Genomic DNA, 72,089 nt, shown 5'->3' on the forward strand with positions numbered 1-72,089 from the left:
TTACACTGATTTTTGGGTCAGAAAATTACTAGACTTCAGGTATCTTCACAAATTCATTGTTGGTTTGATCCCCATTATGCAAATGTAATTTTTTATTGCCAATTTTAAACTAAAAAAATCAATATTTTCATGTAAACTAGATTCTGAAAATCTTTGTGTTAATCCTGTTGAATTTTATTTTGAGTATTTTCTATTTATTACCAAAAAATGATTTTGACACCTATTTGATACCACTGTTTCTTAAATGTCAGAAGGCCCTTTGTGTATCTAAATTCCTTTCTAACCTTATCAGTGTCACGTAGAATGTTTTATTTCAAAGCCTGAGATTTATTTTTCATGTAGAGCAAAGTGTGCACGCGGGACATGGTACATTTTAATAAATATCTTTGTTTGCTTTTTTAGCATTTTTTTTTTTTATTTTTTTTTTTTGTTTGTTTGTTTTTTTTTTTTTTTTTTTTTTACATGGGCTGGGGCCGGGAATCGAACCGATGGCAGGCAAGCACTCTTGCCCGCTGAGCCACCGCGGCCCGCCCTCTTTGTTTGCTTTTTGCTAATTATTTATATTTCTCCTGTTTTACACAATTGTCCTCTAATTACATTCATTTCTGATTGATTAAACCGGGTATGTTAGCAAGATGAGATCTCTAGGTTATTCTGGCTTGTGAATAAGCAAGAATTTTGGAATGTTGTATGCTACTTCTGTCACAGGGAAACCAATTTGCTGGGAAAAAAAATCCTTATAATTTTATTTTTTGTAAGTAGAAAGCAGTTTAAGGACAAATGGAGAAAGCAAGTTAGTGATTTAGATGAAATTGTACAGAATGAATGAACTTTATTAAGTAATAATGAAACTTTCATAGAATTTACATATGCGTAGAACTGTTCTAAATATCTTACATATGTTAACTTTAGTCTTCAAAGCAACCTATGAATTAAGTACAATTATTATTCCCATTTTTTTAGGTAAGGAAACTAAGGCAAGAGAGGTTATATGACTTACTGAGGTCACACAGTTAGTTAATGGTAGACCTGGGAGTCAAACCCAGCCAGTCTTTCACTGTCCATGTATTTAACAGTCTGTTACAATACACACAGTGAATCCTAAGAGAAAGAACTCTTAAGATACAAGGTATTTTGTAGAGATCCTAAACCTAGGATGTCCAATTTATTTCACCAGACTTTGTTCCTTAATAAAGGCTAAACTCACACTTGAATTATATTGTTAGTAATCCTGTGAAATAATACAATAAGAATCAAATTTCACTGGGATTCCTGAATTATTTTATAAGAAAGCATTGATAATAAGATCTGTTGTTTATTATTCTACTTTTTATTCTATTGTTCTGAAATGACAGTTACGTGTCATCAAATTTCTTTTAACTGAAGCAGACGATGTGGTAAAAGGAAGAGCAAGATATTTAAATTGCCAGTATATCTTAGCAGAAAAACATATTAATAATCTATTTTTTAATATTTTTTTTATGTCTTAGATGGTGAAATTGATTTTACAAAACACTGATTACTTTGGCAAACTAAACAATGTTAGACAAAAATCTACTTTGCAATCTGAATTTTGAGGACTGAACATCTCTACATTGTTTAAATAGCTCGATACTGGAGTTGTTTTATAAAAATCTGGGCTTTAGAGTCAGACAGATCTGGATCCAAGGTCCCTCACTTCTCAGATTTTTCACACTTGGGGAGTAAATCTTTTGGCCCAGCAATTATATATTTTAGGACTGTTATGAAAATCAAGTTAATACTTTTAAGAATTTGCTTGTCACATAACTGGTGTTCAATAAATGCTGGCTTGCCAGTGTCTCTCTTGCACAATAAACACTTAAGTCATTTGGATGTGAGTTAGCAAACAGCTAAGAACATGAACTCTAGTGAACTCTCAGCACTCTTGTGTACCACACCTCTCCTCTCCGTCTGGCCTTGAACTGATAATTTGCATACAGTCTTTGTATCATCTAATGGCTGTTCACTGCAATTTACTGTCTTAAGATCTGAAGGTTTTTACAAAGTTACCATGTCACAAGAAGCAAAACCAATGGAAGTAAAGCACCTGAAGAGATAAGTAGATCTGGTATTTTCCTACATATTTCAAGCATGCTTAGAATAAAAAAAAAAATACTTTGTTTCTTTTGGCATTAGCAATACAAATTTCAGATCAACTGATACTAACTTTTGTTTAAAAACTCCAAATCTACTCAATTTCTGGAGGACCAGAAATTTTTTTTGTTTTTTAAGTTTCTAAGGGTCTGAAAATTTGAAGATACCTATTTTTAAAAATAAATTAACCATAGGGAACAGAATTGTGATCTTTAAAACATTTATATGAAAGATTCTTTGTAATAATGACTAAGATGGAAAATATGTCTGATATTTTCACAAATTCATGCTGTTGACTCATCATCAAGTAGACCATGGGCTTTGGAGTGGATCTCATGTTGTTATTAGGTGAACTGATATGTTACCCTCACTCACTCCAACTTTGTGGCATAATTTTAGAAGTGGAAGGAGAGGTAAGGTAGTTATGGTGTATCTTTCTTCCACAAGGGAAAACAATTTTTAACATATTTATAAATAATGGAGAAAGCTGTGCAATTTTTTCAGTAATTTCTGTTGATATAAGTTTGTTTATTCAATTGTTCAACAAATATTTAAGTGCTATAGGTGCAAAGAAAGGCCTGAGATCTGATGGCAAAGTATTTATCGCACTTATTTCAGCACTTGGAGAATCTCTGATAATTTTTTTGTGAGGGGTGCATTTACTAATTTTAAAAAATAAATTACAAAAAATCATCAGTGATAACTCCTTTGTAAAAAAGAAAAAAACTATCATTTTTCATCAGAAAAGCAATAATGTTCAATATAGGAAGTTCGACAATATTAAAATAGGAGATTTAAAAAATTAGTGCATTCTATTTCTCAAATAAATTGGTCTGGAGTAATTTCTTTCAGTCTTTTAATCTATGCATAGCTTTTCAATATCACATTTTAAATTCAATTTATCTAGAAATCACATCAGAGATGATGTTATTCTTAGATACAACCTAATCAAGAATCCCAATTATTCTAAACATGACAACTGCTAAAAATGTAGTACAAACTTTTAAATATATGCATTTCAGGCACAATGTAACTGAGAATCTCAGCTTGCCAAAGTTCACTTGTTTTCTTTCTCTGAAGTAACTTACGTACTTATACTCTCCCAGTCTTCCTGTTCCTTTCTTTTCTGGGTCAGGAACTTGAACCAATACATTTTTCATTCAGTTTAAGTCTGGAACCAGGTATAATTAAATGATTTTTATTTGGGTTTGGTTCAAGCCAAAAATGTGTTTCAACAACTTGGTTTGAACTAGATATTCTGAATTCTTTTCTCAAGATTTTATAAACTCTAAGATATCTCGGCCATTAGTCACATTTGGACTTTGCCGTTACCACTCCTTGAAATGTAAATTCTAATACACAGCAATATTACTGTGTTGTCATTGGAAAAAAATAAATCAGAAGCCCTGAATTTGGTGGAATTATTTTTTCTGAAAGAGAAGAAAAAACACCACCAACCAAAACATTAACTTCCAAAAGTGAGACCAGCTTCAGCTATGACTGCCTTTGAACAGATTCCTACACTGTTGCAGTACATGGAAAAAATTTAGACTTTGGAAGGTACAATATCTATAACTTAGCTTAACATACTCTAAAGCTGTTGCTTTAAAATCATCAAGTAGGTTTGGATAAACCTAGTTTAACTAGGCTAAAGTATAACATAGTTTAAGGTTAATCTACCAATTATACTCAATTATAGCAATTTCATTAACTCTTAAGGATATCTGTTCCTTTCACCTTTCTTTGGCCTTATTTTCCATCTTACTGATCATACTGTATACAATGCTTTGTTGTAAGGTAAGGAAAACATTGTGGCAATGTAGTAAAATGCTCAAATCCAGCAATTGCTGTATTTCATCAAATCTAAGAAGCTCTTTATTACAAGATGCATCAATATTTTAATGTTAGCATTCTATCCATTCTATCCTACTCTAACTTTATCAATCAGTAACACTCAACGGTGGGAATCTGGTTTCAAAGCTCTCTTCGTTCCTACTGCTTTTACGTGATAAAAATAAGAGATATGACCAATCAAGGACTCGGTCTCAATATGATATTAAACTCTTTTCTGATTGTAGTTTATCATTCTATGTTAGATTGAGGTAGCTCATTCACTCATTATTAACTACAATAAACAAGAATAATAAAATAAACACCCTTGCCGTTCAAAATTCAATTCAATTTTGTAATCCCTCAAGGGAAGTCATGGATTATTTAAAAGGAAATCACTTAAAATAATAAACCTCGTTTAAAAACAGAAAACAATATAAACTCATCGACGCTAAAGAAACAAATAGAAACATTAAGTACTAGATTAAAACCCCTTCCTGAATTGATTTAAAATTAGGATAAATAAATTTCCTTTCTTTCTAAAGTGCCATTTTTCATTTTAGAGCACTGCGGACAAACTGCTTCTAAAATTTTCTAGCCGCTAGTCACAGTTAACATTTTTAAAAAGTGAAATTAATTATAACAATATATGTAGTTTAACCCAATATTTCCAAAATATTATTGTTTCCACATACAATCAATTTAAACTTATCAATGAATGATCTTTGAAATCCGGTGTATTTGTTACATCTCAATTAGGACTGGCCACATTTCAAACACTCAATAGCCCCATGTGGTTAGTGGACTACCATACTAGACATCTTAGAGATTTCAATATTACCTGATTCTTTACATCTTGACTTTCAAAATTTTTATTTTATATTACACACTGTCTTTAGGTGCTTTAGAGGCATGTGGAGATTATCTTACTCTCAGGTCCTAGATTCCACGGCATTAAAAGCAATGAGGAAAGCAGTGAGAAACCCTCGCGCCCAAGGACGTGGCTGGGAGAAGGCCCTACGCCCCTCCGAGCCTTGACCAGAGGGGCAGCCGCGGCCTCAACGTTGGAAATCGGGTGGCTACTCAAGCTCGGGCGGGTGCCCGGAAAGCCATGTCTTTTATGGGGCACCCAGAGCAGCAGAACCGGAAAGAGGGATAGCAGCCTCTCAGCCGGACATAGGGTCCAGCCACCACCGCCGAGGGGGCCGGGTGCAAGCTGTCAGGAGGCCTGCCGGGGGCGCCTCAGCCCAGCGCCGCGAGGTGGGCGGAGGAAGGAGAGAAGAGCCCGGGAAAAGCGCTGCCAGCGTCGAGAAGAAGCCGCCCTCCGGCGCGCTCGCGATGGTGACGCAGCAGGCGCGCGGGCGCGGGACGGAGAGGCACGGCGCGCACCGCCCCTCGGGGGGCAGGCACCGCGGTTCCGGAGGGCGGGGTCTGGGAGGGGCGCGCCGGGGAGTCCGGGCACGAGTCGCCGGTTTCGACTAGTGCTTGGAGCTGCGGCGACCGAGCAGGGCTGGGAAGCGGCGCGGCCCGGAGCCCGGCGGCAGGGTGGCTTGGCAGCAGCGGGGGCGCAGGGGGGCGCGGTCCGGCGGGCGGCCTAGAGGGTCTGGAGAGACTAGCCGGAGCGCGGGTTCCGGGCCGCTTTGACCAGGGAGCCTGGCCACCGTAGGGCCCGCAGCCGCGAGCGCGCCGAGGACAGCCCGCGGGCGGGGGCGCGCAGGCCCTGCCCGCCTCTTCCGTCCCCACCCCTCTCCGTTCCTTCCTCTCCGCCCCTTCCTCTGCCCTCTCGCGCCCCCGCGCCGGGCGCCCACCCTGTCCTCCTTTTGCTGGAGCGCTGTTGGCGACGGCGGCCGGAGTGGGCCGGGCCGGGCTGGCGGGCCGGGGGATGGCGCTGCTGGACCTGGCCCTGGAGGGAATGGCCGTCTTCGGGTTCATCCTTTTCTTGGTGCTGTGGCTGATGCATTTCATGGCCATCATCTACACGTGAGTGAGGGGCAGCGGGAGGAGCTCGGGGTGGGGGTGGGGGAGATTTGCGCATTGGAGGGGACTGGGCTCAGGTGGAGAAAGCGAATTCTCAGACTCCTCACTTCCTTCCTGCCACCACCCACCCCCCCATTCCGTCTCCCCTCCGACCGGCTTGGGATTGCGGGGTGTCCTTGGCAGGAAAAGTGTTCGGCGAGTGAGAGGGCCCTGGGCTGCGGGGGTCCGCAAGGCCAGGGGAAGGGAGACTGCTCTCCTTGCGTGCAGGGCGGCAGGTTGCCCGCTGCCTTGGTTGGACTGTGTCGGGAATTCATCGTGGTGGCTTTTCATCTGGGCCAGGATGTATGGTGTATTGTTTTTTCTCTCGACATGGGCCACATTTCTATTACGGTGATGATTGTCTCTCTCTTTGGGGGAGCTACTACACAGCCACCTGCAGACCTCCCTGTGGATTTCCTTCTTCCTGGAGGAGTATGCGCTCAGATGTGTGAAGCACCTGTCCACCTTGAAATATGTCCAACAAAGCTCCGAGCTGGCGTAGAGCTTTGTGTCCGATTAGCTGTACCTTTTTATTTCTTATCTTCTTTCGTTTCACGTTTAGATTTGTATCCCCACCCTTTCCAGCCCCATGCCCATCTTTTGGTTATTTATTAAACAAATGCTGCTTGAGGCCTACAAGATGCCCGTCATTGTTCTTATGCTGGGCACATAGTGGTAAACAGGATGGAATTCCTGTCCTCTTGGAGCTTACATTCTGAAGGGAGAGACAGAATAACATTTTATTTAACAAGGTTATTTCATTTAACGGTAAAGCCTATGAGTAAAATAAAACAGAGCGATGAGCTAAATAACAACAGAGGGTGTGTGGCCAACTTGGATATTTCAGTGGTTTAAATGTCTCTAGCATGAAACCTGCCTTCCAGAACAATTGTAGAGAGCGCATTAAGATATGGATTCAGTTGGTGTTTTAACAAGAAAAAAGAACCACTGTGTGTGTAGTAAGCTTTATCACCAACTAGTATATAACATATGTGCCAGTAGAGGAGAGGGGAGAACAGTAAGAAATTACTCATTGTAAGTTTTTTTTCTCCTTTTTATTGCAAAAAAATTTGTTTCTTTTTCTTCTGGAAATTTGCATTGTATTAGTAGAGCATGACATTTCCTGGTTCAGGAGAAAGATGCTACATTGTTCAAGAAATACTGGCATTTCTTTGAAGGTGGAGGAAGATGTGCCATTTGGATAGCTATTGACCCAAATTTTGGAAATTTGTGAACTAGTCACTGGAGATATTCTGGAGTTCATAGTAAATGTATGAGTCCTCAAAAATTTTTTGTTCCTTTTTCCAAGCATAACAGTAAAAAGCGCTTCCTACATAAAGAATTTATAGGGAGGAATTAAAGTTAAACACATGTGCACACACACACACACAAACATACATAGCCCCACACCTAAATGATAAATTTATGTGACTGTCCTTCCAATTTATTTCTTTCTGTGCTTGTGAGAGAGAGAAAATGGGACCATATTATGATTAGCGTTCAGTAACCTGCTTTAAAAATTCATCTAGGGCGGGCCACGGTGGCTCAGCAAGCAAGAATGCTCACCTACCATGCCAGAGGACCTGGGTTCGATTCCCGGTGCCTGCCCATGTAAAAAAAATTAATCTAACAAGTGCTTACTGAGCAAGGCACTGCTCCAGGTACTGGAAATGAGTGAAGAACAAGACACTCAAGGCCCCTGCTCAAATGTCAGGGCAATTTTACCATGTCAATAAATGTATACTCAAGGCCCCTGCTCAAATGTCAGGGCAATTTTACCATGTCAATAAATGTATAAGCGCTGCACTTTTTATTTATTTATTTATTTTTTTGTGGTTTATGGTCCAGGAATCAAACCCAGGTCTCCCGCATGGAAGGAGATGGTTCTACCGCTGAACTACCTGTGCACCCTTCATCAGTTTTAATAGATACATGGTATTCTAGCTTTTGAGACTCTAGTATTTTTCATTGCTTTTATTATTGATGGTCGGATAGGTTGTCTCCAGTTTATCAAGATTACAAATGCCGATGAATTCTTATGCATAAAGCTTTGGCAGATGATCTCCTTAGTTTACATTAATTAAAGGGTTTGTTGGGCCATAGTGGTGCACATTTTTCACTTTGCTACTTTATTGCCCTATAGAAAAGTTACATCTATTCAGCTACTATTTAGTTTAGCTAACACTGTGTGATGGTTCTCAACTAACACCATGTATCAGGCTTTTTCTCTGTTTTCCATTTTTAATTTTCGTTCCTTTAATTAACTAGTTCTGTTGAACATTTTTTCGTATGTTTAGATGTATTCACATTTAGTTGTAAATTACATACTTGTCATCTCTTGTCTGTTCTGCAACCTATTGCTGCTTTCGTCTTTTGATTTTCAAGTTCTTTTTATATGAGGAGTGTTTGATATCTGTCATATGTTGCAATTTTTTTGCCAGTCTATGTTTTGTCTTTCAACTTCGTGGGTAAATTTAATATGAAGAAAAGTGTGTGTTTTAGATAGTCAAGGCTTTTAAAAATTATTTTCTGACATTAATTTTTAAATCTTTTATGTCTATACCGTTCCCCAAAGTATGTTAGCCTGCGTTATCTTTATTTTATTTTATTTTACATCTTGCTCTTTAGTTTATCCGGCGTTTGACTTTACTTACATCCTTAGATCTAATTTTAGTATCATTTAAATATTAAGCTACTTGTCCAAAAATCATTTATAGAATCATGACATGATTTCACTATTGTGAAATATTATCTTTATTATAGACGTAATTGTACTTGGATATGTTTCAAGGCTCCCAATGCTTTTTCATAGATCTATTAGTTTTATACTAGTATCCAATGTTTCAATTAATGGAAGTTTTATTACCTTAATTGAAGTTTTATCATTTATTACTGGTGAGGCAAGTCCCTACTCATTCTTTTGCATAATTTTTGGCTCTTTACATGTTTTTATTATGAACTTCAATATCTTTTTTTTTTTCAAAATCCTAAGCAATCCTGTTGCATTTTGGTTGGAATTATGTTAAATTTACTGCTCAATTTAGAGAAAATTGTCTTCTTTCCTGTGGGACCATAATCTGTTTCCCACAGTATAAACGTAATGATAATGTCATGATTCTTAAATTTAATTAAATTAAAGAATTGATGTACCCTAATGTTCTGAATAACCACCTTGGAGTGATCATACTCTTAGACTTGAGACAACTCCAAAATTGTTTTTGTTTTGTGTGTAATGATAAATAGCAATGTTTTCTTAAAATACTTTTAGTTTTTGAGAATAATATAAGGATTTATCTTAGTTGAGATATTGTGGAAAGGCTTTTTATTAATTCGCTTGTACCCCACAAAATTACCTTTTTTATTGACAGTAATGGGTCTGAAAACTTACGCGACACAGAATAAAGAAAATACAACTATTTTATACACATTAGAAAGATTTGCTAGCTAAAGGAATCTTTTTTTTTTTTTTTTTGATGCTGGTCCGGTAATAAAGAAATCTTTGAATACTTTTTTGGGAATGGGTAACTGAACATAAAGCAAATAATTTATGTGTAAATTAAATTTCATTATGTTTTTATCGGTGCCTGTCTTGTGGTCCCACTTACAAAATTATTTACATATCTGAATTGAATCCTTTCCCATTGAAGTAAAGATAATTCCCAGTTTTATATGAGTTGTTTTCAAGTAGAGCGCTAAGGTTTTTATTTCCTCTCTCTCTCATGTGATTGGTAAAATTGCAAAATTTTACTAATTACTAAATTACAAAATTGTATCTCAAAGTTTTGACAACCAAGGTTAATGAGCCAGGGCAACAATATTTGGTAAAAATACCATGCTAACTATTCTGTATTTTATTGAGAAATATAGTTTCTGAATATGTTTGATGCCCCCTCAAATCCTTTTTAGAATGAGGTAAATACAAGTAGGTATAGATACCCTGCTTCTAAAAACTTGTACTTGCAACTGGTGGAATTAGAGCCTATTTTCAAGCCAGTTGTTTTCTTTTTAGCCCTTAGAAACCATATTGTTGGGTGATCAGAGTTCTCGCCTGCCATGCCCGAGACCCAGGTTTGATTCCCAGTGCCTGCCCATGCAAAAAAAAAAAAAAAAGAAAGAAAGAAGCCATATTGTTGGATGATAAGGGTATCTAATCAAGACACCTTTGCTCAATTCCATTTCTCTCTTCCCTATCTCTCTCCCATCCCACCCCCAGGGTTATAATTTTCTCCCTCTGTATAATGGCCCAATGTTTAGTGATAGGTTTTAGCTTTTCTATTAATTAACAGTAGAAATACTTACCATATTCATTAATGTTAACTACCTACTAGTCAAGCAAAGATCCTTTTTCCCAGATTTTTTATCAAGCTATTTCTGCTTTCTGCAAATATGACATTTCTAATTTTGCTAATATAGCCAATTTTGTATCTGCTACATAGCTTTTGAATGAAATTTAAATACTCATTGCAACAGGATAACTGTGATACAGCACTTGTCAAACTAGTTGTCAAACACTAGTGATTTTATAGTAGATTTTAGCACTTGGAATATTATTTTTGTTATGATTTTTACCTTAAATTCATTAATGTATTGGTGCTCTGCGACTTAGCCAACTGTAAACTGACATCCTGTTGTCTGGGTTGGGACCTGAGAATGCACTTGAACTTGGATCAAATGTTGGTTTGTCAGGAGCACTGCTGTAGGACCGACTTTTTGGGGACTGAATGAGGCAATTCAGCCATTGAACTCCTTCAACCCGAGACTGAGCAAATACAGGATTGGCTGATAATGCGATGCCTTTGACAAGCAAAATGAAAACTATTATTAAGTTTTACTATTCAGCAATGATTCTGTTGACTCATTATCTTCCCTTGTTCTTACATCATTAGTTCAATACATTGTATCTCTTTCCTAAATTGTCAAAACTATTTCTGCTCACTGGTATTTCTCCCTAGAGCCTTGCTCCCCTTTGACTTTGTTTTTCTTGTGGAGCCCTAATCTTAGAATGTATGCTTAAAAGTTACATCATAAACTTAGTTAATAGGACAATTATAAAAATGTGCTGTTACCAATTGTAACAAATGTTCCACACCAATGGAAGGTGTTGGTAGTGGGGTGGTATATGGAAATCCTGTATTTTTTGCCATCAGGTTAAAATGCAGACTGCTTAACAAGTCATGCAGGGCTCTGCAGGAGCCGAGCTAGATCCCCTTCTACCTATTTCTTCAGCCACAGTGAATTACTGATGACATTCCCCTATATGTACCATGTATCACTTTCTTTAGAATTTTTTCCTTCCCTTCCTTTTTTGTTTCTTCCCTTTTTTAATTTTTTTAAACTATCTCCTGCTCATTTAAGTCATTTTAGATTTTAGTTCTTTACTGGGTTAGGCTTCCCCTCTTATATCCTTCTATTATGCCTTGATTTATTCATCTAAATTGTAAATGTCCATTCAGTTGCCTCTTTTCATAATTTTGTTGTAAGCTTTTGAGGGTAGAGCTGGTGTCACTACTCTATCTGCAGTGTCTAATAGGCACTCAGTTATTATTTGTTGAGTGAATGATCTTTTAAGTTTTTTTAATTGAGGAGTAATGGTGGATTTTTTACTCATTCATTTGTTCAGCCTCATTTGGTCATTGTGATTTGAGGTAGATGTCCAGAATTTGGGGTTCCTTCATTGGGAATGGACTTTGCTTAAATTAATTGGGCCAAATGAAATCTTTATCGCACTATGTTTAGCCGTTTTCAGGTTAAAATGAAAACTAGGCTGTATCAACATATTTACCTACAAATTCTTTGTTCGGTCTAGATCTGAAAAATTTCCCCAAAGGTTTTCCTGAGGGAAAGCTTGTCGCTGCAATAAATCATCTTTACACTTAGACCTGTCCTTTGGGGAATGCAGAGCCTAGGGTTATCCTGAGCCAGTTGACAAATGCAGATCATAATAAGCGTCCGCCACTTGTCCTCCACCCACAGCCTTTTATTTTATATACAAAATAGTTTAATTTATACATTTAGTTCCACTTTAAAATGGTAGTGTTACCAGATTGGTTTCCTAGGTTCTTAGCTATGTTGTAAGAAAGGATTAAGGCACCGTAGAAATAGGATGAGTAGGTAAGAAATTTATTAAGTATACATGCAAAGAAAAGGAGCATTCTGGTACTCTCCCAAGTAAAAAAAGAGGGAGGGCGAGAGGCCCATAACATTGGGACCATATGCTTTTATTTCCTTCCTTCACTTACTTCCCTCAACCTTCGTTCTCTCTAGGACAGTACCCGTGGTAGATAGTCCATTTGGGTTTGGTTCTACCCTTCTCCATAGATGACCCATTCAGGTATCTATGGATGGTAAGGATATCTAATCAAGACACCTTTGCTCAATTCCATTTCTGTCTTCCCTATCTCTCTCCCTATCTTGGGAGACTCATTCAGGTGGGGATCCCTTGCTTCCAGATGGGTCAGCTGCCTCTGGGTGTTTCCTGCCAGTGGGTAGCCCCGGGGCAGGGTATCTACTGGACACAGGGCCTGCTGACCTTAATTAACCATCCTTGTTCAAGGGCTCCTTCACTGTTTTCTCTCTCTCCCCTCTCTCCATGTTCTAGCCTGTCTCTGTAGCTTTATACACTGTGTAGAAGAGGGTAGGGATATTTCCATTAGTTTATTCATGATGTGAAAAGAGTGGAATTTGAGTTTATATTATGGTTGAGGGTTTTTTAAGCACTATTTTGTGGGACCCACATGAGACTGTCTTATTTAGTTGCTCTCAGCAAAATATCATCCTCTACCCATTTCCCATATGCTAGGGCTAACTCTCATTGTCACCAAAGGATTAGTGAATTGTTTTATTATTTTTTTTAATTAATAAAGATCCCCTATTTAATATTTATTCCTTCTAGCCTCCAGTGTCCTGGAGCAGCTAGAAGGAAAAATCTGAAAGGATGATATGGTAGCCCATGACAAACTCTGGGATCTGTCCTGTAACTACTTGTGGAAGAATGCTTTGAAAATGATTGCTTTTTTCTTTCTTTGCTTTGTAGATATATTATGCAGTAAAAAAAAGTTTGTTAAAAAAGATCCCCTATTTAAAATAGTTTTCTATGTTGGTAGAATCCTCTATATTCTGTAGTATGTGAGTCCACGTTTTCTATTCAGTGGAAATAATTTGTTTTACTATAAGGCTAACTCACTGTGGGGAATCTTAAGGTTATACCAGAGGTAGGCTTTGTGTAGGTGATAAAGCCCATTTTAATGCAAAGCCGTCTTTGAAATGACGTGTGCTATATGGAAATAGCACTAGTCATGATATATACCAATCATAAGCACAATAACAGCTTTCCAGAGCCCAATCATAACTAATAACAACCAAAGCCTGTAATCACTGGAAATTGCTGGCATGGATTATATGAAGTAAGGAATGTCAGAACATGCTGACATATCATCAACTTAATTTTACATGAAACACTGGCAAGCTTGGTGGCCAGGCTTTTTAGAATGGAGCAGAGGAGATGAACTTCTAGACTCAGATAAGCTGGGTTACCAGATAGTCTGCCAGGAGTCACACAGTGGAACTATAGAAACAGCACAATCGAAGGCTGTTAACCAAGGTGAACTTTGCCCTCCAGTAGCCATATTTTCCCTTCGAACGCTTGATGAAATTCGTGTGTCTTTCTCACTTCTGGGAGGTGGAGAGCATAGAAAAGGAAATCGTTTGAAAATGGTTATGAACTATAAAATAAAAAACTGTTCAACGAAAGAGAAAGGGCTAAAAAATTAAAAGGAAAAATAAGGAACTAAAATGATGAAAAAGCAAGCAACAATTTTAGAAAGTGGGATGTTAGGACATAAAAGCCAACTAAGGTAAAATAATGTCATCCCATCAGTTCGAAAGTTTAAAACCCTTGTGCAGAGGAGTTAGGAGTCATCAGGCTACTGCAGCTGTAACATCCAGTAGAAACCCTGAATCTTTCTTACTATCACTTGGAGTTCTTTGAAGTGCTCCCTGAATAGATGGCCTTCTAGTTCACAATGGAAAACAGGAACCCTGAAGGCCGCTCTCTTTTGCCCATGATTCATCCTTCACAACCTTTTGGACAATAGGCAGGTTTTAAGTTACTCTAAGAAAGCACCCCAGATGGTATGTGCACTCCTGTTCACTGTTCCCTTTGCTGGCAGGTACAGCCAGGTGGCAGCAGGCTGTGAGCACCTCCCCCTCCTTGCCCTTGAGAGTCAGGGTGCCTTAATTTAATAAGTGTGATTTTTTTTTAATAGTGACTCTAGCTCCCTGTCTAAAATTTAGTTTTAACAATCATTCCTCAGGAAAATCATATGTGTATTGAATATTTATTATGCATCTCCCCAAAATTGCTCACATAAGATTTAGCTTCATTTTATTCTTTCAGATCAAGCCATTGACTAGTCATATAGGAAATCCATTAATTTTATGCCAACTACCTTCCTAAAAATGTTATGAGATCAGATTTCTGGAAAGCAAATGGACTTACATGTTAGGAGGGGAGATTTCTGTTTCAAGTGAAATAAAACTACTGTTAAAATCCTAAATTATAATTGATCCTGATGCCTGGAACATGCCTCAGGAACTGCGTAGGTGTTACGATTGGGCTGAGGGATCTCTCTCCAACCTGGAGTGGGTAGGAGCGCTGACTTGTGGCCTCTTCTCTAGAGACTGTGCCTGGCAGGGAGATATAACAGTTATTAAAACAGTATCTTTTCTGGACTCTCTCAAAACATCTTCACACTAGCAGTGGGTATTGCTTGGAATTATATAGTAACCAGTGGTTACTTTGTACATTGCATCCTGCATGGTGAAAAATGACCGGATTCTGCCCCAGCCTCACAGCCCTGTGGGTGGTACCTTTTCCTCTTCTGGAGCCTGCTGAGCCATGGTCCAGCCTCTTGAGTCAGGCTCTGAGGATAGAGGAATTAAAAGAAGGCAGGACTGTGCAGCTGGAACTGCCTCGCTGCCCAACTGAAGACCCCTCTAATAGTTTAAAAAGGAGAGCTGGACTAAAAAGGTAACAGGCCCTTTTTTTCATAGTTTACATTAAGTGTGTTTTTTCCCCATATATCACCCTATTATTGACACCTTGTATTAGTGTTGTACATTTGTTATAATTCATGAAAGAACATTCGTATACTTGTACCATAAATTATAGTCCATCATTTATAATAAGACTCACTGTGTTATACAGATCTATGTTTTGTCTTTTACCTTTTATTCTAGTAACATATATACAGCCTAAAATTTTCCCTTTTAACCACTTTCACATATAAAATCCAGTGCTATTTATTACACTCACAATAATGAACTACCGACACCACCATCCATTTCCAAAACTTTACAGTCACCCTAATAGAAATTATGTACAAATTAAGCATTAACTCCCCATTTTTACCCCCGACCCATCCCCTGGTAATCTGTATTCTAGATTCTAACTCTATGAGTTTGTGTATTATTAGTTCATATCAGTGAGATATACAATATTTGTCCTTTTGGTTCTGGCTTATTTCACTCAGCATAATGTGTTCAATGTGTTGATCCATTTTGTAGCATGCGTCGGGATTATGTTCCTTTTTATGCCTGAACAATATTCCATTGTATGAATATTTACAGCACATTTTATCTGTTCATCAGTTCGTAGACACTTGGGTTACTTCCATCTTTTGGCTGTGGTGAATAATGCTGCTGTGAACATCAGTATGAAAGTATCTGTTCAAGTCCCTGCTTTTAATTCTTGGTATATATCTAATAGTGGGATTGCCAGGTCACATGGTAATTCTGTGCTTAGCTTTCTGAGGAACTGCCAAACTCTTCCACAATGAACAGATCATTTTTTTTTGCATGGGCAGGCACCGGGAATTGAACCTGGGTCTCCAGCATGGCAGGTGAGAACTCTACCACTGAGCCTCTGTGGCCCACCCAGAACAGACCATTTTTAATGGATAATAATTTGTGATATTTAATGTTCTTCACTCTCATATTTGTGTCATTTTTACAGCTTTAAAACTCCATAGAGCTTTAATTATGTTTTTTTGTTTTTACATAGGCAGGCACCAGGAATCGAACCCAGGTCCTCTGGCATGGCAGGCAAGCATTCTTGCCTGCTGAGCCACCTTGGCCTGCCCATTTAAATGTGTTTTTAAACACTGAGTGTAAATTTAACTGTGGATATAATTTTTTTTTTCAAATTTTATCTATTTATTTTTAATTGACAAACCAAAACAACATACAAACACGGATGTTATTAACATGCAAACAATCTATACGTGATATACAGTTAATGAATGGTTTGCAATATCATCACATAGTAGTGTGTATTCATCACCACGATCATTTTTTAGAACATTTGCATCACAGTGGATATAATTTTAACCTAAATATATATGAACAAACCTTTTAAAAACAATGAGTTTCCAGTCCTTCCATTTTGGTAAGCCATTAATGTTTGGCATCTTCAGAACTCTTAACTATGCAGTTCGTCTAGATTCAAAGATGTTGCATTAGGTGGAAAATCTTACCCTTAAAATTCACAGGCTTTTTTTTTTTTAATTACTGATGATAATAGGTCTCATTCAGTGTTTACTTTATGGCTTAATCTCACCTTTTTTCTCACAACTACTCATGAGGTAAGTACTATCATCCATATTTTTTAAAAACTTGAGATAAATAAATACCTTGCCCAAGGACACACAGCTCGTAAACTGTGAAACTGGGGTAGAAATCCGTCTGCCTCCATCCCAGGCTTTTAAACTAGTAGGCTACACTGCCAGTGATGGCCTAAAAAGAAACTGGAGGTATTCCCTAAGGATATGGTATCAACATAGGGAGTTTTCCATCTTGGCTTCTGATAATTAGCAACATTTACATTACATTTGAGAGAGCCAGGGTCGTCATTCTCTTTTATAACTCTCCCATTCTCACACAACTTGTATACTCCTTCACAGCCTTCATGCCTTCTATCCATCCCATAACTTCTCACATTTCTAAGAGTTTTCACCTTGGTTCCCCCCCACCCAACTCACTGTAATCTATGTTTCTTAGACCAGTGGTTTTCAACTTGGACTGCACTTTGAGTCTCCTTGGATGCTTTAAAACAAGCTGCTGCCTGGGTCTCACCCCTAGGAATTCTGATTTAATTGGTTCAGGCATCAGGATATTTTGTTAAATTCCCCTGGGGATTCTCATATGCAGCCAAGGTTGAGAACAACTGCCTTAGGCTGTTTATCCAGTAGTGTCCTCCACCTGCCACTTCTTAGCTTCATTTAATTCTTCATCTAGCCCAGAACCCACAGTTCATCACTTCATCTCAGCCTTTTCTTCCCTCATGTCAGTCTACTCTGTTATCCTGAATCTATCGAATAATTTATAGCTTCTCAACTCTTAAAACCCTACAGAGGGTAATCACAAAACCAGTGGATTAATACAACTATACATTCATGGTCTCAGATCTCTGCCATGCCTACAGTATCTGATAGTTCTGTTTCTGTATTGCACCATGTTACCCATTATTGGCAAAACCTCTTCTGATTCTTCACCATTCTACCGAAGCCCCAAACCTCGTCTTGGCAGACTACCTTTCCTCCTTATATTAACAGGAAACAGAACTGACAGGATAGATATATACATACATACATACATACATACATACATACATACATACATACATACATACATACATACATACATACATACATACATACATACATACATACATACATACACGTATATGTAAATGTTACTAGATTTATTATAGAATTGGCATATATGACAGAGGAGATTGGCAAGTCCAAATTCCATAGGGCAAGTTGCAAATTAAGAACTCCGAAAGAAGATTTCAGTGAATTCCCCAAGAGAACTAAGCTGGCTAACCAAAGTAGTTAGGAATTTTTCCTGACTGCTGAAATCAGTTCTCCCTTTAAAGTCTGATTAAATGAGACTTCTCTCATTGCTAAAGACAGTCTAGTTTGTTGATAATAGATGTAATCAGCTATAAATGAAATCAGCTGACTAATGATTTAAATACCCTCAATGCTTGCTTGACCAAGCAACTGGACATCATAACATAGCCAAGCTGATACATGAACCTAACCCATCATGCTCCTCTTCACACTGGATCCTATCATGTCATTAACTATTTTATTTCTTTTCTCTTTAATCTGTCTTTGACTAGCTCATTCCCTTTAGCATATATACCCAAGTATTCTTTAAAAATTAAACTGAGAAGCCCTTCTGCTCCATCACACTACTGCCTTTTGCCTTTTCACTCACTATCAGGTTTTGGGAGAAAATAGTGTTTATTCACTGTTATCATGTGTGTTAGTTAGATTCAGTTGTCAGCTTGGCCAGGTGAGCATACCTAGTCTTGTTGCTGCGGACATAAGCCAATGGTATGTGAACCTCATCTGTTGCTAGTTACATCTGCAGTTGGCTAGGAGGCGTGTCTGCTGCTATGAGTGACGTTTGACTTAATCGGCTGGTGCTTAAATGAGAGATCGCAACTTAGCACAGCTAAGCAGCTCAGCATTCCTCATCTTAGCACTTGGAGCTCAGCCCAGGCCTTTGGAGATGCAGAAAGAAGTCACCCCGGGGAAAGTTGTTGGAACCCAGGGGCCTGGAGAGAAGACCAGCAGAGACCATCCTGTGCCTTCCGTAAGAAAGAACCTCAGTGGAAAGTTAGCTGCCTTTCCTCTGAAGAATTAACAAAATAAATCCCCTTTTATTAAAAGCCAATCTGTCTCTGGTGTGTTGCATTCCGGCAGCTAGCAAACTAGAACAGATTTGGTACCAGAAGTGGGGTGCTGCTGCGGTTTGCAAATACCAGACCTGTTGGAACGGTGTTTTGGATGGCTAAGGGAAAGACTTTGGAGGAACTGTGAAGAGATTGATGACGAAGTCCTGGAGTGTTTGAAGAGACTGTTGGTGTAAATGGAACTACTATCAATCTTGACAAAGGAGGACACAAAAGGAAAAAAATTGGAATTTGCAGAGTGAGAACTATGGAAGCTCAGGTCTGAAACCAAGAAACCTCGGCCAGAAGAGTGGACCCACCCATATACATGGAGAGGGTGAGTTTACCCTGAAGGGCGAGGATGGGTCTCCCCTCTCATTGCAGTGGAAGAGTTGTGCAGCCTCGAACCTTGGACGCTCCTTGGGGAAAACTGGGAGAGCTTGGCTGCCACCATGTGGAGGGGTTGAGCGTGTGGCCCAGAAATGGCAGAGAGCCCAGGGGTGGCCCTGATGCCTGGAGAGAGTGGAGCCCAGAAGTGATCTCCTCGATGTTCCCCGAGGTTGATTTGGAAAAAGGCCGGCCACTGCATAGGCCCTTGGAAGGGGTGGGATTGCCACTTTCTACAGCCGAAGGATAAATGACTTTCAGACTTTGAAATCCAATGGTGTTTGCCTGCAGGTTTTCCTTCCAGTTTCTCCCTATGAATCTGGTGTTTATCCTCCTCTGCATATTGGCATCAGATAGCTTGTTTTGAGATTCACAGGCCCAAAGCAAGAAGAGAAGTTTTTGCACCTGTTTAAGGTGATGCTTGAAGTTGCCAAGTTGACATGTGTTAGTTAGATTCACTTGTCAACTTGGCCAGGTGAGCATACCTAGTCTTGTTGCTGCGGACATAAGCCAATGGTATGTGAACCTCATCTGTTGCTAATTACATCTGCAGTCAGCTAGGAGGCGTATCTGCTGCTATGAGTGACGTTTGACTTAATCGGCTGGTGCTTAAATGAGAGATTGCAACGTAGCACAGCTAAGCAGCTCGGCATTTCCTCATCTCAGCACTCGCAGCTCGGCCCAGGCCTTTGGAGATGCAGAAAGAAGTCACCCCGGGGAAAGTTGTTGGAACCCAGGGGCCTGGAGAAAAGACCAGCAGAGACCATCCTGTGCCTTCCACGTTAGAAAGAACCTCAGTGAAAAGTTAGCTGCCTTTCCTCTGAAGAACTAACAAAATAAATCCCCTTTTATTAAAAGCCAATCCGTTTCTGGTGTGTTGCATTCCGGCAGCTAGCAAACTAGAACATCATGTCCTCACCTTCCATTCATTTGCTCAATTTTTATCTGTCCCCTGTGTTCCCTTAACTGCCGCAGCCTCTACCAAAAGTGCTTTAAGGACACCAAGTACATACTTAATCTAATGGGCACTTCAGTTGTTAACTTGACCTCGCTCTATTCAGTGTTTCTTCTTGAACCCTTTGAAAAAGAAAGGGGTTATTTGGCCTAGCCAGATAAACCCTTCTGTATATTACTCTTCCTGGGTTTCTTCCTGTTTCTTTGGCCACTCCCTCTTAGCCTCCTTCATACATTACTGTTCCTATAACAGTAATTATGTTCATTCTTGGTACCCTACTAATGGCATGCTCTACCTAATAGAGCTTATACATCTACCAAACTGGGTGGTTCACAGGGTTTTTTCTCTAGGCTAACCTTCCCTTTGACCTCTACATCTATACATTTAACCATTTGTTTGCTCTTTATTCAACTTTTATTATTTATTTATTTTTGAGAATATACTAAGTATCACTACTTTCCTGGCCCTGGAGAGTTTAATAGTCTGCTGTAATATTTTTCCAGACTTGGTTCACTGATGGCCTGCATCAGAATCATTGGGAGTGCTCGTAAAAATGCAGATTCTGAAGCCTCTGCAACTGGTCCATTAAATTGGGATCTTTACCTATGGACATTATGTATACCAAATGTTGAAAAACACTAGTCTCCTGGATAAGAGACATAGCCACCTGATGTCTTAAGAGTAACTTTAAAGTTGGGTGTATTCAAAATAACGCTTGTTACCTTCTTCCATCTCTCATTGCGCCCAGATTTTGTGAATACCACTCCTGATTACCAAAGACCAAACCTGGGTGTCATCCATTTACACCACTTATTCTCCCTTACTGCCTCTTCCTTGGTCATCAGCCAAGTCCTATCAGTTCTAAATTCTTGCTTTCCCTTGACTCTTCCTTTCTTTCTATCCCTTCTGCTGCCTCATTAGTTTTGTACCTGTTTTTTTTCTTTTTGAACCTTTATAATATTTTCCCTTGTTTTCATCTCCCCAGCCTCTGCTTTATTCTCTTCACTTCTACACATGCAAAAATGATCATTATTGCTTCCTAATAATCTTTCACGATTATCCCTTACTTATAAAATGAGCTGAGGGCCTTTTCAGTCTTGTCTGTGAAGTCCAGAAAGTTTGATAGATGAATCTTAAAGCATTGCTTCTCCTGATAGCGTCAGACTAAGGTAAGTTAGAATAACAGGACTAAGGAGGACATTGTATTTAGAACTTCACCTTCTCTATGTGACCAAAAGAATAGAGGCTTATTTTGTCCCAAACCTAAATTTTCTACAGCACATAATCTAACTCAACCTGTTTGGATAGATCGTTTAAACAACTCAAACACATGGAGCCCAGAATGGGGTAAGGGCTTATAATTCTGTATAGCTTGATGTAAAGCCTGGATACATCCCAGAGTATGTTGAGGAGATAATTTAAAAGTTTTGGCAAAGTCCCTTGTGGGATGGGAAAAAAGATATGGAACTATTAAACTTTACCACTGGGGAAACATCTGATACTGTCTCGAACATTTGGGACTCTCAAGTCAATAGGCCATGCGCTTGGTCTTGAGACTTTCTTTTGTGAAGTTTATTTTATGTAGCAGAGAAGCTAAACCTATCTATGGTTATGCCTAAGAGTTATTTCCAGAGGGACCTCTTTTGTTGCTCAGATATCACTGCTCTCTCTCTAAGCCCAACTCTGCAAGTAAAATCGTTATCCACCCCCCTACGTGGAACATGGCATTCAGGGATGAAAGTCTCCCGGGCAATATGGGATCCCAGAGATGAGCCTTTCCCTGTCACCGTGGGATCAGTAATGCTGCCTTCCTGACCAAAGTGGGGAAAATAATTGTAACAAGGTATCAGCAGCTGAGAGAGTTCAAATAGAGTCTAGAGGCTATTCTGGAGGCTACTCTTACACAAGTGTCAGCTAGATATTGCTACTTATCATGGTTTTTCAAACCCCAAGCAAAACCATTCCTGCCAACCCTAAAGAATGCCTGGGGCTCTATCTGAGATTCTACAAAAGTTCCATCCGTTATGATTGCTTTCCAGGAATCTGCAACCTCCAGATGGTTTCCTAGGCCAGATAAGTTCTGAAACACAGAGAGGCCAGCCTATCCAGAACATAAACTAGTTCCATCCCCCTTTCCCATATTATCGACAGCCCTTTCCAATATGAAGGTTAAAATGGGCACAGCCCAAATACTCCTAAAGATTGGGAGAAAGATGGAAGGAGAAGGAGGAGTTATACCAGAGAAGATAGGATTTAACAAATGAGTATGGCTGCTGAATCATCCAGTGTCTTGGAGCAGATAGAAGGAAAAATCTAAAATTGTGGAACTGTAACATGTAACAAACTCTGAAATCCGTTCTATAGCCAATTGTTGTGGTGTGCTTTGGAATTTATTGCTTTTTGTATATATGTTATTTTTCACAATTTAAAAAAAGTGTTGCTCTCAAACTTGAATGAACCTGTGATTGAGCTGGAGAGCTTATTAAAATGCAGATTCTGTTTCAGTAGGTCTGGGATAGGGCCTGAGATTTTGCCTTTCTGAAAACCTTCCAGGTGGTGTCACCACTGCTGGTCAATAGACCAGTTTTGAGTAGGAAAATCTTAAAGGACCATCTCCCAGGAAGAGCTAGAGGCTTCCTTCTCTCTGATCTCAAATTATTCTAAACTTAATTTCACTGTAGTGTGTATCACAATGCATTTACAGGTACTTGTTTAGAAATTACTTCTGAACAAGAGGTGGTCTGTGCACAAGTGTGAACTGCCTCTCATGTTCTAAACACATGGAAATTCTGTAATGAGTCTGCACACACAAACACAGCCTAAAAATAAGAAGGGAAAATCTCTGGGTTTCAGAAATAAAGAGAGGAGGCAAAGCAGTGGTGAGTTTGTCTGCTAATTCTAACCTCAACGGACAGTTTTGGGTCAGTTTCTATTTATTGCTTTCCTCCTCATTATTGGTTATTTTTACTTGGTTCGTTGCATATCTGGCAAATTTTTATGGGATGCCAGACATTATACATTTTACTTCGTTGGGTGCTGGATATTTTTGTGTTCCTGGACTTGGCAACTCTTATCTCCTCAATTCAGGGGAGTCTGCCTGGGTTCCCTTTTTCTGTGCTATAGTCTGGAAACTCTCTCAAAGTAAGGGCTCACCACATTTGTTTTCCATGTCTCAGGAATCAAATTCGTTCTTTACCTGATGTCCATTGTCTTGAAAGCCATTGCTTACTGTATTTCATAAGATTTTTTTGGTTGTTTTGGGCAGGAGGATAAATCCATCCCTGTTTCTCCATCTTGACCAAAAGTGGAACTCCTAGGTAGAGCAGTAGGAGGCTTGAATTTTTTTTAATTGATAAAATCAAACAACATATAAACATAAACATTCTTAATATGTACATTCCACATATGGTGTGCAGTCAGTGGTTCACAGTATCATCGCATAGTTGTGTATTCATTTTCATGATTGTTTCTGAGAACATTTGCATCCCTCCAGAAAAAAACACAAAAAGTAAAAAGAAACTCATACATACCATATCCCTTATCCCTCCCTCTAATTGGCCACTAGTATTTCCCCCTACCCAATTTATTTTAACATTTGTTCCCCCATCGTTATTTATTTTTAATCCATAAGGAGGTTTTGTCTATGTAAGGACAAAGACAAAGTTGCATGCTGTTTATTATTGCTAAAAACTGGAAACAACTCAAGTATATATCAACAGAGAGTAGATAAATAAATTGTGGTATATTAATACAGGGTTGTTTCAGTTGTTTCTCATATATTGCTAAAGCTGCCAGAATGCAATATATGAGAAATGGGTTGACTTTTACAATGGGGATTGATTTGCTTATAAATTTACAGTTCTAAGGCCTTGAAAATGCCCAAATTAAGGCATCAACAGGATGATACCTTCTCTGAAGAAAGATTGCCATTATCTGGGATGCTTCTGTCACATGGAAAGGCACATGTCTGGCATCTGCTGATCTTTCTTTCCTGGGTTCAGTGGGCTTCCTCTCTCAGCTTCTCCAGGACTTTTTTCCTAAGCTGTCTCTGGGCTTTTTCTATCTTGTATCCTCTCATAAAGGACACCAATAAAAGGATTAAAACCCATCTTAAATAGGGTGAGTCGTATCTCAATTGCAGTAACCAAAAAGTCATGCCCATAGTAGGTTTGCACCACAGGAGTGGATTAAAAGAACATGACCTTTTCTGGGGTACGTAACAGCTTCAAACCAGCACAAAGGTTCTTTAATGAGGATGAATAAATGATAACAGAATGTAACAACATGGAGGAATCTCATCACAAGCATAATGTTAAGCGAAATAAGACACAGAGTACGTCCTATGGGATCACGTTTATAGAGTTTTGAAACAGGCAAAACTCATTTATGGTGTTAGAAGTCAGGGTAGCGAGTATTAAATAGAAGGGAATAGACTGGAACTTCTAGAATTATAATATTCTGTTTCTTGATCTTACTACTGATTACATGTTTCACTTTGAGCAGATTATTTGAGCTGTATACTCATATGTGAGTTTACTGTATGTATGTAATGCATCAGTAAAAAGCACACACACACACCCCACCCCATAAAAGATCAAGGCTGCAAGCCAAATGCATGACTAGTATGGAACCTGAAACTCAGAAAGTGCTGTACCCTGGATTCAGGCAGAAAGCAAGTAACCTGCTATCGTCTGAGGATGGAAATGGACGTCTGTGATAAATGCTTTGACACGTGAGTGGGAAAGGCTTAAGTTCATTCTCTGTGTAATGCAGAAACCCTGAACCAAGATACCACAATAGAAATTGATTTGAAACCAGTAAGCCTTGTAGGATCCTGTCAGTTACCCATAAAACAGACCCACTTGGAGGGCTCCACTACTCAGACCACTTTTTGAGACACCAAGCAAAGGAGCTGTTGAACACATTTCGGAAAAAACCGACAAAAACAGCTGCAGGTTGGGCAAGAATGAGGTGCCGGCCAGCATCATTCGTGTATGACAGGCAAAGTTAATATCTTCTTGCTCCAGCGCATTGCTTTGTTGCTTTGTAAGAGTTTTCTAAGGAGAATGTGCCTGTTTAGAAGGATCTATGTACCCTAGAAAAGCCATGTTTTAATCCTCATCAATCTTGTGGGAGCAACCATTTCTCTTAATCCCTATTCTACTATAGGTTGGAAACTGGATTGGGTTATCTCCACGTAGATAATTGTGGATATTAGACTTGTTTAAATGGAGACATGACTCTACCCATTCAGGTGGGTCTTGATTAGTTTACTGGGGTCCTGTAAAAGAAGAGACATTTTTGGCGAGAAGGCCTTTTGAGAATGACGAGAAAGCTACAGCAGAGCCAAGTAGAGCACAAGGCCGAGAGAACCAGATTCCACCAGCCAGCGACTTTTGGAGATTCTGAGAGAGCAGAGAAGGACTACAGAATGCCGTAGAACCACAAAGCACAGAGTCCACTGAAGAGTGACTTTTGGAGATGAAGAAAGAAAACACCTCCTGGGGAACTTCTTAAAACAAGAAGCCAGAAAAGAAAGCTAGTAGACACTGCCATGTGCCCTTCTAGCCCAGAGAAAAATCCTGAGTGTCATTTTCATTCTTGAACCAAGGTATCTTTCCCGAGTTACTGGACAATTCTGTAGACTTTCTCTAATTGGCCTTAGAACTATAAAATTGCAGCTTATTAAATTCCCCCTTTTTAAAGCCATTCCATTTCTGGTATATTGCATTCTGCAGCTAGCAAACTAGAACAGAGAAAAACTCTGCCCATGCAGACCTCCCCAATAAACCACAAACTCGTTGATGGTAGGGAATTTGCTTGTTCATCATTGTATCCCTGTGTACAATAATGCCTAGTGTACATTCAGGGCTCAAAACATGTTTGTTAAAGGTGAATGCTAGCAAGCACCACCATCTGCTGAGCGGAGTTCTGAGTGCTTTTCTTTGGTGGCTTGATGGATATTCTTTTAATGTTCTGATAAGCAATGTGAGAAATTTGTAATGAGGGACTTTCAGGGTTGAATTATAAAATTCAAAACAGCATTTTCCAAAGTAGAATTTTTGTAGCCTAGAGGGCACATGTGTTAGTTAGATTCAGTTGTCAACTTGGCCAGGTGAGCATACTTAGTTCTGTTGCCGCGGACACAAGCCAATGGTACATGAACCTCATCTGTTGCTAATTACATCTGCAGTCAGCTAGGAGGCGTGTCTGCTGCAATGAGTGATGTTTGACGTAATGGGCTGGTGCTTAAATGAGAGAATACAATGTAGCACAGCTAGCAGCTCGGCATTTTTCATCTCGGCACTTGCAGTTCAGCCCAGGCCTTTGGAGATGCAGAAAGAAGTTACCCCGGGGAAAGTTGTTGGAACCCAGGGGCCTGGAGAGAAGACCAGCAGAGACCATCCCGTGCCTTCCACGTAAGAAAGAACCTCAGTGAAAGTTAGCTGCCTTTCCTCTGAAGAACCAACAAAATAAATCCCCTTTTATTAAAAGCCAATCCATCTCTGGTGTGTTGCATTCCGGCAGCTAGCAAACTAGAACAGCACACTACAAAGATATGGAAAAAAAATGTTAGAGCAGTAGAGATAATGAGAAAGAAATGGAGGAGGGGAAGAATGAGAATACAAATGAGGATTTTTATTAAAGGTTCTGCAGTATAGTCTGGCTTATAATTATTTTGAGAAGAAATTACAGATAAAGTATGTATGCTCAGTTATCTTCATCCATAAATCTGGAGAGGGCTTCTTTGGAGAATCAGAATGACTCTGGTAAAATACTACATTCTCACTATGAAAAACTCTTCAAAGCGTAGGAGGTTTATCTACATTGACATTTAAAGTAAGATGTCTTAATAAAGAGGAAAGGGAAAATAGGATTAAATTTAAATTCTTGCCAAATGTTAAAAGCCACTAGACAAAATACTGAGTATAATTTATATTATCCTTTTTTTTTTTTAAGTCTGAAGTCTTGCTAAATGTAATAGTTAGTGGAGTAGATTTCTCTGTTCATTGATGATTTTATATGCACATTAGATAAAATTTAGTAACACTTAATGATCACACATGAGACCAATAGGTAAAAATTACTGCAATTTTAGACCTTCTTATTCTATAGTCAGTGTCTCTTAAACCCTTTTATGATTTCTGTATCTTTGCTTCTCATTTTCTCTGTGCTGCATTTTTGGGGGTAACTGCTTCAGATCTAGATTCTACTTCTCCAGTTCTCTCTTAAATTGTGTGCATGTAATAATGCCGTTTTACCTGTCTGTTGAGTTTCTAGGGTCAAGGATAGTAATTTTCATTTCTAGACATTGTTTGGTTCTTTTCATATTTCTTATTCCTGGCCGTCTATGGTGGGCTCTCATCCCTCCTCTGGGGTTTTTTCCCAAGCATTGCAAGTAGTGTGTCTTCTGGACCCCAAAACCTATGTGGTTAGATATTCTCTCCAGGGAGACGTTTTCATTTACACTTTACCCAGAATAGAAAGCATCCCTATCATCTCTCGGTGAGCTGGGACTTTTTTTTAAAACAGGTATTTGTACAACTTTATTCAAAAAAGCCAAAAGGTAGAAGGAACCCAAGCGTCCATCAATAGATGATTGGATAAACAAAATATTGTTGATACATGCCATGGATTATTCAATCATAAAAAGGAATGGAGTTCTGATTCATGCTGCAACATGGATGGATCTTGGAGATGTCATGTTGAGTGAAATAAGCCAGATACACAAAAATAAATATTGTATGACTGTATGATGTCATTTATATGAAATATACACATAAGCAAAATTCATAGACAGATAGATTATAGGTTACCAATGGGGAGGGGGTAGTGGGTGTGGTAGAGGGGGAGTTACAGCTTAATAGATACAGTTTCTGTTTAAGATGATGAAAAAGTTGAGGTATGAATGCTGGCGATGGTAGCAAATCCTGTGAATAGAATTAATGCCACTGTGCACTTGAAAGTGGTAAAAATGAGAAATTTTGAGTTGTATATTTGGTACTATAACAGACAGGATAAAAAAAAAAAGACTAAAGTGAAAAAGCAGTTCTGTCTTCAATTTTCCATCATTCTTCCCAAGAGATAACTAGTGTGAGATGGAGGAGATACAACTGAGAAGTTACAATTTAACAAATGACTGTGATTACTGCCTCATTACATAGATGCTTCTTTTTAGTGTCGAGTATTTTAGAATGATCAGAAGGAAAATACTTGACGTTGTTGAACCATAATCCAGTAGTCCTGACCTTTGATAATGATTGTATAACTATCCTGAAGAAAAAAGTCAGTTGCCCATGTTTGCGTGGCTCTACTTCTGGATGTCCTGTTCTGTTAACTAACACTGTCTTAGTTAACTCTACTATAAGTTTTAAAATGGGGTACAGTGCAATACTAGTGGTCAGTAAGAGGGAGGGGTAAGGGGTATGGGATGTTTGGGGTTTTCTTTTTTCTTTTATTTATTTTTCTGGAATAATGCTAATGTTCCAAAAATGACTGGGTGATGAATGCACAACTATGTGAACCATTGGTTGTGTACTTTGGATGGCTCGTATGGTGTGTGAGTTTATCTCAATAAAATTATATTTATAAAAAAAGAGATAGCTGATGTTACCAATTTCTGGAACATCTTTGGAGAGAAATTGTAGGCATAACAGGTCTCTGAATTTGTGTCCATTCCCCACATAAATGGTAGCACATTCTACAGATAGAAGATAATTGCAGGAAACTTCCTGAGTTAGCATCTGGACTTTTCAACAATGGCTATTCAATCCGTGAAAAGTGCAGGTCTGTTACTTTGTAGAATGTCACTTAGTTTTGCTTGTCTGGTGTTTCCTCATGATTAAATTAAGCATGCATACTTTTGGGAGTAATGCCGCAGAAAGGATGTTATGTCTTTCTTAGGTACTTCATATCAGGAGGCACCTCACCTAGTCCATGTTAGTGTTAATAAAGCAAATTTCGAGCACTTGGTTAAGGTGGGTCTGTCAGGTTTCTCCGATACAAATTTAGCAATTTTCCTTTTGTAAGTAATCAGAAATCCATGGATGGATTCTTTAGGACAATATATATCTTGTTCTTCATAAAACATTCATTTTGAGAGTTTTACATCCACTGATGATTTTTGTCTGAACCAATTATTACTATGATGATTAAAAATGATATGTATTTAGTTTTATTTTCATCATCCTCAAACTCTGCTGAACTCTGGATCCAGGTTGGGTGAGAGGGCGTTGTGGTGTGCCTTTTGGACCTGTGTCTGCCTCCTGAAGTCTTACCATTTCCAGAAGGCTCAACTTGCAGTCTCAGAGGAAGAGTGCATTCCCAGGAAGAGTGAGAAAGATTTGGGTCTCAGGATGATGATCTCTGATGCACTGAACTTGTTTCTATGCCCCCTTATTCTGTCTCCAGAGAAATAAAACGGTTGCTAGTGAGGTTGGTGATATTTTGATGTAGTTTCTGTGCTTTGAACTCTGTTTTCTCAGAGATCTTGTGCCTTGTCTTGTATTTTTTCTAGGATCTCACCAGATTCTCTTTTTCTTTGGTCATAGAATCTAGATCTTTGGTTTTGAAACCAAATTTGGACTCTTGACTCTGAAACCCCAATTTCTTTAGCAAGTCTTTCTCTGGAATCAATCCCAGGATAAGGGTTTTTCTTGAATTGAGAAGATGTATAGGTGGTACGACACCATCTGGCTTCTCTAAGTTAAGTCACTGGAGGGGGATCTTGCCTGTGGGCTTTGTTTGATTCTAAGGCTTGCTCAGGTTCTGTCCTCTGGAAGGAGCGTCTAGCTCTTCAATTCTGAAACCAAATCTGGATTGTAGACTCTTCCGTGTTAATTTCTAAAGCAAGTTTTTGTTTGGTAGCATAACCTGGTTAAGGTTTTTGGTTGAAAGTGTCTGAGAATTTTCAACTGATCCGTGTGAATTTGGTGCAACTGCATCTTTGACGTGTAGCCATGATCGCGTTTGTGAAGCTTTTCTGGGCCATGTTGAAAGAGATTCCTGGTGTCTCAAACATGGGAGTAGGGGTGTCTTTTTTATTATTTTTAACATCGGCCTTCAGGGATTCCGTATTTATTCAAGATTCTCAGACACATATTTTCTGTCATTCTTGCATCTCAGTCTTGTCTCCAGTGATCAGCAGGGGCCAGCAGATGGCCAGAGGGCAAACATCGTGCCTGGCTATCAGAAGTTCCTTCTTACTTCTGACTTCTGTTGGGGTGTTTTCCTTTATTTTCCTAACAATTTAGTTGTGCTTTTAGTGTACCTGTATAAAAAAGGAGGGCAGGGAATTACACACACATACACATGCTGGGGAGGTGGTGGTGGAAACTAGGCAGAAAGAATGGGGACAGCTGGCAGGGAGACGTTTATGGAATGAACTTTTCTGTGTTTTTGGTTATTTGAACCATGTGACTATATTACCAATTCAGTAAATTAAATATATAACTGAAACATCCCCCCCCCCCCCCCCCAGCAGTCTAGATGTCCTGTACCGGGTGGGGTTTCGCCAGACATCTAGTCTGCTATTTGGTAGGAAATGGAATAGTGATCATGTTTTTCAGTTATATGATTTTTAAATGATGGTTTTCCCTTTTCCAGCCCTCTAGATGAATTCTGTAGATCAGTATATTCCAAACTAACTGTGGTAAAAGATCAAGTCTTTAAAAGTTTCCAATCTGTCACAGACTGATAGTTTAGTTAAACTACAGTGAAAATAAATTACTGATCATGTGCTTAGATGGTGCGACAATATCAGACTGCTCTGAAAGTTTCTAATGCTTTCTCCTAATTTCTTTATCTCTGTAAGGCTGTCAGTATAATCCTTTCTGAAACATTTGGCATTTGCTGCAGCATACCACTGCCTTAGTTAGCTAGGAGTGAGCCTGTGGCCAATTGCTCTGGGTGATGGTATCGGCACTTCCAGAAGTCTTTCATAGATCAATACTGAATTTCATCAAATCAGCCATGCATCAGTGCTGATGTTTTCTTAATCTTCAAGAGGATCTCATCAGATGGTTTCACACCACTAAGTCAAGGCTACCATCTGGATACTAACAGTCGTAAGATGCCATTGATTTCAGAAATGCTAAAATGTGAAAGACCATGTGTCTTAGAATCCCTCATGAATCGTACATGATCATTGTAGCCTCTCATTGCTATTGAATGCTTGGCGACTTGCTTGTGAGAAGTCAAGAGGAAGTCTTTGAAGATTTCCTTTAGAAACTCTACCACTCAGCAGAAGACATCTCTTCTTTTTGTTGTGACAAGCTGGCATTAATTGATGCACATCCTCTCTTCTCTAGTTGGCATAGCTTCCCTCTTTCAGAGTCCAGTCTTGTGATGGGCTGGCAGCAAGAATCTTGGCCAACTTATCTGTAAACTAGTTGCACTGAATGTTTTCCAGTGTCATTAATAGATACTTTTCTCATCAAGATTTTTTTCCTTTAAAAATGAACTTTCCTCTGTTCTACCCGTGTCATACTGAGCTTATGGATATTGGGAGCTCTGTTAATTATTTTCTTGCTTCCCATTCAGGTGCTCGGTACTTCTATCAATTTTGTGCTGTCTGAACTTTTTGTTGTAGAAATTCCTCAAAAGTTTCTGGTTACCCTTCTGTATTTTCTGTAGTACAGATGTGGAGCTCTGTCTCCTCTGCCCTGCACCCCAATGTTTATAGTTCTTTGGCCACCTTGAAGGCAGTTTGAGAAGAAGGGCAGTTAATGTGTGGGCTAACACTGTCATTCATTGATTCACCAACATTTACTAAATACCTACATACATACTCAGTGCCCAGCATACTTCTAAGCACAGAGAGGACAATAATAAACACCTGTACCTGCCTTTATTGGCACATTCATTCCTGCTTAGTTTTAGTTTTTCTAAATGAGAAGCTTACCTGATTCTACTTCCCTACATTTTCAGATCTCCTTTTAGAGAGCTGCCAATTAAAATTAAAATCTTAATTAAATATTTAGTAATTTACTGACAGCTTGGTACGTGCTTTATAGATTTGGCAGTATATTCTACAGAAATAATTTGTTACATATCATTTGCTTTTCAGCCGATTACACCTCAACAAGAAGGCAACTGACAAACAGCCATATAGCAAGCTCCCTGGTGTGTCTCTTCTGAAACCACTGAAAGGAGTAGACCCTAATCTAATCAACAATTTGGAAACATTCTTTGAATTGGACTATCCCAAAGTAAGTACAATGTTGTGTTTATTAGGAATGGGCTTACACCTTGCTTTTTTTTTTTTTTTCTTATGATGAACACTTAAAGAAGAATTTTGACACTGTCAGGTGAAGATATAAAAAACTCATGATGTTGTCTGCCTCATAAAGCGTATACTTTAATAGAAGGTACGGATGAAAATTGGGTCAGGGAAGGAGTGTATACAAGTGCATGTACCTTTTCTAACTACCTGTATATCCATCTGAAGTAGAAATCCCTGAGTAAACCTGGAACTCAGATATTATTAAGTGCCTGTTCATTTGAAAGTAAAGATCTTGTTCCATGAGAGTCAAATGTAAACAGTGGAAGAGAAGGCAGTGCTAGTGAAAAGTAGTGTGTAGTGGTCTGAAAGGGATGCAGGTCAGCTAGAACTAAACATGAATCCTCTTGGGGATCTGGCATGTAAGCCAAGAATAGGTTACAGTTAGTGATAAGCTAGCACGTCATCATACCTTATTTTGAATTTCTTTGTTTGTCTGGCTTTTAAGACCTAATGGTATTGCACACGCAATATATCTGCAATTATATATGTATGGGTTAAATGTATACTCCTTGTTGGAAAAGTAGAAGTTTTAACTTCCCTTTAATATCCTACCCATAATTTCCTGAGAGAACTTAATATTCCTTGTTCTTTATATTTAGCTCTACTGTGTGGCTTTTGAAATTGTCTGTTTGAGATGCTGCTTTAGAAAGAGCATTTTGGTGGTAGTGGATTACTTGTGAAAAGAATGTGTCTTTAAATTTCTACCTGTGGATCTTCAGTGCAGTTTCGCTTTCCCTTCATGGTCTTTATTCATCAGCCTCAGTTTTTACCTTTATCGCTCTGTTTTTTTCCATAGCTGTGTTTGACACTTGTCGACGCTCCCCTCCCATTTCTGTAGGACAGTAGGCCAAATGGTGAGAGGGAAGGAATACGTACCCCACGCTCCTCATGGCGACTGGTTTTCATGCTCTTGTTTCTTTTCTTTTAGCCCATATTTTTCTTGGTAACACCAATGAAAAGAATAAAGAAGACATAGACATGATAGCCTTAATGCAGCTCTTATTTAAGTATGTAAACATGGATATCATTCAGGTTTTTTGTTTTGTTTTTTTTTTATTACATGGGCAGGCACCAGGAAATGAACCCAAGTCTCTGGCATGGCAGGTGAGAACTCTGCCACTGCACCACCATTGCCTGCCCTTTTCCAGTGTTTTTATATTGCCACTTTCAAATATTTAGGGGTTTAGGTATTTGAAGCAAAAAAAAAAAAAATGTATATTTCTTCTAGCTTGTGTGTATATGTGTTAGATACAGATTAAATAATTTTAGAGATTTGAATCTTAAGCTCTTATTATCCATTCAACAAATTGAGTGCGTAATTTATAAAATAGATATAGCTGTGTATGCCTGATTTTTTTCAAACTAAATATGAAAGATGGGGCCACTGTAATCCAGAAAGAGTACTATCAGTCAAATTAATTGTAAAATAAGCTTTGCAATAGGAAATGCAGGGCAGTTTTCCCAGCCCCCACATCATGTGAGTAAATATAAAGGAGAATTTACTTATATATGAATGAGTGACTGTTAATTATGAATAAATATTAAGGCATAGCTGAAAATAATATGCATTTATTTTTGTGGAAGTTAATCCCACATTTTAGTTTTTTGACCATCATTTCACCCTTTCCTCATCTTAACCACTTTTTTTTTGGCTCTCCAAAAGGGGAATTTAATGAGTTGCTAGTTTACAGTTCTAAGGCCAAGAAAATGTCCCAGTTAAAACAAGTCGATAGACATGTCCAATCAAAGGCATCCAGGGAAAGATACCTTGGTTCAAGAAAGCCGATGAAGTTCAGGGTTTCTCTCTCAAGTGAGAAGGCGCATGGTGAACACAGTCACAGTATCTCTCTCAGCTGCAAAGGCACATGGCGAACATGGCATCATCTGCTGGCTTTCTCTCCTGGCTTCTTGTTTCATGAAGCTCCCTGGGAGGCGTTTTCCTTCTTCATCTCCAAAGGTTGCTGGCTGGTGGACTCTCTGCTTCTCGTGGCTATGTTTCCACCACTTTTTAAGCTTAGTTATGGAAACTTAATTATGGAATATCCATGTTGCAGTTCTCACGAGATGTGATCGTCTTGGAATTTAAATTGTTGAGGAAGTTAGTGTGGGTTTTGGTTGTAAAGAGTTCCTTAAAATAATCCTGAGTACATTTGTAATTAATCAGTAATTGATTTCGTCTTTGAATTAATTTTCTTTTTACACAATGATTCAAGATCACCTTAAGAGCTCTAGGTTTCATGTAGTTCTTTTTCCATTTAAGTTATGTCATTGAAACATTTAAATTGTTCAAGGAGAAAGTTATTTGAAAATGAGTAGTATATGCTGTTACAGGTATAGGAGATTGTTTTAATTCTTTTTTTTTGGTCACAATTTTTGAAAAAATTATGAAGCATTGATATCTGAGTACGAAATTTGGAAAGCAGAGAAAAAGTATAAAGTAGCTACTAAATAAATTGTGCTAAATTTGATCTCATGGCACTTTATTTGCATTTTAAACCCAAACTCAATGGCAGCTACTCCACAAGAAGCTCACGTTAAACCACTGAAATCACACAAATCTGGGTGTGAACAGATGAGTTGTTTGTATCACGAAGAGACCTGTGGTTGTGGCATGAGGATCCATATTGCTACCTGTGATTTATGCTTTTAGTTGAGCTTAACATTATTTTGCAAAAGGAAGGGTATGTGTTCATTCTGGAGATAACTTTTGCCCCTGTTGTTTGATTTGGGGCATTTTGGAAAAAATAGAACATATATTGACGTTTTAAAATTTTGTTTAATTTTGGACACATGCAAGCTAGTTTACTACTGGTATGTGTTCTGAATTTCTAGTTTTAATTTTGGTGAAACTATTACTATACTAATTGCCCTGCAAGATTTTAAGTATCTTATAAATCCACCTTTGTGTTGTCACAGTGATAGGATTCATTTTGTGCATAATTGAATACTCATTGGTATCAGGCTAGAAGGTAGCATTTGAGGAGAGAGTAAACAGTAATGGGAAGATTCAGTAATCCACACCTAAGGTGGCTTGATGACATCAGTAAATTCTGGTCACATAAAAAATTTTTAATTAATGATCAGAGTTACTAACAGTGAGGCTATGAAAATTGTGAATTTTTTCCCCCACATATGCCATTTGTTTAAAACGTTGCAAGTCTAGTGCTATGCTTTGTTTTTCACTTTTAGGGGCATAGCTGTACTTAAGAGGAATTATTTTCTAACTGAATAATCTTCTAACAAAGAATTAAAGCATCCTGAAAATAGAGTCAATTGAAAGATCAAGCACACATGTTATTAAGGCATGTGGTAAAACTAAAAAGTCTGAGAGTTGAGAAATTCACCAAATAAATTTGAAAAACTATAAGTTACCAAAAAAAGCACAAAGTGCTTGAGAGTAGATCACAGGTATTCAACATTACTTATCAAAACTTTGAATTCAAAGCACTTTTCTTACAAAACATCTCCTTCCTGTCATCTTTAATTCAGAAGTCAATGAAAGATGAACAAATGCATTAACTTAACAAACATATGCTCATCTCCAACTCTGTGCCAGAGAATGAATGTTCTAGGCGTTTGTATATAAGTCCATGTTATCATACAATTTATATTTTACTATTAACCCAAATTCTATCATAAATATTTTAAAGGTATAGAATTTTTTTAAAGTATGTGCTGTATTTTGGAACCTGTATATATGTCTAATCCTTTAGGTAGTGTAAGACATATCTGGAGAGGTTTTTTGTGTTAGCTAAAAAAGCCTTTAACTGATTGTGGTTTGCCAGTGTGGTTGGTTGGAGTGATTATTCTAACACAGAGAGGCCTAGCAAATTAAACTTTTCATCAGACTGTGAAGACGCAAAGTTGATTATCATAGCCAAAATGCGGATTCTTGGTTAATACTTTAGAAAACATCTGGAATACTGCCTCCAATTTGGTATTATTCTCAATATCAGAAACTTATATATTTAAGAGTTCTGAACATTTTTCAAATAATGTGGATTGACCTTCATTTGCACTCTGGCCAATCAGAAGATATTTATTTTTAATTTGCAGTGAAGTTTAAGAGGTTTAATAAATAAAAATTAAAACTTTAAACCTTGTATTTGATTGAAGGTAAACCATGCCTCTGTTAGGTATACTATTTCTCAAAAAAAGTTTGTTATGACCCCGTGTATCTTTTTTCTTCCTGTTAAGTAATATATTTTATGAAATTTTTTCCTGCTTGGGGGTAGGGGGAGACTAGAAGTAGCTTTTTAATTATATTTACAGAATTGCATTGCTTATAAACATTTCATTTTGCTGTATTCATTCATGCCTGAAAAACAGTATAAATTATAAAAACATTATTTTGAAACTTATATTTAGAAAAAAACAAGGAATTCTTTTGAGTAAGCTTGACTGTGCTGCCACAGTAGTAGAGGAGGAGAGCTAATAGTTACTTTTATTCTTTGGAAAATCACTTAACCTTTCTAGTCTTCACTTTTAAGGTCACTGTGTCGAGGTGGTTGAACCACACTTTGTTTTGAGAGTCAGGATGGGAGAATGCACTAAAAGAATGACTGTGGCTTTGCTTGACTAGAGTCAGTCCTTTGGAAAATTTCAGGGGTGTGGGAGGAGAGGTGTCTTTCCCACGCTCAGATTTTTTTCTGGAGACCAGATAGATAGCTGCAAAGTTGGTTTTAAAACCTCTTGAGTGACAATTCTAACCAGTCACCTTTAGAGGCGGTTAGTGGATAGAATTTACCTTAGCAGTAACAGCTAGAAAATAGGAGAAAAATATTCATTGTTTTCCTAATCTCCTTAATTATTAAAAAGACACTTCACTTGAAAAAAAAAAGCCTTAACCTTATTAACTAAAACTTCTTCATTGACTTCTTTTTGTGCTCAACCATCGATTTCTCTGTTTCCCATTTTTGCTAATATATATTAGGCAATTTATTATTGTGCTTAAGGGTACTGTAAACATTATATTTCCATTTTTCACTTGTGTGTTTAACAATACAAGTAAATAAGTCTCCCAATTGTCCAAGTTAATGCCTATATAATATTAGACACTTAAGAAGTTGTATCCTTAGCTCTTTCTTTTTTTTTTTCTTAAAGAACACAGAGCTTTGTTCTTTTTATCTGGATATGCTAAACCTCTCTCCTGTACCTAAGCATGTCCAACCAGTTTTAGAAAGAGGACTGGGTAGGAAATTCATGAGTCAGCATGAATTTATCACACTTCTGAGAAAAAGAACTACTTAAGAATACATATCCCTCAAATTGGTATAGTACATCTTTGTGTATGAAAAACAAACACCTTTTCAATATTTAGTAGTTCAGTAAAACGGTAACCTTTGAGGTTTAGCTTAAAGGTGTAGAATTTTTTAAATAAATACTCTATTTTGAACAGGTATATGTATCCCTTACCTTTTTTTTTTTTTTTTTTTTTACATGGGCAGGCACCGGGAAATATCCCTTATCCTTTAGATAATGTAAAACATATCTGAAATTTTTTGTGTGTTACTAAGAAAACCTTTCCCCCCTCCTCCAAAAGAAAACCTTTAACTGATTTACAATATCTTGTGCTTTGCCAGTTGCAGTGTCCTGAGAATGACTATTTCAATACAGTGATGCTTAACAAATAAAATATTTCACCAAATTGTGAAAGACAGAAAGGTATCTCAAGATTTTATAGACCTGACCGTTTGTCAGAATCACCCTCGGGGATTCAGATTCAAAAGTCTAAGAATGGAGCCTGGTATTATCTATCTTTAATAAGTGTTCTATCATAATTTTGACACAGGAAGTCAAAATGCAAATAAATGATTTCCTTAATTTACTTTTGAGACTAAACTGGGTGTTTTCAAAGGTAGAAAGTTAGCCATGCTTTTCAGGTTGGAAAATTTTGAATCAAATCAAGTTCTATTTTATTCCAAAATTTATCATACACCAAGAATATAACCTCAGATTTTGCTCTTAGTTCTTTTCATGTGAAGAGTTTGGAAAAGCCCATTAATATTTCATAATGGGACATAATATTGTAAACAGCACCTTCCTCAAGTAATACTAAATTTAGATAGAAACTTTTTGTGGAATGAAAGCTGTATTTATTTTGCTTGCTTTTTATGTTGCTTATCACACTGCTAGGCACTCTAAGCATTTGGTAAATCTTTATCAATGGAGAGGCTTGTGACCTAGTTTAATTACTGTGCCATGCCTGTGTACAAATGGCAGAATTTCAACTGTGGGTATTGCCAATTTCTTCATTATCCCTTTGGTGCTGTTCCACAGACCCCTGTACTTGAGAAGCTGCTCTCATTTAAAGCAACACTTGTAATATCTTAAGTGTTGGCATCCATTATGAATACACTCTTCGCTTTTAAACTTTGTATGTACAATTGCTTGTTTTTCTTATGCTTTTGACCTGCTAATTGATAAATGCTTACCTTAACATGATTTATATATTAATATTCTTTGACTAGTACGAAGTACTCCTTTGTGTACAAGATCATGATGATCCAGCTATTGATGTCTGCAAGAAGCTTCTTGGAAAATATCCAAATGTTGATGCTCGATTGTTTATAGGTAAGCAACAAAGAAATTCCTCCATCATTTTGCATTAATATAATTATCAGTAATCATCTATACATTAAACTACAGATGAAGGTGTTTATATTAATTGACATTATTATAACATGTTTGCTTTAAGATTTTTGGACTAACGAAAAGGTATTTACATCCATTTGAGAAGACTTAAGTTATGAAAGTCAAGATTCTGAGATTAAAAATTAAGTAATCTTGAGATTAACAACAACAGAATTACCCAAAATTGTGTTAAACTACTGTCTCAAACCTATCAGACTTGAGAGCTTATTATTTTTGTTTCTTAAATTTGTCAGTGTGTGGACTTTTCTGTATCTCATTGTTTGTAATTGGGAATTAATGATAGAATTCCCTTTTACTCTAATATAAAAACAGACTATTTTTCCAAAAGCTTACAAGCTAATTCTGAAGACTTGTAGAGGTGTATTTGACATTCAATTTTGATTCATATTTACCATCTGTTAATGTAAGAATGAAAAAATTAGAAAAACAAATAGTGATTTTTTTTTTAGGTAAATGATAATTATTTTGAAAAACAGCACTTTTTCTGAATATACTTTTATGAATGGTAGAGAACGTAAAAAATAATGCGAAAGTATGTTTGTTTGAATTTTTTAAATATGCAAGTACTTTTTACTTCTACCAACTATGTATCTGTATAATAGAATGTATTTATAATGCATGAATTTTTCACTTTTATGTCTTTAAATTTTTAGGTGGCAAAAAGGTTGGCATCAATCCTAAAATTAATAATTTAATGCCAGGATATGAAGTTGCAAAGTATGATTTAATATGGATTTGTGATAGTGGAATAAGAGGTGAGTTATTTCTTGTTTATTTTATAAACTTAATTGTTGGATAATAAAATGTCAAAGGCAATAAAAAAATTCACCTATGATCATTTTTTGTTTACCTAAAGCAGTTTGTTTCAGCATTATTTAATGGTAATATTTCATTATATTAAAATTTTGATTTTTTTATCCTAACTTAGCATGCCACATTTATTAAAAATGTTTTCATTTTGAAGAAAACAATTCCAGCCATTAAAAAATATATATCCATGGTCCACCTTATTTGTATAACACTTATCTTTTATTTTAATCTCTTTGTGGCTTGCATAACACACTGTCTCACACAAAGAGGTGGAAATCAATTGGTGCATATTTTACTGGAATACATATATTTATTAGAATACCTAGATGGCTTTTTACTTAGGGGATTTGAGCAAGGAACCTTTTTATATACTGCAATTATAGTTTGCATTGAATATTTAAATGGGTATACTTATATTAATTTCACTGCTCCATAAATCTTAGCCTTAGAATAAGTTTTCTCAGCTTCAGCACTATTGACATTTTGAGCCAGGTAATTCTTTGTTCTGGAGGCTGCCTGGTGAGTTATAGGAGGTTTAGATACATCTCTGGCCTCTACACACTGTTAATGGCATCCCTGTCCCCAACCTGGTACCAGAAATGTCTCCAGATATTGCCAGATGTTCCCTGGGTGCAAAATAGACTCCGGTTGAAAAATACTGTCCTAGAATCTGAGGTTCAAATACACTTTGTTTTTTCATAATAGATTTAATTCTTCAAAAAAAATAAAATGAAGTAATATAAAATTCTATGTTTGCCATTTGAAGATGGGGCAAGAATTAAAAATTTTTTTTATTAGTTAAAAATGCCAAGTTGAAGTTAATAGAAGTGTAGCACTCTTACAAATTACTCAGAACCATTGCAGCTCTACCAACTCATTCTCTGCATTTGTTGTCTTTATTTTCTATTTGTTATGTTTTCAATGTACAAATTACCGTCAAATACAATCTCATTAGATTTCCATTAGCAGTTCCGGAGCTAGGATACCTGTTACACCTGCCAAGCAGGTGGAGGCTCATGTCCTGTGGTTGGAGAATGGAGGAGCAAGGACAAGAAGTGAGGTCCTTTGCTTCTACCCCTAAGCCTTTCCACTGGGACACGCTGTCCATTATTCTGTGGAGGTTGAGAAAAGGTGGGCCATGTGTTCAAGGTATATCCTGCCTCTGGTACATATTAGCTATAGACCAGGCCAGAAATGTATAGAATAAATTAGCTGATCATAAGTTATGCCTTTTTGAAATCTTGTGTTATACTCAGAAAGGCGAATCATTTTGTGAGATCCAAATGTTAATTTTACATCAATGGCCATTTTCCTAAAAAGACATTTTCTCTTCCCCTCCCCCCACCCCACTTTTGTTTTGTTTTGTGTTTTGCAGTAATTCCAGACACACTGACTGACATGGTTAACCAAATGACAGAGAAAGTAGGCTTGGTTCATGGGCTGCCTTATGTGGCAGACAGACAGGGCTTTGCCGCCACATTGGAACAGGTAATTATGGTGGTCGTAATGATCCTCCTGCTGTTAGATCTCTAATCTCCCAGAAGTAGGTCACTGTGCTAAGTGTGAGGGTTGGGACAAGCTACCTGAAGTTAACCGTAACTACGTCTGTCTGGGAACCTGCTATCTACTAGACTCCTTGAGTGAACGTGGCTTAGTTTCATTATTGAGGAAATTTGGGGGCTCCCTGGAACCACCAGCTGCTGAGTTTATTGCACTCTGGCAGTGAAGACATGTATGCAGAAAACATCTTGGGGTCTCATTGCCAATTGAACATTGTCTGTTCTTTCTCTTTATGGTTCTTACTTTTGCTTCTAGATGATTGACTTACATAAAAAGCAGAATTCTGATAATTAGCTGAGAAACTTATTTTATAGTTTCCTTGTCTATTTTCCTTCAGCTTATAAAAGAAGTATGAACTTGAATGTGGGAAACTGTAAGTTATGAAAAAATAGGAGGAGGAGAAAAAAAAATCACCCATACCCTATCAATTAGAAAAAGTTCCTAATTTTAAACTGTTTGTTTTAGCATTTTATTACTTAGGAGTCTTTTTTCCTTTGTACATTTTAAAAACATAGCTGAGATAGTACCCTAAAAGCAACTTGTATCTTAATTTTTTTCTCTTCATATACTTTTCCCCACATCATTAATATTTTTTAAAGTAAATTTTCTTGGTTATATTATAGTCTGTCATACATATGCCCCATGCTTAACAGTTTCTGTGCTGTTATAAAGGGAAAAAACTTTTTATGTTATAGAAATATGGTTTCAGTCTCTAAATGTATCAACTTGCTTTTAAGCATACTTGCAGTTATATTCTTCTGAATTGCAGTCTTAGCATTGCCACGGTTCTGAAGGGGTAAGGTCCGTTGTGGGAATTTGCATTCGACCTTTGGACTCTTTGAACCATGAACTCTTATGTATAGCAATATATTTGTCCTCCTGCAAGTTGTCATTAGTCTTAAATACCAGCATTTTGGTTTAGTAAAAGAAACTCTGAGTAGCTGCCATAAAATGATGAACTGTGTATTCTTATTTACTACTTTGTATATTTTTTGTTTTAGAAATATCCTAGTTGGTATATGTGTCAACAATAAACATCTCTCAGAAAGCATCTCATAGTTTTAGTTACATCTCTTAGCAGTCACTCTGCCGTATTTAGAGCAGATGGAGCTAGGCCCGAGGAATTCTTCCCAGTCTATACAGAAGTCTTGGGAGCGTTCATCCCAGTCTCTAATCCCGCCTCATTCCTAAAGCCTCACTTAACTGCTTTAAAGATTAGGGTGTGTGCTTCTGGTCTGGAAGCATGCTCATTAGAGGAGGCAGAATATCTAAGATGTGAATAAGAAATGGGGTTTTATACTTAATAAGTAGAGTTGATGACCATCTTTTTCCATTGATTTAGCAGCTTGTATATCTTACAACTGCAAAGCATATCTAGGAAAAGGGCAGTAAGATGGGTGATAAGAGTTTTAGTTTCTGCCTTGTTTGTGAGAATCACACTGAGAAGTAAAAACGGGGAAATTGGAAAGCTCAGTGACTTGAGGGCAAAAAGCATCCAGCTATGATAGATTCAAGAAACAGAATTGAGAGATGATTTTCCTAACTGTGATATACCATGTAGTATTTTAATATATATGTATATACGCATGCATATATATATATTATGTGAATATCCTGAAAGCAGGATACATTAAATATTTGTTAATATTTTGTATGTCAATGTGATATTTTTACCTGCTTTATTTTTTTTAAACTTTTAATTTTATAATATATTTGCAAAACAAAGGGGAAAAAAAGCAATGGTTTTCAAAGCACTCTTCGACAAGTAATTGCTGTATTTTGTTCCAAATTGAATTTTAGGGGTGGGCTACGGTGGCTCAGTGGCAGAGTTCTCCCGGCTGTGCCAGAGACCCAGGTTCGATTCCCAGTGCCTGCCCATGCAAAGAAAAAAAATAATAAAAGAGTTCAAGTTGAATTTTAGTTTTAGAGAAGACAGTATTTACTTGAGAATAGAATATGCTTTTCCCTCCTAGAAGTAAATATTCTTTGTAATTACAAGAATAGTCAACCAAATGAATTATTGACCTGCTATATGTAAATACTCTTATGCACCACATTTATTCAGGTAGTTTATGTAAGAGTAATAGGATATTTACTAACACCCATATAAGGATAACTTACTGGGAAAGAGTTTATATACACTATACTTTTAACATAACATTCTAATTTTATACATGTGTGGTTTTTTCTGCAGGTGTACTTTGGAACGTCACATCCAAGGTCCTATATCTCTGCTAATGTAACTGGTTTCAAATGTGTGACAGGAATGTCTTGTTTAATGAGAAAAGATGTGTTAGATCAAGCAGGAGGACTTATAGCTTTTGCTCAATACATTGCTGAAGATTACTTTATGGCCAAAGCGATAGCTGACCGGTAAGAAGACTAAATTACGTTAGGACACAGTATTTTTAGTACCTAACTTCTGTTCATTTATTCTATTTGTTGAACTCATGGAGTAAGGACTCTTTATTTTATGTCTTACTAGTAAGTGCAGAATAGATTAATATTTTTACAAAGTAATTCTATCTAATAGTAATTATTTGTAGGTATATCCTAATGAAGTAAATAAATGTTTGATTCCCCTATTGCTGCAGTTTGAAGTGATTAAAAGGAAACTTCCCTGCGATTGTGAATTTTCATTAGTATAGATGTAAATTTCTATGTTTTAGAAGAATTAAAATTATCAGTGCACAGGTCCTCAAAAGTTAAACATAGAATTACCACATAGATGATTTGGCAATTCCACTCCTAAGTGTATACAAAGAATTGAAAACAGAAATACTTGTGCACCTATTTCAAAGCAGCATTATTCACAATAACCAAAAAGTGGAAATATTACAAATGTCCATCAATAGATGAATAAATAAGCAAAATATGGTATACACATAAAATGGAATATTATTCAGTCATAAAAAAGGAATGAAGTTCTAATATGTATTACAATGGGGATGACCCTTGGAAGTACTACTGTTCTAAATGAAATAAGCCAAACACAAAAGGATAAATATCATATGTTTTCACTTACACAAAATATCTAGAATAAGCATATTCATGGAGAGAAAGTAGACTAGAAGTTACCAGGGGGAGGAGAGAATGGGGAGTCATTGCATAATGAGTATAGATTTTCTCTTTGGAATAAGGAAAGTATTTGAGGTAATGGAATTTGGTGATGGTAGCACAACATTGTAAATATAGTTAATGCCACTGAATTGTGCACTTAACATAAAGAGGGTTAAAGTGGCAAATTTTATGCTATTATGTTACCACATTAAACCTTTAGAATGTATATTAGGGCAGTCATAAACCATTAACATACAAATTTAAAGAATATGATTTCAAATTTTGAAATGCCTTTGCAGATTATTTGATGCTTTGCTTAGAAGCCACCTAATGATTCATGTGGTTGAGTTAACATTTCTCTATCACAAAATCATGCTTGTTTGTTTTTAAAGGGGATCGTTGCATTGTGCGATAATATACTAAAAATATGGTATTTAAAAATTGAAATAGGTTTTGAAAAATCTCTCACAGTGGCGTTCATAACATGTTGCCACTTTTTGCTTACATTTCTAATTGCATACACACGCTCACTCACAGTTGTTTGAGGGGAAGGGGTGGTTAGTAGTGATCAGAATCTAAACCATGAAATGCAGAGCACTCTCCAGATACAGTACTCTCATTTTAGTACATTAGACTGAATTTTAAGTTTCTTAAAACGTTAGGAAAGTGTAATTCCTTTCCGTTCTTAGATGGTATTAACATGAGCTGGCATAATTGCTAAAACATCCGTAAGTACAACATATCTGTAAGTAGTGTGCTAATCCTAAGGACGAGGCTTGCCTTGACCACCAGCCATTACTTGTACTTGGCACGTGTTGCATGTGTTCAGAGAATATGTTCATCATTATAGCTCATTTCGTAATTATTTTCATTTTCAGAGGTTGGAGGTTTGCAATGTCCACTCAAGTTGCAATGCAAAACTCTGGCTCATATTCAATTTCTCAGTTTCAATCCAGGATGATCAGGTAAAACAGTTGTCTTCTTTCTGTACCTTGTTAAAAGAAAATGGGAGGAGGGATAATTTTTACATGGTCAATCTTAGTGAAAAAAAAATGTGAAGAGTCAGATATTTAGTTTAATTCCAGAGGAGTTGTTAGCCTTCGTATTAAAATAAATTTTATGTCTAAATATATTTTCTTTGTTGTGTAATGATGAAGGCATTCAAAAAAAGACATCGGAACGTTGATTGAATTTTTTATATGTTATCGGTAATCTGTTAATCTGAAAGTTTCCTAAACTTTAATTGAATTTTATAATCTTTGTTCACCAGTGTAGGTCACACATATGAATTTCTAGACTTCTGTTCTTTTATGTACTAAATAAAAATAGAAAAGAGATTCAAAGTGAGTTTTTTTAAGAGGAGGGCCAAAAGGGTAAAGAGGTGATCACTTTGGAGAAAAATGTTTTAGTCTTGAAACCATGCTGTTGTTTAAAGACAGTCTTTTTTACTTTTTTAGGTGGACCAAATTGCGAATTAACATGCTTCCTGCTACAATAATTTGTGAGCCAATTTCAGAATGCTTTGTTGCCAGTTTAATTATTGGATGGGCAGCCCACCATGTATTCAGATGGGACATTATGGTATTTTTCATGTGTCATTGTCTGGCATGGTTTATATTTGACTACGTTCAACTCAGGGGTGTCCAGGTATGTGAATAGACAAGAAAAGGATGGCAGCTATTTGAAACTAAAATTACTTTAATTTATAAAAGGTTGAGGAAAATCTATGAGTCTTCCCATTGAAGGCTAATTTCAGGTTTAAATATTATTTTAATAGTGGAGTATAGAATGCAAAACTTAACTTGATTTTCATCTTTCAGTTGATTATAAAGTCACTTTTATCAAGAATATTTAAACTAGAAGTATTTGAGGATAGCAGTGATTTTAGTACTTCTACTCAAAAGTAACATTTTCTGAAACAGGATAGCATGCCAGCTAAATTACCTACAGAAGCAAACTTAACTTTATGTAGTATATTTAGGAGAGTGAAATCCAAGAATTTCATTTTTCAGTAGATCTTTAGTCTAATGGTCAGTAGATCAATTTTTGTTTTTTTAATTCCTAGGGTGGCACACTGTGTTTTTCAAAACTTGATTATGCAGTAGCTTGGTTCATCCGCGAATCTATGACAATATACATTTTTTTGTCGGCATTATGGGATCCTACGATAAGCTGGAGAACTGGTCGCTACAGATTGCGCTGTGGAGGCACAGCAGAGGAGATCCTCGATGTATAACTACAGCTTTGTGACTGTATATAGAGGAAAAAAGAGAAATATTATAAATTATGTTTATATAAATACTTTTAAAGATCTACCCTCAATAGTTTTATCACATATACATTTTGGTATCTGTTCTTTAATTTATTATAATTGCATGGCCCTTGGCATCTTTGGGGGGAAAACAAACACATCTGTGTCATTTTGGCCAAATGGTACACTTTATTTTGTGGAAGTGGAAAATCAAGAGAATTGGTTCCAGGAACCTGGGTTTGTTTTTGTTGGCGTCATCATTATTGTTTGTATTAAATGTATATGTGTGTGTGTATGCATATATGTGTATATATGTGTGTGTGTGTATATATGTATGAATGCTCTGCAACAAACACTATGACAGTATCCTTCAGTAGAGAAAGTTTCTTATTTGTGAGTACACTCTTCTACACATTTATGAGATGGCAGCAGCTTTGTTTTGGGGTTCAGAAAAGACTAGAAGGTAATCAGTTTTCATGTCTAGAGTGAATACTTTTATGCAGTGAACAACCCATGGTGAGGTACCAACTGAGAAACTTTTTCATGCTTTATGCCTACCTCTTGTAGTTGTTGCAGAGCAAATATAAATTGTACTAAGGTAGCTAGGCCTTGCGAAAACAAACAGAAAAACTTAAATAATAATAATAAATGAGCTGGAGTCTAGTATTTATATAAATCTGTGAGTGATTTTTTTTTTGGTCTTACTGCAATGAACCAAAAGTGGCCGAGTTTGTGTTTCACTTGTAGCCATGTATTGAAGGCATCTTTTTGACCAACTCTTGTTGGTTCTGTCTTGAACCATTGTTAATCACTGTGCTGTAATTAGTGTAGCTGAACCTTTCCCTGCTCCTTACCCCGCCCCATCTTTTTTTTCAGGGGGACTGGGGGTGGCTTTGTTTTAGTGTGAGTGGGTTTTTTGATAGTTGTGAGGAAAAATGCATTTCAGAAACATTTCACACATGAGCTATTTTCTTACACAGTATGTCTTGTTAATAAGAATGTAATTTCATGATACAGATATTGAATATCTTTTTAAAGTAAGTAACTGTTCTAGCCATCAATAAGTAAAGTGCAGTAGAGTATTAAGAGGGACAAGATGAGTTTTATTGTTAAATTTAATCAGTATCAAACTAAGTCTACTGTGTGTGTGTGTGTTGTGTTTATTTGTTTTTATTTTTTACTATTATGGTTAGTCCAGTCGTATTTAAATTGGGTTTTTGTATTCCAGTTTGTATGACGAAATAGACTAGATCAGTGCTAGTTGTAAATGCGTGCTGTATTTCACTTTTCTCTTTCAATCATGCCGCTGAACTTGCTTGTCAGGTTGTACTCGACTTGTGGTGAGCTGGACTTGTTTTTGTTTAAAAAAAAAAATAGGCAAAAATGTAAGGTACAGTGCATAAGCCTTTTTATTCTTTTTTTCTCCTTTGAGGTGGTATTTATGCTTTTTCTTTAGAATTGGATGGCATGTTGTCTGTATGAATGCCTCCTCAGGGCTAACGCTGGCAATATGGCAGCTTGAAATTCTCAGTTACTATAATTTCCATGTCAGAACATAATGTGTAGCATATTAGCAATAATTCCATATTTAGGAAAATGGACACTTTTTCACTTCACTGAGCCAGTTCATTTAATGTCCAATGACTATATCCATGGTTTAAATTGCATTGTATCTGTAAATGTGTATATAGTATGTATACACATTATGTTTAAGCTTTTCTCTGGGCCAAAATGCTTCATTCAGCTTTTTTTTTTTTTTTTTGCCCTATGATGAATTTGTTTGAAGGGCATTTTCTCATGAACAAAGGCTTTGATGCATTTTCCTTTCTTTTCTGTGAATTGGGGAGTATTGTTCCCTGAGGGAAGTTGCACAGTGAAAAAACTAGTCTAGTAGTGACCCACTACATGTTTATTTCTTAAATCACTATTACACAGATTGAATTTTGCTGACCATGTTTGTGATTTGTTCGTTTGTTTAATGAAGTTTGGTTGATGCCATCGTTTGCACTGCTGAAGTGAAATCTTGCTTTTTACTTTGCGTTTTGCTGATGTCAGTGTGGGCAGTGTAACAACACAACCCAAATGGCCGGACAGACTGCTTGTGTTATGTAAATATAAAACATGACTGTTCTGTATGTGTGCTTTAAGTGCTAGTAGAGTATTTCCTTGAAATGAAGCTTCATGTAAGCAGACAGAATGATTCTTTGTTTAACATATTTGGAGTGATGATAAAGTGGGTATGAAATAATATAGATGTTCAAGAAAGCATCACAACAGAACTATAGGAGTCCAAATTTTAATAAACTGTCAAAAAATGTCTAGAATATATTGTTTTATTTAAAATCATTGTCTTAAATTTTTTGTTCAAAAAATAAAAATTTGAATACAATCAAGACATTAGCATTACTTTGTTTTTATTTATGGCGTTTCATTTTATTCTTTATTTTGATAAATAATCCACCGCAATCCATCATCACATCAATTATTAGAAGGGTCTGTCAAGTGTTAATTTTGAAATCTTCCTTTTGTGTGTGCTAGTCAGACCTATAACCTAGCATAGGACTTTTCTACATTGATTTGTATGTTAGAATCACTTGGAGAACTTAAAATAGATGTCTGGGCCCTTCCTCCAGAGATTCTGGTTTAATTATTCTGAGGTGGAGCCTGAGTTTGACTGCTGCTTCTACAATGCAGCTGGAATTGAGAACCACTGGCCTATAATCAGTGGTCCGTTTGGCCTCCATTCCCTGAACTACATCTGAACTCCTCCTCTTAGCTCTTACCACTCCAATAGCTAGGAAAGGCAAATCCAAGTAAAAGAATGGAATGGCGTTGCTTCTTGCATCCTAAATGGGGAACAGATTAAGATGCACCCCACACACTGTCCAAGACCGAGCATTTTCCAAGCTAGAGGCATTCCCAGCCCATGAGAAAGGAGTACACATAACTGGAAAGCAAATCCCAAGGGAGGAAGAATCCAAAAGGGATGTAGCTTTGACCAGTAAATGAGCTCTTTCCTCCTACTTTCTAAATTGTACTTTTAACCCTATGAAAATGAGAAGGACAAAGTTGAGTGTAAGTCTTAGCATTTACAGCTAGGAGAATCTTGCAGAGCCCTTGCCCTTATTTTAGTGAAGAAGCCGAGACAAACACTTAACAGATTGTGATCACAAGGGTTAGGTGGCCAGCCTGTGGCCCCTGCGTATTCTATGCATCTCTGCTGGATGATATTATTTAAATTTCTGCCTACAACAACTTTAAAACTTATGTAAACTTTAAAATTAAAAATAATAAAAACAAATCTTAACCATCGGTATCCAACTCTTAAAAATTGATCTATAGAACCAGATTCAAACCTGCTAGGCAAGTATATAAATTATAAAGCTAGTTTAAGGTAAAATGCTTTACATAAGATAGGGAAGATTAGTCCATATTGCAAGACCGTTCATATGAAAGAACAGACATTTCCTTGTACTAGGATAGAGTGCTTGAATTATTATGTTAGAATTTGCGTCCACACAGAGTTCTCTAGGGAAACAGAACCAACCGTAGATCTCTCACAGTTGTGAAACACTTTTAAAAGTGTCACAACTGTGGGGATGCAGAAGTCCAAATTCCACAGGGAAGGCTCCAAGGTGGCAACTACTATGAAACAGGCTGGCTGAAGTAGAGATGAAAGTTCTCTTCCAACTGCTGAAGAAGTCTCAACTCCTTTAAAAGCCTTCAACTGATTGGAGTAAGTGTCTCATTTTTGAAGACACTTTCCTTAATGAACTGTAGATGTAATCAGCAATAAATGCAATTAACTTACTGATGATAAAGTTAAGTCCACAAAATATCCTTGCAATAATAGGCTAGTGCTTGCTTGATCAGACAACTGGGCACCGTCACTTGGCCAAGTTGGTGCATGAGCCTAACCATCACAGTTGACCCCTTGTCAACTTGGCAGCTATACACAGCACCTTAAACCATGCTTAATCTCTAAATGAAAAATAACAGACATAATTATTGCCTAACAATACTCAATTGTCCTGTGCACAACTGAAGTGCACTAAATCTCTCCAGATTAGGGTGCCAATCCTTGGGTAATCACTCTTAAGCTTGAAATGCTATAACTTAAATACTACAAAATGAACAGTACAACTTATGATAAGGTGATAAGAAAACAAAAATATTTGCTTTATGTACAAATAAAAACATTCTCATAACAAAGCAAGGAAGAAATATGACATTGTAGCCCTTGTTTCTGTAACTGGTCACACGATTGTGGTTCACTACCTTCTTCCACTACCCATTCCATGCTCTCTTTACCCTCAGCAAGCACCTCAGCTGGCAATGATTCTTTGCTTGGTGAGGTGATCCAAACCTTCATTCCTTTCTGGGCCATTTGTAGTCTTGCCTGAACTGAGTTGAAGTTTTCATTGACTTTAATCACAGGACATGGTAGTACTAAGGGACACCCTAGGAGATGTTTTCCAGGCAATCTCTCTTTACCTCCATTGTGAAGTTGCAGTCTTATTTCCCCTTGATAGTCAGAATCAATCACCCCAGCCAGCACAGTAATCCCTTTCTTTGCCTATTGATTCAGAGGCATGAGAAGCCTAAAGTGGCCAGGTGGAAGTCTTAACTTGCGATTCAATGGAATCATTGTGTCTCCTAGTGGAAGTACTCCACCTTTTAGAACTAAGACCTGTAGACCAGAGCTTAAAGTTGCAAGGACAGGGAGCAAAAATTGTTTCTAGTGGATCACTCTAATGAGCGGTGCCACTCCCATTTCCACCCCTTGATTCCTGGGCCCATGGATCCTGGCTATGGGAGAAACAGCACCATACAGAGGACGCTGATTCAGAGCAAATATCCCCTTCTGGAGAACATCACCCCAATCCTGCAAGGTATTGCCACCTAGTTGGTGCCATAATTGGGTCTTCAAAAGACCATTCAGCCATTCTGTCAATCCAGCTGTTTCAAGATGATGGAGAACATGGTAAGACCAGACAATTCCATGAGCATGTACCCATTCCTGCACTTCATTTGCTGTTAAGTGGGCTCCTTGATTAAAAGCAATGCTGTATGGAAGACCATGACGGTGGATAAGGCATTCCGTAAGTCCATAGATGGTAGGTTTGGCAAAGCATTGCATTCAGGGAAGGCAAACTGATATATGGAGCCTGTGTCTATTCCAGTTAGAACAAATCACTGCCCCTTCCATGATGGAAGTAGGCCCATGTAATCAACCTGCCACCAGATAGCAGGCTGATCACCTTAGGGAATGGTGCCATAACAGGTCTCTGCTGCAGGCAGATTGGGTTCTCAGCAGTGGCTGTAGCCAGGTCAGCCTTGGTGAGTGGAAGTCCATGTTACAGAGCCATTCATAAACTCCATCCCTACCACCATGACCACTTTGTTCATGAACCCATTGGGCAATGAAGGGTGGCTGGGGAAAGAGGCTAACTGGTATCCACAGAATGTGTCATCTTATCCACTTGATTATTAAAACCTTCCTCTGCTGAAGTCACTCTCTGGTGAGAATTCACATGGGACACAAATATCTTCATATATTTTGCCTACTCAGAAAGGTCTATCCACATACATCTTCTGCAGACCTGTGTCACCAATCTTATCATGTTCTTCTAAGTTCCTGATTCTCCAAAAAAAACCTTTAGCAACAGCTATTGATTCAGTATACAAATGCACCTCCTGCCAGTTCTCCTTCAAGACAAATGAACAAGCCAGTTGCACTGCTCAAATTTCCCCTCACCACTATCCTTCAGGGACATCTTAGAAAGGGCTGCAGTCTTGTGGCTTTCAAGTGATACCTGCATATCATGCAGAACCATCTGTACACCAGGTGTTCTAGTTTGCTAGCTGCCAGAATGCAATATACCAGAAATGGAATGGCTTTTAAAAAGGTGAATGTAATAAGTTGCTAGTTTACAGTTCTAAGGCCGAGAAAATGTCCCAATTAAAACAAGTCTATAGAAATGTCCAATCTAAGGCATCCAGGGAGAGATACCTTAGTTTAAGGAGTCCAGTAAAGTTCAGGGCTTTTCTCTCAAGTGAGAAGGCACATGGCAAACACAGTCAGGGTTCTCTCTCATCTGGAAAGTCACATGCAAACATGTCGTCATCTGCTAGCGTTCTCTCCTGGCTTCCTGTTTCATGAAGCTCCCCAGGAGGCATTTTCCTTGTTCATCTCCAAAGGTCGCTGGCTGGTGGACTCTGCTTCTCATTGCTATGTCATTCTGCCCTGCTCTCTCTGAATCTTTTTCATTCTCCAAAATGTTTCCTCTTTTATAGGACTCCAGAAATTTATCAAGATCCACCCAAATGGGTGGAGACATGTTGTTATCTAATCCAGTTTAACAACCACTCTTGACTATATCACATCATCCAGGGAGATGATCTAATTACAGCTTCAGACCTACAATACTGAATAGGGATTAGAAGAAACAGCTGCCTTTACAAAATGGAATTAAGTTTAAAACATGGCTTTTCTAGGGTACATACATCATTTCAAACCAGCACACCAGGACTGAATTTTCTTTTCCTCAGTCAACTGATCATAAGGGACACCCCAAGGGGCCATAACTGTGAACTGGGAAAGAGAAGGTAATGTGGCAGGAGGGACCGTGGGCATTTGGATCATTTCCTCATGTAACTTACTTGTTTGTGCCTTCAGGACCTGCTCAAGCCCTGTCTCTCATAAACCATTTCTATTTTATGGAGTGGTCCTGTGCACACCCATGGTTTGGTGGGTCAGATAACACCCAGGTCATGATAGGCAACTCAGATCTCATGGTAACTTTGTGATCCATGGTTAAGCATGGCTCTCTAGTAAGGCCCAGCAGCAGCCTAAAAGCTGTTTCTCAAAAGGAGAGTAGTTATCTGCAGAGGATGTCAAGGCTTTACTCCAAAATCCTAAGGGCCTGCATTGTGATTTTTCTATAGGGACCTGCCAAAGACTCCAGACAGCATTTCTATTTGCCACTGACACTTCCAGCACCATTGGATTTGCAGGATCATATGGCCCAAGTAGCCGAGCAGCTCACACCGTAACCTCATCCTGTCGCAGAGCCTCCTCTTGTTCTGGTCCCCACTCAAAACTAACAGTTTCTCTCACTTGGTAAACAGGCGGGAGTAGCACATCCAAATGAGTAATATGTTGTCTCCCAAATCCAAAGAGGCCAACTTGGCATTGTGCCTCTTTTTTCATTACAGAAGGGGCTAGATGCAACAGCTTATCCTTAACCTTAGGAGGGATTTCTTGACATGCCCCACACCACTGGACACCTAGAAATTTCACTGAGGTGGAAGGCCTCTGTATTTTTGCTGATTTATCTCCCATTCTCTAACGCTCAAATGCCTTATTAATAAGTCAAGAGTAGTTGCTACTTCTTGCTCACTATGTCCAATCAACATGATACCATCAAAATAATGGGCCAGTGTGATCTTTTGTAGGAAAGAGAAATGATTAAGTTCCTTGCAGACAAGGTGATGACATAGGGCTGGAGAGTTGCTATACCCCTGAGGTAAGAGAGTGAAGTTATACTACTGGCTTTGCCAGCTGAAAGTAAGCTTCCTGGTGGTCTTTATTAACAGTGATTGAGAAAAAGGCATTTGCCAGTTCAGTAGCTGCATGCCACATTCCAGGGGAGGTGTCGACTTGCTCAAGCAATGTTACCACATTTGGAACAGCAGCTGCAACTCGTCAATTTTATGATAATCCCCTGTCATCCTCCAAAACTCATCTGTTTTCTGCACAGGCCAAATAAGAAAGTTGAATGGGGATGTGGTGAGACTCACCACCCCTGCATACCTCAAATCCTTGACGGTGGCATTAATCCTTGTAATTCCTCCAGGAATTGTTATTGCTTCTGATTTACTATTTTGCTAGGTAGGGGCAGGTCCGGTGCCTTCTACTTGGCCTTTCCTACCATAACAGCCCTCACTCCACAAATGTGAAAACCAATGTGGGGATTCTGCCAGTTGTTGAGTATGTCTATCCCAATTATGTGCTCTGGAACTGGGGAAATAACCACATAATGGATCTGAGGACCCACTGTGAGACAGACCTGAGCTCAAATTCTATTGATCACCTGACCTCCATAAGACCCTGACTGGTGGACCAGAGTGACATTTTAGGTCTCCTGGAATTAATGTCACTTATGTGTCAGGATCCAACAATCCCTAAAATATCTGGTAATTTCCTTTTCCTCAATGCATAGTTACCCTGGTAAAGGTCATAGGTCCCTTTAGGGAAGGCTAGGGAACAGTGTAAGTTTTGGGCAGTGTAACACGGTCCTTCCCCAAGGGTACCCTTGGGGTACCAGCCCTCCCCTCATTCAAGGGGCTCTGGGTCTGTAAACTGTCTCAAACCTGGGAACTGATAAAGGGACCATGACTCTGTTTTTGTAATTCAAATTAGACTTTTGTTCACTTGATCTAGAACTCTTCTACTAATACACATCAAGTAGGAATTTAGTAGGCTGCCCAGGCATTTTACTTCTAAGTACCCCATGATCTACTAGCCAACACCATAGGTCTCTGCAAGTCAGATTATTTTGACTGCTGCTTTGAGTCTGCTGTCCATTATGTTAACAACATACACTTTGTCTTTGGTGAAATGCTGCCACGTGGCTTCTGCCAACTTGGGTTCTGGTCATCCCCATCGTGTTTAAAGATTACAGCTCAGTGACAGCAGTTCCGACAGTGATATCTGACCTACAGAGAAGGGTGACTATAGAGCTCTTCAGAGATGACAGAGCCAATCTCACAAATTTATTCCTCCCAGTCCTGGTGGAAGGTGCACCCTCTGGACATTCCTGGGGTGGGTGAGCAGCTGCCCACCTGCCTGCCCTGAAGAGACAGCTACCCAACCTCCATCCTACCTTTAGGAAATAGCTGCCTGACCTCCAGTCTGCCCTGAGAAATCTACCATCCATCATCCACCTGAAGAAATTGACCCTCTAATGCCTGATAAACTCAAAACCATCTCCTCTGAGGAAAAAGCCTTCACTTCTCTTTCTGGAGAGATTAATCCTATTTCACCTGATGAAACTGCAATGCCCTGGAGGTAACTGGCTTGAAAGACACTTCTAATTCTTTTTGTAACCTACCCATCCCCACCCCTCTTTTCTTCCAGACCTATAACTATACTAAAGTCCCAGCAAGCCCTGAAAGGTGAGGTACAACGTGTGACCCATGTGGAGGTATGTTATACTTCAAAAGAACTTCATAAGTTTTCAAATTTATAGAGACAAGGAGAATATGCGTGGGAATGGATATTAAGGGTGTGGCATAATGGTGGAAGGAATATAAAGTTGGATCAGGATGAATTTATTGATATTGGCCCACTAAGCAGAGATTCTGGATTCAGTGGTGTAGCTTAAAGGGTTAGAAAGGATGTTAAAAGTTTGTTTGGGTGGTTGGCTGAAATATGGATCAAAAGGTGGCCAAAATTAACTGAGGTTGAAATGCAAGAACTGCCCTGGTATAATGTAGATGAGGAGATCTAAAGGCTTAAAAAGATAGGAATGTTAGAGGAGATTTATCATGGAAGATCTGATCACCCACCCCAGGAGTTTATAGTTATTTATCAGGGTAAATGTAAATTAAGAAAGAAAATATCCAAACCTCTGGGTATATAATAATGGGAAACTAGAATGCCACTGTGGACTACCAGCCAGTCAACAGCAGCCTTATGAGAGTTAGGTTATAAACATTTTGATTCAAATCACCCTTATTTTGGGCAGTTTGAAACCTCGAACCCATCTTGTGGTTCAGTATATATGGGAATAGATAATTTCAACAGTTGGCATAATTTCCAAATCAGCTTCTTAATTTCTGTCATGAGGGCTGTTATGGTAAGAAATGCATATTAACAGTTTTTAGAGCAGTGCTGTTTATTAGAAATATAATGTGAGAAATATCTAATTTAAAATTTTCTAGCAGCCACATTTTTTAAGCAAAAAAGGGTGAAATTAATTATAATGACATATTTTATTTAATGCAATATATCCAAAAGAGCAACCATTTCAAAATGTAATCAATATAAAACTTACTAATGAGATATGTATTTTTTTAAACTAGATATTCAAAACATGGTGTATGTCTTAGACTCAGGGAACATCTTAGAATTAACCATATTTGAGGTGCTCAGTAATCACATGTATTGGCAGCGTAGCTCTAGCACTGCCATGATGGTAAGCTAAAGTCAGTGTCAAATTCCTGGAAGCATCTCAGAAATATGTGCCACCAAAAAAGAGTCAAAAATTGTAGAAGTCATGGTTCCTGTCATTTCCCCTTTGAACACACTTATTTTGCCTATGCAGCTGTCAGATGGATCTCAAAGAGATGTAGAGGATTATTATAAGCTTAATTAGGTAGTAATTCAACTTGCATCTGCTGTTCCAGATTTTTTTTTTTTTACTTGAGCAAATGTGTACAGTTCCTAACAACTGGTATGTGACTATTGGTGTGCTAACTGCTTTTATCTATCCCAGTAAGCAGAAGCATGAGTTGCGGTTTGTTTTACCTGGCAGGCACAGCCATATACTATACACAATCACTGGTTTGCCTTGGATTACATCAACTCTAGCTCTGTGCCACAATTTAGTTCAAGCTTGACTTTCTTCCTTTTCCACAGTACATGACGCTCACTCATTATATTGATGACATCGAGCTAATAGGACTTGGAGGACAGAATGTAGCAAATATTTTAGATGCCTTAGAGAAGATATGAAAGTGCCTAAAGGGAGAGCTATATCCCATGAAAATATAGGGGGCTGCCACCTCTTTAAAGTTTAAATGGAGTCCAGGGATTGATATCTCCCATGCAAACTGTTACACCTTATAACTTCTACCATTAAGAATGAGGCAAAAAAAGAATGAGGCACAATGCTTGGTGAACCACTTTAGATCTTGGAGGTAACAGATACCACATTTAAGCATGCTGCTTTTATCCTTTTACTGAGTGACCCAAAAGTCTTCCAGGATTGAGTGGGAGCCAGAACAAGGAAAATACCACCAGCTGATTTTAACACTTGGGCCTTATGACTCCCACAGATCCAATGGTAGTTCGATCATACTACATAGATCAGGATGTAGTATGTTGCCTATGGCAAGCCTCAAAAAGATAATCTCAATTGAGTCCCCTGAGATTTTAGAGCAAAGTCATTACACTCTTTGGCAAGTAACTATTCTCCTTTTAAGAATCAATTTTGGCTTGCTATTGGTACATAGAATTCAATTCCAGAATTGAATTCCTGTCAATGGAAACCAGGGATCCAAGTAAGATGGAGTGCCCATGAACTACATATTATCAGATCCAACAAGCAATAAAGTCAAACATAGTGAGCAGCCCTCCATCCAAAGGTCCGGAAGGTAGAGCAAGTTACATGAATAGGTGACTGAGACTGCCAGCATGCCTACTTTGTTACACGTCCACCTCTTACCACATACCTATTGACTTATAACCAGTTGGCTAAGGAGAAAAATATTTTAGCCTGGTGTAGATGACTCTGCATGATATTCTGACACCAGAAAGAAGTATACTGAGAAGCATTTTATATCCCTTTAAGGGTGGCCCTTTAAGAGGGTGGGGAAGGGAAATCCTCCAATAGTCAAAACTTTGAAATGATAAATTGCACAATCAACTTTATCTATAAAAAAAGATGACCTGAGGTATGGAGCCGCAATGTAAATTCTATACTGATTCATGAGAAATGGCTAATGATTTGGCCAGGTGTTCAAGGCATTGGTATGAACAAAATTGGAGGAACTGTGACAGAAAGGTTTAGGGAAGAAGTTTGTTGAAGGTCGTATCAAAATGAGTGGAGTGTGAGCCTGTCTGTGTCCCATATGAATGCTCACTGTTTTAGTTTCCTAAGTGGCTCCAGCAGCTGCTACAGAATGGGTGGCTTAAACAATAAGAATTTATTTGCTCACAGTTTCAAGTCTAGGAAAATGGCATCATCAAGATGATGTTTTCTTCCCAAAGACTGGCTGCCAGCGATCCTTGGCTCCTCTGCCACATGGCAGGACACATGGAGGCATCTGCCAATCTGTCCCTTCTCTTCGGGGTTTCATTGATATCAGCTTCTTGTTTCTGTGGCTTTCTTTCTCTGTTCAAATTTCATTCTCTTATAAAGGACCCCAGTAATAAGATTAACACCCATCCTGATTGAGGTGGGTCACACACCTTAACTCAAGTAACCTCATCAAAATGTCCTACTTACAATGGGCTTACAACCACAGGAACGGATTAGATTTAAGAATATTTTGCTGGGGTACATATAGCTTCAAACCAGCACACTCACAAAGGAACTCATTTTACTATTTAAGAAGAAAGTGGATTGATGCTTACAGGGTCAAGCTGTCCCTCTATGTATCCTCATCACCAAGAAGCAGCTAGCTTTAAGGATGGGTGCAGTTGTTTAACTGAAGACTCAGTAATGGCAAAGGCTAGGAGACAAGACCTTGAAAGTTTGGCCAAAGTATACGCTCAAAACCAGTGGTGCTGTTTCTTCTGTAGCTCAAATGAATGGGTTCTATAACTGAAGGTTAGAAAATGGGTATAGCATCTTTCATTATCACGTCTAAAGACTCAGATAATTTTTTTATTCTCATGGGCTCTGCTGGTTTAGAGATCTTAGTAACCAATCAAGAACTGTTTCCATCAGGGGACAAAGAAACAATGACATTGAAGTGAAAACTGAAACAGTCACTTGGCCATTTGGGACTCTTCATATCACCTGAATAGTAGGCATAAAGGCAGATGTGGTATTGGCTAGCATGATTGGTGCCGATTGTCATGGTGAAATAAGGTTGCTGTTACACAATCAAGGAGGCAAGGGTTAGTATTCTGGAACCCAGGATATAGCCTGCATATCTCCCACTACTACAGAAGCTAGATGCAGGCAAATAAAGGTTTGGGTCACCACAGCACGTATAGAACCATGCCAGCCAACATGCTAGGTGAAGACAAAGGAACTAGGAATGGATGGTAGAGGAAAGAAGACATATAAATACCAACTCTGGTCATTTAACCAATTATGGGGGGAAATGGCTAGAATATGTACTTGGGTTTATTCCTTCATGTGTTACATGTGTCACATGTATGTATACATGTATATATTTTTAATTAATTTCCCTTTGTCTCCTTTATTATTCTTCTATTAATTTATATAGGTGGTCATGTTGATAGTGGTTATCTTTACAATATAGTCCATAGGTAACAGGATATAAAGACAGAATCCAAATGGAACTAGAAAAAGAATGTACATCACCCAGAGATCCTGGACCAGAAACTGGATGTGTTAACTGATGTGACCTTGAGTCGTTCTTTTGGGGGGTAGAGAATAAGCCTGTTTTCATTTGAGGCATAGTTGCCTTATCTCAGACAGAAAAATCATCATTAAACTTAAGTATGGAAGAAAGGTACTTGTTAATGTTGGACAGCCAAAAGGTGGTATTTACTGCGGATATTTGTCACATTTTCTGGCAACCCAACAGTTTTTTAACATCTTTGCCATGTTTAGAAATTTGCCACCTTATAAGTCCCACCCCACCCCCAAGGTAAAAATAAAAAAACTCTCTTTTCCAGCTTTCCTGGCAATAGAGACAAAGACATGCGGCTCAGACTCCATTAATCAGCCACATCCATTGCATACATTGATTTAGAAGTGAGCAGCATAAGGAAACAGTATTGTATGGCATATATTTTTTTCTTACAATAGAGTGGCAGAAATATCTGGTTTTCAGAGCCCACAAGGTTGAGTTCTTGGAGTAGAAATGGTACAGATACTAGTAGCAGAAACAGTTGCAACAAAGTTGAATTTCTGGTGCAGAAGCAGCAGCATGAAAATCGCAGATCTAGGCAGTACGCAGGGGCAGCAACTGTGGTGTCTTTCACGTCAGGCTAGTTATGAGATGTGTTTTGGGGCCCCTAGAAATGTCGGGTTATGCCTGATTCTCTGGTCTTCTCAATTAGTCTGCAAAGACAGCTTCTGTTGCTTGCAATTGGCAACCCTGACTGTTACATACAGGCATTAGTTCTATTTGAAAGAGTTGAAGGATGCATTAAAAGAAAGCATACAAAGCAAGTCTAAAAGTATCATTGTGGAATCACTGCAGGTTCTGAACCAGGAAGTGGTACAACCAGAGCTGGGCTTCATAAAAATGAAACTGGCAAGTGCAGGAGCGATATATTAAGAAGGAGGAACTCGAGACGGGGGGCCAGTTGAAGGTCTGCTGCGCTAGTCTGGGTGGGGATGATGAGGCTTGGACTAGGTCAGGAGGATAGATGAGGAGGTAGTAAAGGTAAAAGGTGGTCTCAGTCCTGGTGGACGAGTAGCAAGGGACACACATGCCTTTCTTATCACAATTTAAATATATTAAAAGTCACTACCAATCATTCTTCTGGGGTTTGACCGAAAAAAATCATCAAACCCAAATCTGTCGCGATGTCACATGACGGTGTCTTCCTCAGTGTGGTTTCCAGTTTGACTTTGTTCCTTACTGAACTTTCTTTGTTATGAGGTCCTCAAAAATGTATTTCTGCAAAGCAAGTTATTTCTCTATGGAACATTAATGAAGGGAAACATCTTAGTGTTAAATGGAAAAGAGGAGAAGTAACATTTAACTATCCAATCATGTGCCAAATGCATGTGCCTATTTTATTCTTTTCGAGCACCTTGTGAGGCTGGCATGATTGTATTCTTGAAGGCAGACACCCCACTGAACTCAGAATCCCGCCTGCCAGGCTACTTTAGCCCCAGTTGGCCTGGCTGAGGCCCTGATTCTCCTCTTGCTCCTTTTTAAGGGGCCCACAGGAAACAGTATTCTGCAGAGAAAACTATTGCAATTTTTCCACTTCCAGCTGGAGATGACTGGGATTGAATGGGAAAAGCAAAGGGAAGTGGCTGGGTACAGAGGGTGCAGTGTGCTCGTTCTCAGGGGGGTTGACAGCAACAACTACCATCTGTACAGTTTGCAAACCTCATTCCCAGTTTTTATTATTAAATGAAAATTTCGCTCTAAGGTAGGTATTATTAGGTCATTTTTAAAGATGGGAAAACTGAGGATAACTCACTTGTATAAGATTATGCAACCAGTAACCAGCAAAACTGGGGACTGAGTTCAAATACCCTGACTCTAAAACGTGTGCACTTTCCACTTTATCGAGATGAGGAAAATGAGGCATGGAGCATATTTCTGGATGGAGCCATGGGCCTGGGGCTTTCCCAACAGGATGCCCTATCTGAAAGGTGCCCTCCTTCACTCTTCAGGCTGCTCTGCAACTCTGAAAGCAGATATTCCAATTCTGTACTTATGCATGGGACTTTCTCAAACATCCAGGGCCACGCGTGACAGTTTATTGGGAAATGAGGTAGTGCTGATTAACCATAATCTTCCTTCCTATCCCCAGCTTCCAAAACAATTAAAATATAATCAGAGTCCAGCCATCCCACTACTCAGAGGAACTGAAGGCAAGGACACGAATGGACATTTGCACACCGATGTTTACAGTGGCATTGTTCATGATTGCCAAATGTCCATCAACAGACGAGTGACTGAACATGCTGTGATATATACATACAGTGGAATGTAATGCAGCTGTAAGAAAGAATAAAGCCATGAAGCACATAATGATGTGAATGAACCTTGAGGACATTATTCTGAGTGAAGTTAGCCAGAAACAAAAGGACAAATACTGTATAGTCTCATGTAAGTGAATTTTGAGAGTTAAAGTTGAGAACACAGGTTATCAGGAGACAGAAAGAGTGTAGAGATTGAATATTTGATGCTGAAAGAGTACAGAATGTTCAATAGGACTGATTGTAAAGATCCAGAAATGGATAGCACAATACTGTCTGATGATAGCACAATAATATAAGTACACTGAATGAAGCTGAGTGTGAGTGTGGTTGAGGAGAAGGGCTGGGGGCAAGTACACCACCAGAAGGAAAGACAGAGAATAAAGACTGAGACAGTGTAACTTAGGAATGCCTAGAGTGGACAATGATGGTGATTAAATGTACAAATAAAAGAATGTTTTTGCATGAGGGACAGTAAATCAATGTTAACATTGCAAGGTGTTGAAAATGGGATGGTATATGGAAAAAAAAACATAATCAACGCTGTTCTAGTTTGCTAGCTGCCTGAATGCAACACACCAGAGATGGATTGGCTTTTAATAAAAGGGGATTTATTTTGTTAGTTCTCCAGAGAAAAGCCAGCTAACTTTCATCTGAGGTTCTTGCTTATGTGGGAAGGCTCAGGGTAATCTCTGCTGGCCTTCTCTCCAGGCCTCTGGGTTCCAACAACTTTCCCCGGGATGTTTTCTTTCTGCATCTCCAAAGGCCTGGGCTGAGCTGCGAGTGCTGAGATGAGGTATGCTGAGCTGCTTGGGCTGTGCTACGTTGCGCTCTCTCATTTATGCACCAGCCAATTAAGTCAAACATCATTCATTGCAGCAGGCACACCTCCTTATATTTACTGCAGATGTAAATCAGCAACAGATGAGGTTCACGTACCATTGGCTCATGTCCACAGCAACAGAACTAGGTACCTTCACCTGGCCAAGTTGACAACTGAATCTAACTACCGCCATGCCTACTAGGGTCTATAATTAACAGTGACATTATAATATGCTTCCAGTGAATGTAACAAAGGCAATATGCCAAAGCTAAGTGTCAGTAAGTGGGGGATATGGGGAAGGGGTAAGGGATCTTTGTGGAAGAAGAGGAAATGCCCTCATGTAGACGGTGGTGGTGAAGTCATGGCTATGTGGTTATACCAGGCACCACTGATTTCTTTTATTTAGGTTGGATTACACGGTGTGAATAAAACTGCTTAAAAATGAAAAAAAAAATGTATATATAATTATAGGAATTACACAGATCAAGATGGAACTATGCACTTTGTGGCTAATAAAGCTGGATTGGAGACCATGGCTTGAGCACCACAGCCAGAACCAGACTTCCTACTATGTACCCTCAGGATTGTAATCCTCTCTCCCTGAGGGGCAGGACATGCTCTAGTATATCTGCTCCATAGAGAAGCCAACACCTAAGTTTGCTGAGAGCTGACTGCTTCAAAAGAGAAATTTCCATTTCTTGCTATACCAGTGAGTCACATTTCCTCCATCAGAAATGCCTGTGGGAAGGACAGAGGGGCTGGAAGTATCTGCCCAGACTTTCTCCTCTTCTCCATGGTGGTGTCAGGAATGGAGACTAAGTATTCCTCTCCCTCAATACCCGTCTGCCCATGTTGCTACATCCTCTTAGTCTATCAGGGACCAACAGCTGATCCAATTATGTAATCCCTTCCGAAGAGGAGAGATAGAAGAGACCTCATTCCCCTCTAAATATCCTAAGTTAGAGATAGTAGTCTTGGCTGCCCTGTTGAGAATAGTAGAGATGTGGCAATCATATAGAAGGGAAGACCAGAAGCCTGAAAGTGTAGATGTGATATTTGGGAACTAACAGAATCACTAAATTTGATTGTCAGGGCTGTAAAGGACCCTAAAGATCATGTCAACATGCCTCTTTGTACATGACAGGTTTATTTTTCACAGTCTTATGGGAAGTACTGGAGTAGAATTTGAACCCAGACATTTAGTCTGGTTGTCCTGGAAAAGTGTGATAACCCCAGCCCCATACTCATGACCCCCTTCTAAGGGTCTCTCACATAAAGGCCTCCTGCAGACACCTTGCAATCCTTCCAGCCTGGCCATAACTGACTGAGCATCTGACTCAAAGACAACCAGCCTATGGGCTAATTTACCAACTGGGCAGCAGGGATTCTGGTGACTAATTGAACAATTGAGATTCTGTTTTTCTGGGGATTATCTGAATATGAGACATCAGGCATTCAGCAATTGACAGGAGGGGCAGAAGCTGACAGACACAAAGAGAACAGGTGGTAAGAAGATATGAGCTGAAGTTGTGACTGAGCAGATCGTGGGAGGTCAGGTGGAGAGTAAAGAGCATTTGGTAGATAAAGTTGTGGGTGGTGGAAGAAAAATTGGAGGAGCTGGATCAAAATGATGGTGAAGCTCTAGAGTAGCAATCAGCAACTCCTGCTATTGAGGAGTTGCTAGATCCACATTGGATCCTGCACAGCCTCCACTTGCCAAACTGGGATCTGGGCCCTGGGGAGGTTGGCCACTGAGCTGTCCATAGGGACACTAGAGACTCAGCTGTGTGGCCACAATATTTTCCCTTATACCACATAGTTTCATAAGCACTCATCATGTAGGGTTATCTATGTGAGCTTCTATGCACCAAAAGAGGCAAACACTAGCTTTTCTACTGACAGCTCCATTCTGTGCAAACTATAATCAATTCATTTTAAAAATCTGTGACCGGGGGCAGTGAGATGGTGGCTCAGTAGCAGAATTCTTGCCTGCCATGCCAGAGACCTGGGTTCGATTCCCAGAGCCTGCCTATATAAAAAAAAAATGATAATAATAATTAAAAATAAAAAATAAAAATAAATACAAAAACAACAACAACAACAAAAAAAAAAAAAACCAAAATTTGTGACCAACAATTTTTTTCCCCTTGGTAGTAAAACTAAGGCTTTTTGATTAGCCCAGAACTCATCATGGTCATTTCTCCATCCCAAATAATCGATGATGCTGGTCTAGAAACTTTATTGTATATTCTAAATGCCCGCACGCCAAACAGAAACTTCTTGGGCAGTAGGTACACCCACATCTACTGTCTGTCCTGAGGTCTGAGACTGGCATTTGCAATCCAAATGCATTTGATGTGATGCCAGTAGACATGGTTAAGTACCTAGAGCATAATTCTCTGCTCAAAGAATGTGGAGCAGCTGGGTGGAAATGCATGTGGGGGAGGACAGGAATGCACCTGATTTGCTAGAACCCTCTAGTAACGCCCTGATTTGCCCCAACCTACAGGCACCTTACCTCTCTCCCTTCTTACCCCTCTTTTGTTCTTTTGTTCTCTGCATTGTCCTCTGTTCTCCCCTCATCCCCCTCCTCTTTTTTTTTTTTTGCATCTGCTCTCTTCAGGACCCTGGAGTGGTATAAACAAACACAGAGAAAGCATCTGCAAGAATCCAAGTCTTTCTTCTCCCAAAGAATCTCTGGTGATAAAAGGATAGATTTTCTCACAGCCTGGAGCAAGCGTTATTTTATATTTTCACCTATAAAATTGTCAAAGTATAAGAAAGGTATGGGGAAACCAGCAAATCTTGTACTTTGCTGGTGGAAGTATAAATTGGTACAATCTCATGTGAAAATTCCAAGTACATATGCCTTTTACTACAATATTTCCATTTCTAGGAATTTATTCTACAAATATACTCCTACTTGTGCCAAAGTTTATTTTTAGTCTCTTTCTTTCAGGGAGTATCCATTTGGGATGGCTCTAATGAGGACAAAGCATTCTTTGGTGTTTTCTGCTGCCTGCCTATGACCCAGGTTATAGCCAATAGCATGGCCCAATCAGGAATAGATGTAGGTAGGTGACATATCTTCCCATTAAACCTTCCCCTGATGTCTCCAATAGAATAACTCAGCACCTCACTACATCCCTATATTTCTGTAGCCAAAGAACTCCAACAATTCTACCTTTCAGATGAATGACAGAGGACAAGAGGATTGTGACTGTAATATGAGATATTGGTCAAGAAGTGATTTAAAAGCACTTAGTACTCTTGCATAGGAAATGCCACAGCATGGTACCAATGGGGAAGTCATTTTCAGATCTGACCTCAAGCAAGAAGAGACTTCCTCTAGCCAGCAAAGTGTTAACATCCTTTTTGTCACCACAATCTACAATAAATACAACCACTAGAGGAGGAAGTTCCCTGCAGAGTACAGACATGGAGGCTTTGGGTTAGAAAGTCAGAGCGCTGGCTTCACACAGTTATCCTCAGACTCAGCATCCCAGATGATGTACCTTCAGCATATGCAGATGGATGACATTTAGTAGTAGGATCCTGTGGAAAGAGGCAGACATCCCAGCGCAGGAGACACTGTAGAAGAAGGAGAGACCAGGGATGTCTCTGGGGATGGGGAATTAAGCCCTTCAGTGTTACTAGTGGCAATATCTGAGATATTGAGATACTGAGATTAGTGGTCTCAGAGAATTAGACCCAAACCGCCCCTCTGCTTTAGGTCAACACTGGCATCGTGGGAAGAGGAAAAGGAGCTAGAGACCAGAACCCACAGTGGGTATTGCTCCAGTGAGGGCTCCCTCAGTCATTCTCAACATTTCATTTTGCCACCTTCAGAAAGTCCTGAGTTTGGTGAATTCCAAGGGGGTACTAGAGTCTTCAAGAGATATAAAGATAAGGGATGCCTTTTAGCGATTTCTTTCCCATTTTTTCTGCCATGCATTACAATAGCTCTTCATGTAAGGGAGGAAGGGAAATTGGGTGGAAAGAGCACTGCCCTTTCTGCATTATGTAGAACTCTGTGCTTTATCTTATCTGCTGTACTAACTTTTTTGATTCTGTAGTAAGTTTACTGACACGGCAAAAAAGGGGGCAGGGGGTGGGATGGAATAATTTTGGGGTAATGTAGAGTGCCTGGAGGGGAGGGATAAGAATGCCAAAACTAAATTGTGCCTTTGAGAGCCAAAAAGATGAGATGCGAGTCCCCAACTGTAATTTCAATTGAATGCACTGTGACAACAGGTGTCTGCCCTCTGATAATCAGTGGACTTTAATCCTAAGTGTGAATACAAGTCATTGTCAACAGGAGTGGCTCCAGAGAAACTCAAAGTAATTGCCCAAGACAGGATGTTGGCCCAGAATCAAATTCTCACACTGACAAATTCATTACTGACAAGTGAGAAATGGTCGTCTTCATACAGCTCATTAGGCAATAGAAAAGGCACTGATTCTAATGTCAACAAACATCCTTCAATGCTTCAGCAGCCAGCCAGGCAAACTATTCCTGCAACGGAGAGGAGTGGCTCTGGCATGTGGTGACACACTGTGAACACCCAAGCTTTACTGTGCTGATTAGTTGGGTGATGGATGCATGAGTCAAAGAACACACTTCCTAGTTTGTCCATCCTTGGTGGCTCCCAGGAACTGGCTCCATGCAAGTAATCTGTGTGTCACTGGTTCCATGTAAGCAACCTGGTGGCTGATTGTGGACCATACGGCCACCATAAAACCTGAGTTTCAAGGGAGTAGGAGGCACGGTAAGATAAAGGGATGCCTGACTCACATCTTTCAATCTGAATAGGAGAATTCAGTTGGGGATTGTGTTTCTGTCAGCATCTTTATTTTCTCTGGGGCATTCTGAATTTGTGATGTCATCCCAAGGGAAGGGGCAAGAAGAGTCTCATCCCACAGATTAGGTAAGAGACTGGTCCCACAGATTAGGCAGTGTAAGATTTGGGGAAGGGATGCTTCAACTTCAGATGTGTCAACCCTGGTGTGACTCTTGTGGTCAGAGCAAGATAGAAAATCTTACCTGCAGGGTGGGCCATGGTGGCTCAGCAGGCAAAGTTCTCTCCTACCATGCCAGAGACCCAGGTTTGCTTCCTGGTGCCTGCCCACACACAAAAAATAAATAAATGAGATTAAAAAAAAAAAAAAACTTACCTGCAGAGTGTGACCATCACTGGTCATGGTTCCATGTTTCCTCCAGGAGGTTGGCTACTGAGCTGTCCATAGGAACACTAGAGACCCATCCACAGTGGTCCAAAAAGAATCAAGGAATCATATACTCCTAGATTTAAATCCTGGCTGAGCCCTTAGTAATTGGATGCCTATAGACAAACAATTAATCTCTGAGTCTCAGTTTCTTCATCTGTAATTTTAGGATAATATCTACTTTGTAGCGTTGCTTTGCAGAGTAAATTACATGTATATAAAACACCTAACACACTGCTGAGAGCTAGTAGAAGCTCGGTAAATAGTTCCCATTTCTAGGATTAGTGAATCTCAGAGTTGGAAAAAAAAAATGTAAAAAAGTCTTCCAACAAAAACCCTCCTTCTGCTTGTCTGATGCCAGAATCTCCTACTCCATCTTCAAGACATGTGGCCATGCAGCCTCTGCTTTGAATCCATCCAAAAGCAAGGGAAATCTTTAGGTATACTGATGTTTTTGCTGAAATTGAGTTGAAAGATAACTCTCAGTGGCTTCTACCATTTGAAATAGCAACGCCTTGCCCTCATGCAGGACTACCACTTATGGCTGTGCAAACTGTGCACTGTACAACTCTGGAAATCGCTCTTCGCACAGACTAGAATGTAAATGGGGCCTCTTGGAGTTGGGCAGTATGACGGCAATGTCTACACGGGAGTCATTCAAATGTTTGATGTCAACCTTTGAGTCTTTTCTTCTCCAGTGAAAACCCCTAATTTTTTCTCTCATGCTTTGCATAAGTTTTGTATCTCCCATTACTTGAGTCACTCTCCTTTGAATGCTTGCCTGGGTGGTGGCTGGATCTGAGCATCATACTTCTGTCATCATTGTGGCCAGTTTGGAGTAGTAAGATGATCACTTTCCACATGTCATACTGCTAAGCTGTGTTCATGTTCCCCCATCCACCCCCCATCCTGTACTTACTCAGTTTGTTTGTTTTATTGGTCTAGTCCTCACCTAACCCAAGAATAGGACTTTACATTTGCCCCTGTGAAATTTCATCTTGCCAGATTTGGCTCATCATTCGAGAGGGTGAAGACCTCTTTTTATCATACAACATACTCATTCTCTCACTTGCTACAAAGGTTGCCCAAGATTGGCAGGATCAAGGACAGAGCTCTGTGTCCCAGTCTCGGAAAAATCCCACCCAAATGTTACACTGAGTTTTTTTAATATTTATTTTTCTAGCATCCAGTGAATGTGTCTCTATCTTGGCCACAATCACACTGTGGAAGACTTTGTCAAAGTCTTATTCAAGATATTTATTTCTTCATCCAATGTTTACTGAGTACCTGCTATGTGCCACTGTACTAGATCCTTTCAGTATAAATGTTTAACAACTTTTTGTTAACATTTAACAAATACCCGGGGGATGGGAGGAGAAGCCCTGGTTTTTTAGTAGTGTTTGCTGATTTCCTTTGCATAACTATTTCCAACATGGAAGGTTTAAAGTTACCACTGTGATATCATTGAACAGAGTTGGAGGAGGTGTGTACACCACAGCATACGTGGGAAATATACAGATGAGCCAAATGTGGTCACTGCCTTACAAAGGCTCTATGAGGTGTATTGACTCTGGTGATGCACAGTCGTTTTCTCCCCTCTAGACCAGAGAAACTATGTCAGAGGAGAAAATAAGATTTGTGTGATAGAATTTGTTCTCAATGAACCCTGGCTGCATCTTCATCATGGTGATGCTCTCTTTTAAATTCACATGAACCATTCTTTTAATGTTTTATTCACATTAATTTAAAAAATAATGGCATACTCTTTCACCTATAGTTGAGATCTGTTCTCTCCTTTTAAAAACTTTGTACACTATTGTGCCCACTTCTAACCTTCTAACGTTTTTACTGTTACCTACAAATCCTTGAAGATGTCCATGAGCAATTTGGAAATCTCATACCTAAATTCTTTCAGTATCCTGGGACATGCATATTCCATTCAGACCCAGGATCCCTGACTTCATGTTGCCTCTCCACCCTACTGAACTTTACTTTCAATCAGTGGGATTCTTCTCTTTTGGTTCTAAAGATCTTTCTACTTGATGAAGAAGATGGAAGGGTGATAAATAGTAAGGGTTCTTTCTCCACGTTTTCATATTGGACATCTTTGTTTGCTAACTGTAATAGGCAGAATCAGGCCTCCCAGAGATGTCCACAACCTAATTCCCAGAACCTGTGAATATTTTATATTACATGGCAAGAGGAAACTAAGGTTGAAGATGGGATTAAACCTGCTAACCAGCTGACCTTAAAATAACGAATTATACTGAATTATCTGGGTGGGCTCAATATAATCACAAGGATCTTTTTTTATTATTAATTAAAAAAATTTTTTAACACAGCAACATACAAACATGAACACTCTTTTTTAAATTAATTTTTAAATTAAAAAATATAACAACAAACAAACGCAAACATTCTTAACTTATGATCATTCCATTCTACATATATAATCAGTAATTCACAATATCATCACATAGTTGCATATTCATCATCATGATCATTTCTTAGAGCATTTGCATCAATTCAGAAAAAGAAATAAAAAGACAACAGAAAAAAATTCATACACACCCTACCCCTTACCCCTCCCTTTCATTGATCACTTGCATTTCAATCTAAATTTATTTTAACATTTGTTCCCCCAATTATTTATTTTTATTCCATATGTTTTACTCATCTGTTGATAAGGTAGATAAAAGGAGCATCAGACACAAGGTTTTCACAATCACACAGTCACATTGTGAAAGCTATATCATTATACAATCATCTTCAAGAAACATGGCTACTGGAACACAGCTCTACATTTTCAGGCACTTCCCTCCAGCCTCTCCATTACATCTTGACTAACAAGGTGATATCTACTTAATGCGTAAGAATAACCACCAGGATAACCTCTCAACTCTGTTTGGAATCTCTCAGCCATTGACACTTTATTTTGTCTCATTTCACTCTTTCCCCTTTTGGTTGAGAAGATTTTCTCAATCCCTTGATGCTGAGTCTCAGCTCATTTTAGGATTTTTCTCAGTCCCTTGATGCTGAGTTCCAGCTCATTCTACGATTTCTGTCTCACATTTCCAGGAAGGTCCACACCCCTGGGAGTCATGTCCCACGTAGACAGGGGGAGGGTGGTGAGTTTGTTTGTTGTGTTGGCTGGAGAGAGAGGCCACATCTGAGCAACAAAAGAGGTTCTCTTGGGGGTGACTATTAGGCCTAATTTGAAGTAAGCTTAGCCTATTCTTTGCGGGATTAAGTTTCATATGAATACAACCCAAGGTTGGAGGCTCAGCCTATTGCGTTGTCTGTTCCCACTGCCTGTGAAAATATCAAGAATTCTCCACTTGGGGAAGCTGAATTTTCCCGCTTTCTCACCATTCCCCCTAGGGGACTCTGCAAATGCTTTCCTATTCACTGTTCAAATCACTCTGGGATTAATCTGAGCATCACTCTGGACAAAGCTACAAAATCTCATGCCCTACACAAGGTTCCAAGTACTATGGTGTTCGATTAAGCTGTCCACATAAGTTATATTAGGAAATGCACTAGTCAAAATATAAATTTTGTACCAAATAAACATTTTTTGCTTGTCACACACATACATTAAAGTTTTAAAATATTAATTACCATCTACTTTCAACACCCTGCATTATTGACATTTCTTTGTTCTTCCTCATGCAGAAAGATTTTTAAATTTGCACATTTAGTCACTATCATTATACACTCTAGGCATTCCGAGATTATACCATCTCAGTCTTTATTGTCTATCTTTCCTTCTGATTTTATT

General features: G+C 38.5%; 1 protein-coding gene and 1 pseudogene across 1 annotated transcript; one reads left to right on the forward strand and one right to left on the reverse strand.

The window, feature by feature from the left end:
• Positions 1-5,747: 5,747 nt before the first annotated feature.
• Positions 5,748-49,056, forward strand: UGCG (UDP-glucose ceramide glucosyltransferase). Its single transcript, XM_077141978.1, has 9 exons — positions 5,748-5,925; positions 32,113-32,254; positions 38,799-38,901; positions 39,636-39,737; positions 41,168-41,280; positions 43,547-43,725; positions 45,291-45,377; positions 45,870-46,059; positions 46,478-49,056. The coding sequence occupies exons 1-9, from the start codon at positions 5,828-5,830 to the stop codon at positions 46,646-46,648; spliced, it is 1,185 nt and encodes a 394-aa protein (XP_076998093.1). The 5' UTR covers positions 5,748-5,827; the 3' UTR covers positions 46,649-49,056.
• LOC143665036 (double homeobox protein A-like) lies at positions 29,527-30,057 on the reverse strand (annotated as a pseudogene).
• Positions 49,057-72,089: the final 23,033 nt, after the last annotated feature.

Source organism: Tamandua tetradactyla, chromosome 2, assembly GCF_023851605.1.
Source record: "Tamandua tetradactyla isolate mTamTet1 chromosome 2, mTamTet1.pri, whole genome shotgun sequence".
In the NCBI taxonomy this organism is placed as follows: domain Eukaryota; kingdom Metazoa; phylum Chordata; class Mammalia; order Pilosa; family Myrmecophagidae; genus Tamandua; species Tamandua tetradactyla.

What these genes read in the sequence shown, in the direction of transcription:
- UGCG (XM_077141978.1), top strand. Translation starts at nt 5,828, where the DNA reads ATGGCGCTGCTGGACCTGGCCCTGGAGGGAATGGCCGTCTTCGGGTTC. An exon ending in TTTCAATCCAGGATGATCAG is followed by an intron (nt 45,378 to 45,869) that starts GTAAAACAGTTG and finishes TTACTTTTTTAG; the next exon opens with GTGGACCAAATTGCGAATTA. An exon ending in TTCAACTCAGGGGTGTCCAG is followed by an intron (nt 46,060 to 46,477) that starts GTATGTGAATAG and finishes TTTAATTCCTAG; the next exon opens with GGTGGCACACTGTGTTTTTC.